The following is a 72,089-nucleotide window of genomic DNA, read 5'->3' on the forward strand; positions in this document are numbered from 1 at the left end:
ACACATTTTAAGTCCACTTAACGAGGCACTTGTTCGTTTCAGATACTGCTACATTATGTCTTCGTTATTTAAATCAAAAATGATCTACGTATGTTTTTACTTATATTCGAAAGGACAACAAGCATTTTGTCGACCCAATCTTCCTTAGTTTTAAAGTGAAACTAATTAATAACTAATATGACACTCCACGCAGTTCAATCAGTGTAAAACGCTGAATACACGGATAGACAATGGCGGTAGTTTCGATTTTAATAACCAATTAACCTTGGCTTATCTGGTGATCGGGTTCCTTTGTTTTATAATGTTGACACATTCTTTACGTCTTACTGGCGCAGTTGTTATCAACAAAGTAGCTGTTCAGCGATTTCGTAAATCCACACTTTATCCCGCTGTTATTGACTTTCGTTACTATTTGTCGTAGTAATAATCGCATACGCGATTTTGGAAAATATTATGGTTTACTTAATACAATGCACATGATTGAAAAATAAAACGACAAAAAGGTTGAACGCGTCTGTTTCTTTTTACATACCGTAAACTTATCTAAATATGATACAACAATAACATGATACGACGTACGTCGCGTAATGCAATTGCACCCGTGACACATGACTTTTCTGACATGCGTTATACCGGGAAAGTATTTTTGAACAAACTGAAATATCTATTACACTGTAAGTACATAAAGGCCCACAAATCAATTTAACAAAACTTATATTGACATATCAAATGAACGTGTGTTTTATTTGAATCCCTGATAACCTGTCTAAGACAGGCAGTCGATAAGCAAGTAAGTTGTTCGGTTTTCATCTATAACTTTGACATTGGAAATACTATTGAACAGTTGCCAGAGACTGACTATAAGATGAATGGACGGGCGGACGGACATCTGAGATAAAAAAGATAGTACGATATAGTATAAAGTACACATTTTCTGATTGCTTCAAGTACCTCAGAATAACAATGACACCAAAAAACAAGCCAATGTAAATAGATAATTTATCGTTTTGTACATTGATAAAATACAAATGCAAAAAAATAATTCAAACAAACGAATAAACAGTAAAACATAATGAAAAATACCATTTGATGAATTAATATCGGTTAAAGTATGCAAATAATGAAGACACCCCTTAATTTAGTTCAGTTTCGATCTAAAGTCTGAGGTGCAGTCGAACGATTCGTCCTCTTTTCCTACACTTTCCACACTGGACAGCGAATAATAGCGGTTATTCTCGACCCGTCTCGTTTTGGGCGTCGAAGGCTTCCCGTCACTTGCGCACCTACGGACCGGAGTGTGTAGCAAGCGAGCACTTTGTGCCTTCGTCTGCTCTGAGTCCGAATCATACGTCATAGCACCAGTGACGTCATCGCGAAACACGTTTGTCGTCATTACAAAACTATCGTACATCGGCTCATTGAAAGCGTCCGAGTTGTAGTCGTCCAGGGACGGCGGCAGACTGCTACGGGCCTCTAGATCCACGTTATCGACACCGCCCGTGTGGAACGCACGGTCCAGTTCTGATTCCATGCTGGCTGCAAGATCGATCATCGAAAGCGGACGGAAGATCTCGCCACTTTTGCCGGATTTCGGACTCTCTGGATACGCCGCGCGACCGGAAGTCTCCTCGTCACTTGCGTCGATGTCGGTGACCACAATATCTACGTCGGTCTCGTCGTCACTGGCCGGCGGATGGATCTCGCCGGAACTATATAGCTGATCCTCGCGCGAGGTATAATATAATCATTAAATGAGAAAACTGTGTATATTGTCGTTTCCGAAACCCGCGCGCTGTACCTCACTGTTAAAATTCCAGTTCACTACCGAATTCACGACGTCTACGTTCGCAGCACCCGCTCCCCGAGGAATGTTCAAACCGCTGGACAACGATGAACGCGAGTTGCTGTCAATTTCATACTGATTTGAGGGTAGTATTTCGTCATCGCGTCTAATTCGGGACAAATCCGTCTTCTACAACCAACATGGACGGTTTGGGTTGCTTTATTTTTCGGACAAGCAGAGTGGCGTCCGGATCTGAATATTTTTCCGACGTGTGTGGAGGATACGGTGCGAGCGCGGATGAATGCCTCTTTGCTTTGAATTTATTAAACCAACCGATATTGTCAACATCAGAACCAATGTCTTGCGTACTGGAATCGTACGACTGGTTCATGGTGTCATTGCAACAGCACATGTTACACGGTAATAAATAAGGATACAGTCTATTGCGGTCTTTACGCGCCGCGTATTTTAATGGCTGACTAGCAACGTACGCTATGCTGGAGCACATGAGTAGTTCAAGAGTGGCGCACAATGAAATGATAGGTCCACCATGGCCACGGTTCGGGCTTCGACACGGCTCGCAAAACTCCGTATACACCGAACATCCCGTAAAGTTCAAACCCTACTATTGCTACTCCGAAAAAACGCTGAAGCGAAAGTTATTTTTACAGCAAGATCGAATGTGTACTTATGTTTCTCGTATTTATCACTATATAGAGCTGGAGTGGAGCTGTTAAGGCGATCCGTCGACGAGCTTTTGATGGCCCGTTGTCTTTTGACTGCCCCTTTGTAAAGTTTACGGAATATTACGAGGTACCCTATAAACATAAGAAGGCCCCATACAATGAACACTGCCTGGCACACAAATAGAAGAATAGGCGCGGTAGAAAATAGTCCCACCACAATGTCCGTGGCAATGGATAAGGTGAAGTGTATTACAGTTATCACGATGAGCACCCAGAGTTTCTGAACTTTCGCTGACATGATGCGAACACGTGTGGCAAAAGAAGCGCATAGAAAAGAATACTGAACGATGAGGTTATACACGGGAAAACTGTACTGTACAGAAAGTAGTCTATTACCGCTGGAAACAAGCTCAACGAGTTGTAAGCGTCCACTAGCAAGTACGTCGCTCGCAGGACGCAAACGCATATGACATGGAGGTGTAACGTTACAAAGAAGTTCCTGCTCAGTAATGTTCCATGTACCATAACCGGATCACGCTTAGAACACAATATAGTCCGAGCACAGCGAAACACAGCCGAAAAAATACACGTGAAATTCCCACGCCTCTCTCCAGACGACTTTGCGACCTCCCAATCGGGACCGGGTTCAGCGAACGCCTCGAGATTGAACTCAGGTTGGATATCAGCATCTTCTTTTTCTTCGGGTGTTGATTCCGGGTCTGCTTCCGGCTTGACACTCGACGTATCTTCTGGCTCAGTTGTACCACCATGACCGTCATTATCTTCCGGAACAGGCTCATCGGTGGGTTCAGCTTCCGGTTCGCTAGTTGGAACCACTGTCGTTGTTTTCGTAGTAACAACATCGCCAGTTGGTGTGTGGTACGTTTGATTTACTGGTTCAGCATTTGGCTCGAGGGTATACCCCGGTGTCGTTTCAAAGCTGCTTGGAATGTTGGTGTGCGCGTGGGGATGATTCTGCAGTTGTTATGAGCATGGTGTGTTCAGGCGATGTGACAGCCGATGTCGATGTTGGCGATTCACCTATAGACGGCATGGTTGACTTACTGCTGCTGCCATCTGGGACAGATGTTTCTAAAATAGAACAAAACATTTATCGTTCAATTTACAATCACATATTCATGAGTATGGGATAAACAGAAAAAGGCATTTTGCATAATGCGAATGTAAACAACGCAAATTTGGCATTATTAAGTTACATTATGTTTTTTTAATGCTAAACTATGTACACTAGCTCGTTTAAAGGCGATTCTTACATGACATGTGATTTCAGACCAAACAAACATCAATCTAACCTCACTTTAATTGATATAAATTAAACATGAGCGTTCTTTAAAGTAAACGTCTCCTTTAAATGGCTGTGTATAATTCAGAAACTACAAATACAGCATATATATATTGCGGAAAGGGAAGCTATTCGTATTGAGAAACAAACTCCTTGATTTTCAGTTACTTCCCCTGTGCGTTTTATACGAAACTTGTACCATCGACAAGGTTGTCGTAACTATTTGGAACAAAAAGATTTGAATTATTTCACTATGTTTAGCGCCTCAGAATATGGCGAGAAACTGAAGGCAAAACCTTTAGAGCTCTTAGTTTCATATGCAAAATATCATCATTCATCTTTCAATCGATCGTTAAATATATGAGACTGTAAAAAAACTATTAACATTATAATGTTAATATAACGTAAAAAATTACAATTTCAGAATATCTCGTAAAATACATGTATATAGTTTCATACTAAATAACGTACAAGTAAGCATGTAATTTCTCAGACAAACTTGACATAACACTTCAAAGTGCTTAGAAATCATCAGAAGCTTGAGACTGTGAAAATGAGCACAGAATTTGTCAGTCCAGACATTAAGGATACACTCTAGGAAATCATAGAGATGAAGATGTAGAGAACAATTTAAGCTACCTACAGAAAAACATTAAACTGCATTTATTAATAGCGGCATTATTACTCCGTATACATTTCTACGCTTAGAAGTTATTTTAACAAGTCTATATTATGTTCTTCGACCTTCAGGTTATGAATGTGTTGACAATCTGGGTTCTGAATCCCAGCCTAGGTCATATTACTGTGGTGACTTTTGACATACACGTACAATACTTTCTATGTCCATTCTACCCCAAACCGTTGTTCTTAGAAGAGCATGTGTCAGTGTTTACATTAAGTATGTGCACATTGTTATGGTTTATCGCCTCGATCGATACAGATCGATACATATCGCCCAGATTGAGAGTATGCTAACCGACCTCAATATAAGACAAATTGTGTTTAAAAGGGCAGAAAAGTCCCAATAATGATATACAAACTAAACATACCATTTATATCGAAATGCGTTAGTGTTGAGACCGATGCGGTATTGTTGGCCGTCGTTGGTAGTGAGTCTGCCATTGGCGTTGTGGTTAATGGTGGATGTGTTTCTTGTGTTGAAGTTGCCTCTGTTGTAATTGATGTTGGTGTTCCAGCTGTCGGTGGTGGCTGTGTTGTTATATGTGAATGTATCGTAGGCGATGACGCGACTGTTGTTGATGGCGATTGTGATGCTGAAGAGGACAATGATGGTGACGACTGTTCGGTTGTAAATGTCGCTGCTGCAGTTGCTGTTGTGGGTGGTTGAAATGACGTTGACGTGAACTTAAGAGAATCGTCTGTTGTGAAGTCTGTCCCTAAAATATATTCAAAAATTATTATTTGATAATATTGGCGTAATCAAAAAACATCTTAATTGCTGCCAAAAATACAGACACATAAACACATAGGTAGATATAAACCTTCCGAAATAAAGCGTAACAGCTTCTAAACCAATATTGTCTACGCCCTATTTATCAATTATTCAATCTAAATTATTTGTTCTTTATGTTGTTTAACAGGATATATCCTACAAAAAGTAACTATAAATCAAATTAAATACGGACGAATACAACATGCATACATTCTGACACAAGCGATTAAGCGTTATGGGATACTTGTTTAATTTATACGTTTTAACAGTGAGGCAATATTTCAAATGTGAGCGTTTCTGCCAAAGTAAATCATCTTCAGTCTCGGGTACAAATCTATACTGCACTTACGAGACAGCACAGAACATGAAAAATCATGATCGTGTTAAATGATCAAAAAAGGTCACACACAATAGCATTGATCAATGTTTTATTTACGAATTTTGATTTACCGGTATATATGGTGTTTTTTTAAACTATGTATTCCAGAATTAAAAATATTCAATATGGTGTAGTCTTGTTCGGGTAAAACTGAGAGCCCAGCAGAAACCCCACCTGTCGGCCGCTATGGTACCAACCAATCAAATTCACATCTTTCGGGAGTAAAAACTGGACCCAGTTCGCCTAGGTGCAAAGCGCGTGTATTAACTTACCAAATGTTGTTTCCGCAAAGTTTAGAGAGGACACGTCTCCGCTTCCATCGAAAGAAGCGTCAAACAATTGGTCCCTGCTATCCGGTGTTGTACCCGGCGCTTCCTTGTTCGCAGTGGCATCTTCAGAATGGGCGGTGGCGTTAGAAGCGCCTGTCACTGGTGAAATCGTTAAAAGACTTCCGTCAGATTCTGTTCGATTTGTCTCGTTAAATTTTGCGTTTTTATCATAGAGTGTGGAAGTTTTATCTGAGTATGTTATAGATTGCGCCGTTGTAGTAAAACTGGGGACAATAGAGGCGCTTATGGTGTGAGTTGCGGGTAGAGGTACCGTAGATGGGACGCTGTGAACGTCTGGCAGAGGCGCTGCGGGTGTTTGCTGAGGTTCTTGGGATTGGTATGAGGAGAATGACATTTGTATTGCACTGAATGATGAAGTGGACACATAGTTCGTTGTGGTTGGATTCGACGTGGAAAGTATCGTTTCGGATGAATTTATCACAGAATCAGAAGAGGATGAACTCGCCTTGGTGAAATCTTGGAACACACTGGACGAGGTTGGTAGTATATTTATCCCGCTCCCAACAATATATGTTGATTGGATTGTAGTATCAGTTATCACCTGTGTATGAACTATATGAGTTAAGATTTCAGATGCCAATATTGCAGTCGTTGATGATGATGATGTTTGCGTAAATGACGAAATCGACCCGCGAGAAGGCAAAGAACTGTCGCTCGTTGGATTTGTTAAGGCACTTGTATCATTAGTTAAAGACAAAACACTGCTGGTGTTGTTGGTCCCGGCCTCTAATGCATCCACCGTGGCCCCATGTTCACTTGCATCAGAATTCGGAATGTTGTTTCTCTCGCTGGATGTGTTACCCGTTTCGTGCTCATTTTCACCGCCAATGGTATTTGGTGCGGCGCGAGGCTCTCTTAGATGCCTTAGATACGTTTTAATTTCAAGCGTTTTCTGTGCCCTTTCGATACCAATTTTACCATTTCCATTAGCACGGATGAGTAAAATCTCGTCATTCAGTATCAAGCACAACACAACTACCACAATGCGTGAATGCATTTCATTACCATGTACACAGACTTTTTATGAACGCACGAATTAGTGACGTCACTATAACAGACATGTGATACGTACGGTGTTTTCATTCTCACTGAACATAAGTCGAGAATAAAGATGACTACCCTGAACTGAAGACAAACACGTCGCTAACGATGCTTATGCCATCAACAGTTTGTTGTGTGTTCCCGCACAATATGTCCCGACAGTGTGACGTTTCAGTTATTAAGGTTATTCCGTTTTGAAGTGCCTGAATGGAGTCGAGCGACGGCCCTGACACTGAAAATAGAAACAAAAAACAATAAGCGTCATGAACAAAATCCAATAAAATTTTAAGGGATCTTTTCACGGTTTGGTTAATTGACAAAATTGAAAAAAGTTGTTTCAGATTCGCAAATTTTCGTTTTAGTTATGATATTTGTGAGGAAACAGTATTACTGAACATTTACCATAGTCCAATATAGCCATTATAGCCATTATATGTATCTTTTGACGATTTGAAAACCTAAAAATTATAAAGCGTTGCAACGCGAAACGATTGAATAATTTGGAGAGTTCTGTTGTTGTCGTTTAAATTTACGAAACTACGAAGATTGCTTATATAAGGTATAAAATACTTAAACTGTGTATACCCGGCGGAATAACCGAGAGGGCTAATGCGTTTTTACTTCAGACTAACTCCAGGACTCCGGGCCACTGGTTCGAGCCCTAGTACCGGCTATTTTTTCCCTTTTTTATTTTATTCTTGATTTTTTAAAGGAGCTTTTAAGATCCAATGTTTACATTTATCAATATAAAGCATTTAATGGCAAACTTCAAAATCTGTGAAAAGGCCACTTTAAATATATTATTGTAGAACTCGCATGTCTGTTACAAAACACACTGTACACGGCTATGTTGTCTAAAGAAGATCAAATGAATTATACATGTAGCCAGCATGTATACAAATGAGATAAAGATGGCGTGGATTAGAATAGCTTTTAAGGGAAAACAAACAGGAGTCAATGACCCCATGTTTGAACTTGTTTGAAGGTCAAGTGAAATGTTTAGTGATAATTATACTGTAGTCCAGATAATTTGATTCTGAATATGTGCTGACTTTTCAACAAATTGTATGACGTTACGTAACAATTACGGCCAAATTATGTCCAAAAAATACATTTTTGTTGGATCAGCGTTGTTTGCACCAACCTATTCGATGTGTTTTTCCCAAAAGTTTTGGAGATCCCAATAACACCCTTAAAAGGGGATTGCTTGGCTGGTTTGTACAGCCTTTATTGGGAAATATTCCTAATGGCAAAAGGGATCTTTTTTCATTGTGTTTGCCTTTCTGATGTTTAGTACTAGAGATGATTAATCTAAAAAATTAAGAATTTTAAAGTTGAAATATTCACTTTACGGATGCATTTATGTTAGAATCTAAAGGTTTATGTAATTTTTTAAGCAACTAGTTCAAAAAGTTTACGTCTAAAAATTTAATTGTTTCCCAATTTAGAGTAAAGTGACGCTATAATTTACAACTTATTCCAAAAATGATGAGAAAATGCCCTGAATATGTTAGTACAAATTGTGTTAAGCAATGATTAAATGGCGGAGTCAATGCGACATTGTGGTGAGTCCATGCTGAGTAAGGGTACAAAGGAGCTACGCCTCATGACCGCTAATGAGATAGTGGTGGAATAGAACTATCATTTTCTAGATTAAGTGATACTAAGAATTACCGTTTATATATATATAGTCCGGGGAAAACCCCGCAAGTCTTATAGAGGAAGAATAATCTAGTATAAACCTTTGAGAGAAAAACATACCAACGACATGATTTCCTCCTATAGTCTAAATATGCACTCCATGCGGTAATGTTGCTGAACAAACAGTAGGCCTATTGAAAAATGACGCGCCACGTTGTCAATAAAACCCCAACATTTTCAGTACATGGCCATTATTATGAAGTTCGGGTATTATTAGCGTTATTACAGTAACCCACCCATCAATGGCGTGAGGCATTCAACAAATAATTAACGATCGAACTAGCCCCTGTAATAAATCGCTGAAAGTGCATATTTACCTTTAATTGCAGCGAACAATAAGCTTAAAATATGCCATGGTCGGATGACCCGTAACTGAAGAAGAACTATTTTATAGGAGAGTAATTCAGCATTGTTGGGGATAAAGTACGCTTAACTGGTATTATCTATTACGTGCAGAGTGCCTAAAGTAAACGCCTCTCTTTGTGGAAAATGATATTTGCTATTGACTATGTGCAACATGCCGGAAAATTTTACAGGCTTTAGCTGTGCATGTACATATATAATCAATACCGCTGTAAAGAAAAAGCATGGTAAAAGAAAGATGGATATAACTGGTTTATCTTGGATCAAATTGACTTATCAAAAAATAGACACGAAGCATACGAATTTTATACTCATACAAATGTATTTCAATGACGACTTTTTAAGGGGATTCTGGGCTCTGAATTCAATGGGAAATAGACACTGAATGCCAACCTCATATATCTAGGAATATGGTAAAGTATTTTTATTTTACGGTTCATTAAGGCTCAATAAGAAATGGTCTATCGTTTACAAGTAGTTCACACCACATTTCAATTAATAATTATTGGCTTGCTTCAAATGCAAATATAAACACGTTTTCAACAAGATTTTGTTGATTAACATTGTGTATTTGCTGTAGGCTGTAAATGAAAGCTTTTCTTCATGAATCATGACGACAACTTGCGGAAACAATGAGCAGAAAAACATACAATTTCAATATTCCCGCATAAAACTGACTCAAAACGTGCTTAAATGACTCGATCAACTTCATAAAGGATGAGAAAAAAAACATTAAAAAACAATTGACAGAAAAATTTAGAACATTAAAGACCGTACTCACAAATAAAACTGACTCAAAACGCCCTTTAACGATTCGCTAAATTTCATAAATCGTGATGAAATCCTGCTAAAAACAATTATCAGAAATATGGAAAATTGTCCCGAATAAACCTTACTGAAAACGCCCGAGGGTACAAGTCGAAAGTTTTCACAACTGTTACCTCTCGCATTATATACATCCTATTATAACTGTCAACGGTGACACGAGGCATCGTATATAAACAATTGTTTCCCAATCAAGATGTCAATGGATGACACACGTTTAGTCGAAAATGGATGACACATTTAGCAAACTTGTTAAAAACTTAATGGTTGCCTTTTAAAATCTAAGCCTTCTGTTTTTTGTATACATTATGTTCACCGGAAGTATACAACATCTTCAGTTTCACGAGTCGACTCTTATACACATAACAATAACAAAGCAGCGTGTAATTAACCACATCTAATTAAATGTTGTGTTCAACTGACGTGTGGGAATACCGCATTTAATTCTTTCTGTGCAACATTCAACTATAAGTTAGACTTCTATCTATTTCTTTAATAGTTTTCCTTTGATCAACATTCAAATAAGCGAATGTAGTCGTATGTAAAAAGAAGCTTAAAAGTTCACCTTTCAAACTATTAAAATTATTAGACTTAACTCACAATTAATTAAATTACATTATTTGGCAAGTTTAATTCAGTTGGACAACATTAACATGGCAATCGGTAGCATAAGTTATATGATTGATTTGTTTGCTGTATTTGCTTTCAGTTTGTTCGTGCATGTTTTGCACGAGTTTACTAAGACAATAACAGTATTGTTAGTGAGGCACGTTTCGATCGATTAAAATCGCGTCCAGTAAAGAAACTTATTTATCCATCGTAGCGGTATTTTAATATTTTCATAGTCGGTACCACGTTAATATTGGCGTGCTATAGCTAACTATAGCTATAATATGTACCGTCATTGGATGTGCTTACCCAGGTTACTATGCTCTATATATGCATACACATCAATATCTCAAAATAATATTACAGTATTGACGTTTGGCAATCGCTAAGAATGAAGCCTAATTTATTTGTTTAATAACATAAGACAACAGACTATCGTACAGCATACAATTTGTCTTATACCATAAACATCTTATTGAAAAATTCAAATGACTAAAATTCTTATAATTATATTGTTGCCATAGAAACATAAATCATGAAAAATACAAGGATTCAACCCTCAACGGGAAACCACTTCGTATATCTCACGGAATATGATGCGATTACTAGTATGTAATATATAAAACTTGCAATGTAAATAGAGGTAAATCTGTTTAAAATGAAACAAACCAAATATTGGATACATCTTATAAGCACGTAATTTATTCATTAATAGGAAAGCACTAATGTCAGTCCTAATTATCAATAACACAATATACAGTACGAAAACATACCACTTGTTAGTCACTTGTACATGCTTTAAAACGTCTATGTTTAGTTTCCTATCCGTCATTGCTTACACGCATTTACATCTAAAATTCCAAATATTAGTACACTTGACACTTAATCCATGTGTCCGGTCAAACAGACTTAAAAGTTGAAAAATAGAGACGTCTTTAAAACAGAACTGTTACCGCGTGACCCAATTCTTTAATGTATTTAAAGTCCACAACACACTAAGAGTATTTTAAGCCGTACAAAGGTAAAGATCGCACATCTTTATCACACACCTGTCCACGCCCGCTATTCAGAATACTTTTGTTCACACTTGTCAGCGTAGATTGAAATACGCGCATCGCGTAAAATCGACCTGATCATTTTCTATCATATAAATAGAATGGCGGTTTTCATTTGAAAACAAAAAAGACTTCCCATGTTAAAAAATTCGTTTGTTTAAACTACTATTTACACTTTATATTGAGTATCTTAACGGATTCTTGAAGTTATTTATTTTCAGATATTTTAATACACTGAGTTTGCGAAATAAATGCCCTGCGATATCAGTTTAGCCCACAACAAAATGTTAACTTCAAAATCTTATCAGAAGGTCATCAGTCAATTTCAATAGTCAATATTTGCACATCACTCGTTGTCTTAAAAATCGCGATGAGATATCTCGAAAGTGAAATCCCTCCTTTGAATAGCCAATTTCATTATCGATTGATTGAAGTGCAGTGTCTTACAAACCACAAATGCCTATTAAACACACTGGAATATTCAAATGACCCGCATAAAACCAGCATTCTGCTATCGAAACTACAACTTTGCCACCGATTCACGTTGCGAAGTGTCTGCGATTTGCATGTGATTATGACAATATATATATATATTTGTGAATTGAATATCCGGCATTGATAATTACAATATTACAGAGTGCATCTGTCTGAAGTATTAAATGTTTTATTAATGTCTCCAGATTCATGCATATATCTCATAACACAATCAACTATCTATCAATTGATATTTTTTCCGTAATGCAATTATATAATGCGTAATGTCTTGTATTATTGTGTGGTAATTGTATAAAGAAAACATTAAGTAACGTCTTTTTAAAAAAAACATTATGCTGCCAAAAAAAAACCCAGCACAAAAACGATTAATTTTAAACGAACCGTAAGTTTCGAAATACTTATAACATTTATTTGTGTATTTGTTTTAAATAACATTCATAAAGAGATCACATACAACCATGAATGCAAGCTTTAACGAGCAAACCTATTTATCTTAACAACAACTCCGCCATTGTAAATACGACGTTCCTGAAAAGAGTTCCACGGTCTAGTGGCAAGACGGAATGGCTGCAGTACAAAAAAGGTGGCATAATGTTTTAACCAGGTGAAACTAAACCTTGCGACTAATTAGTGTTGGCCGAACATTGATAACTTAGAGCCAAATTTGAGTTCAGACATCAGCGAGACCTAATGATCGTTTTTCGATACCTTGATACCCATTACCTAACGCAATATTGGACCAAACCTCGATTGATCTTCGACCCTTGTGGAATTCGGTTCTGCATATTATTTGCAGAGCACTTTAACTGAATAATTATAACGTGTTCTTTCAGACGATGATAAACATGCATATGAATCACATATTCATACAAAACCGTGATTCGAATTCTAAGTGTCTCTCTAGCGCCATGCTTAAACGTTGTTCCCCGGGAAAAGAGCTATTTAAAACTATAGTTAAATGTTAATCATATATTTGTCAAACAAAGCGGCTTAAATATTTTCATTTTTATTTGTTTATTATTAAGCTGTTTATCTTATAAAAGACAAATCTCGTTTCTGATAAGCGTATTCAAGTGGCTGTTCATAACGGGACACACCCGTGAGCTTACTGGTAATAGCATTTTACAAACAACACTGGATATAATATTGTAACGGTTTCGTGCCGTCGGTAAATACTGTTTCCTTTCTATCAACCAGGTAGTTACTAGTTTATTAAAATGTTATTAGTCTGTGAATAGATGTCTTCAAGAATAAAGAAATGAAAACAGTGAGACTTAATTTATTTATACTTCTCAAAATATACCAACATGAAACAACAAATGTATAAGAATATAATATAGTTACATTTTGTCCGACATCCCAGTTCTTTCTTGTTATTATTACTATTAAAGCTTTTAAAAGTTTAAATAATTTTGGATGTTGTGTGGCCTAAAAGTTGAATGTGTCCTAAGTCGTCTGCGGCGCGTCTTTTATATGGATGCCCCTTGATACAATTCCTCAGACTCCGTAAACGGTTATGCGACAGCTCCGACCAATCAGAATGCTTGAATCGCCGATTTGAACCACTGTCATCCAATCAAATATGCGCGCCAAATGAACTTTTCAAAACGCTTCCGCACATCAGGAAATAGTTCCAAATGTTATATCTATGCTTATCAATCAAATGACAATAACTTGATATAAAACAGTAGCAAATCGTTAACATTAATACAATAAGACATAGTTTACTGTAACCATTAACTATATGGCGCAGTCTTTTGTTAAAATCACAAAGATAAAGTTATGACGTCACAAGCATGGTCGACACTGTTTATGAGCGACAAGGAAGTGTTATTCTTTATGGAATTACAATCATAGGAACGAGGATTAATAACTAAAGTTGTGAGTAACATTTAAGGATTATAAGGATTAAGATGTAGATAGAATGATATATGCATGAAACCTCAGTAAACTGTTCAACATGCATATGTCATGTCATTCAACGAACTGTCAGAATCTGTCAACATTCGGTGAGTAGGTCTTTGCCCATATCTTAGATAATGTTACATGTTATGAAACCTTATTATTAGTTATGCTTAGGATTACTTTTAGTCCATTATATTACACTATTATAACAATTAAGACTTTGCCATTTAAAGGAATCATAATTTCAAAATTAAAAACTCGAAGTGGCAAACAAAGCATACTCTAGTTAAAAAAACAACAACAACTGGGCCATGATGATCCGGAATCGCTCACCTGAGTTCAGGGTTCAATTATTCCGAATACTTGGCCTGGTGACTTTGTTTGAGACCGAGCCTGACTCAAATTCCACCATGACATTGATATTGTCGCGATGTTCCGACAATTTTTAATCAAAACTTAAACATGAATGTGGCTTCTAGAGTTGTTATATGGGTTTTCTAAGAGTTGTCTATTGACATTATTAAACAATTATTTTTAACACACGTCACCCACATTCAAATTTCGTCTAGATATCGTGAAGATAATCATTAAAAAAGGTTTAGTCATAAATGTGCCTTTTAAAGAGGTAACAACATGTTCCTTGGATTTAACCTGGTGACCTACTTTCATAGGATGCACGTGACCCAGTTTTGAACTCGAACTAGATAATGTCAAGGCAAGCATTGTGACCAAGTGTCATCAAGATTTAGATTTTACTTGGCGAACTAGTTTTTTTTATGCACGTAAACCAATCATCGATATAGATAAAGTCAATATTCTGACCAAGCTTCATCAAAGTTGGATAAAAAATGTGACCTATTCAGTGATAGCGAGCTAAGAGTAGACGACAAGCGACGCACGGCGGACACCACATGACGCACCACAACGGACAGCGGACATATACTGACCACAACGGACAGCGGACTTAGACTGACCACGACGGACAGCGGACATAAACTGACCACAACGGACAGCGGACATAGACTTACCACAACGGACAGCGGACATAAACTGACCACAACGGACAGCGGACATAGACTGACCAAAACGGACAGCGGACATAGACTGGCCAAAACGGACAGCGGGCATAGACTGACCACAACGGACAGCGGACATAGACTGACCACAACGGACAGCGGACATAGACTGACCACAACGGACAGCGGACATAGACTGACCACAACGGACATAGACTGACCACAACGGACAGCGGACAACAATCTTTCGAGCTAAGTTGAGCTATACAAACATTTCAAAAGGTCGTTCAAAGAATTGTTATACTAGCATTATTAGCGGTGCACGAATCTTGAGCTGTTCAATTCATTAGTTCAATTGTAACAAGTCGCTCCCAGGTGTATTTCTCGACATCGTAAGCGAGCCATTTGTCTCAAACAAAAGCGCATTAACGGATCCGCAATACGATTGTATATCTAGATCAATTAGATAAAACCGACAAAGAGCATTTAAGGGTAACTTTATCATTCCAATGAAAGACGCGCTTCATAGATCAAATGTCGAAATATCTTGCTAACCAAGTTCAATCACGTTTAATCAATCATTGAAGTTCAAATCGACACAAAACAATTCCGTAAAATGCACCTCGTGATTTTTCCGATTCCGTGTTAACACACTTGTTGTACTATTTTATGACGTCACCATATACTTCTATATCAATAGTTACTTATCGGACACCTGTAATTTTTTATATTTCCCGTATCTTCATTTTCGGACACGAACAAAATAATTATTTTTAAGTGTCAGAAAACTTAGAGTAATTACGGTATATAACGATTACTTGTGTTCAACACGAAATAGTTACGAGATCAATTAAATAGCGATTAAAGTGTCATTCCAATGAGTAGTTGTAGGTTTCATACGCTTCGTTATTTACCAACTAACAGCGTCCTTATAAACGTACACCGCTCCACCAATGCGGTGCTTTGTAACATAATTTAAAGAACTCGAGTGATTACTGAGGAGACGTTCATACAATATCGTCTTTCAAATAAGATTATCATATTGTAATCATTTTAACTTTTTGAAAAATTTAACTTGCGAATGTAGCATCTATTTCAGAGGGTAAAATTCAGAAAAATATCACAACCTCCTCTTCTTACTACTACTCCTTGAACTGCTACTGCTGCAGCTACTTCTACAACGATTACTACTATTACAATTTCTGCTGCTGCTTCTGCTATTGCTACTTCTCCTGCTTCTGTTACTGCTACTACTTCTACTACTACTACCATTACTACTACTACTACACTACTACAGCTTTTGCTGCTGCTGCTACTCATACTGCTGCTGCTTCTGCTTCTGCTGCTACTGCTACTGTAACTGCTTCTTTACAAATACTCATAGTACAACTTGAGCCATCTGCAGTGCTATCACTGCAATTAAATTCGCTATTTGTACTGCTACTAGCACCATACTACAGCCAGTCAAAATTGTTATTGTTGCTGCTGAAAATTACGACCAAAACGACCATAGTCGGTTTGAGATAATCGATACCAAAATTAGTATTTCTGAGTCATCCATTAAAATTACCGGCACAGACTGAAGTAGTGATTCAGAAGAACGCTTTCCCTTTCCAGCAATTTGCAAATACAATGATATAATTATATGCACTGCCTAATTGTTGTAACACCAGATGGACTATGCGATGCAACACTATTCCGCGCAATGGTCACGGTATCGCTATTAATTGTAAATGCATGGTATACCGTTACGTGTGCAATATATGGTTTATATGAACAAAATAATCATGTGAACGTCTAAACGACCACGAAATTACATATGACCATCAATTAGCGTAAGCACATAACACAGTCCTTAGCATGTATTTATCCATTAACGTTTTAGCCTATGTGTAAAAACTCACATAAATAAACAAGTTGTTGCCGCAAACCAAATTAGCACAAACAAGTCCAGACGTTAATGTGATAAATAGCGTCCTTATACGTTAATAGCTTAAACGCAATTTTGAAGAACACAAACATATGCACAGCTGTACGTCGCTCGTATTAGATGAGGCCGTCGTTCAATAAGACATACTCGCATGTGAACATATGTTATTTGTAATGTAGAATGTTATGTCAATAGCATGCATTTAAAAATATGACATTGTCATCATATATACCAAAGGTTACTAGGAAAGTAAAAGTTGAAAACGTCTCATTGCTTCACACCTTTGCTGTCCGTCTTGGGAAGTACGCTAAATACACTTATTATGCACGTGCACACATTTCAGCGTAACCTCGGCAGACCTTGCTTATATTTCATAAGCAAATATTGTACATTCGAAGGATACGCTTATTCATACCGAACTTCAATCCGAGAAGGATCGTTTTGTAAACTCTAGAATCACAAGTTATACCTCTCAGTCGGGGATTGAGTGTGACATAGGTGTAATATTTATAATTTTAAAGATAATTGAGCCGTGCTCTGTGAAAAGGTGCTTTAATGCATGTGCGTAAAGTGTCATCCCAGACAAGCCTCTGCTGTCCACACAGGCTAATCACGGACGACACTTTCCGCCTAAACTGATTTTTGCTAAGAAGAGACTTTCTGCATACAGCAATTACCATAAAGGCGGAAATTGTCGGCCCTGATAATCCTGTACGGACTGCACAGGCTATTATGGGACGACACTTTACGCCCACGCATTAACCCCCTTTCCACAGAGCACGACCAATATATAGCTATGCAAAGATGCATCAGTTTCCATCGGAATGTAAAAATATTAAGTCGGTTATATAAAAAGGAAAGAATTTCCAAACAATTACGATATGCACTGGCAGAAGTAAGCTCCCATGTGTATGGATTTCACTGCTTGTATATGGTACCCACTAACTATCAGAGCATAAAAACGATTCAATATTAATTGTATGATGTCTGCTGCGGACATTTACTCGGATATGCATAATTACAATATACCAATATTCATTTATACGCATTATGAGGTCCCAAGGGTGTATTATAATAGAAAGGGTGAGAACGAAGCGAAAAAGTCTAATTTCTGGTAAACATGAGGCTCAAAAAGCCATTAATGCTACGTGAAGTAACCACCTCTACATTTGAGTCGCGTTCTGAGAAAACTATGCATAATGCTTGTGCGTAAAGTGTCGTCCCAGATTAGCCTGTGCAGTCTGCAAAGGCTAATCAGGGACGACACTTACCGCTTTAATGGTATTTTTAGTTTCAAGGAAGTCCCTCCTTACCGAAAATCAAGTTTAGGTTGAAAGTGTCGTCCTTGATTAGCCAGTTCACACTGCACAGGCTAATCTGGGATGACACTTTACGCACATGCATTAAGCCCAGTTTTCTCCGAACAAGGCTCATTTGATACAAGCAACCGTTGATATTTTTCGAGCTAAGTTTTTGTGTCTGTTGTGGTCATACATAAGCAACGTATGTCGATGTCCGAACACAACAGACCGACAATGAAACATTTTTGATTTCAAAGGGCAGCTGGTAGGCAATTTATCACGAATCACAAACAGTCGTTTCTCATACAGATATTCAAGATAAAGTTACTTATGGATATAGCCAACAACGAGACGAGTCATTCCATTCTCTGGTCAATACAAAGTTAATTGTGCTATTACAGCGGCCCAAGAATGAACCTAATTGCCCCTTCAGTTTGGAGTCGACATTGAACCTTTCGTGGCCTCGAGTTTATTCAACGCACAATGTGGACCAATTAAATGGGGACCTATCTCATTCATATGCCAACAACTGCTGATGACGTACCGTCGCTTAAAAAATGTCATGGTTCCAATTATGCACATACAATATGACCAGGAGATTGAGAGTCTTATTTGAAAAATCGCCGTTTTTGTAAAAGCTTTATTCCCAAAAAATCCCGCTTAGCGACTTAGCGATTTACTTGATTTTACTACTTTCCCGCTATTCAAACGAAGTTTCCCTTCTAATCAATATTAAAATGGTCTCAAAATAAATATAAGAATTTATGGACTTCCCGCCATTCCCTATTTCCCTTATGATAAAATGAACAAACGCACTTATATCATACAATTGTATATAGTTATATTCATTTTTGTTAAATAAGATATACTTTATTTCATCGTTCTCATGTCTAAACTGAAATATAAATGATGCTTCAAAAGCGTTAATTCTGTACCATTTTGATTTCTATATAACATGGTATTATCGGTTTATAATCAATATGATAATACAGTGCAAGATGTTGATTAACATATTTAGCGTGAATTTTATCAAAACGCCAGCTCCAAATGTATTCGTCTCAATCTATGCCGTTTCTTACAACAGCAGGTTGCATATCTACTTCAGATTTGTACATCTATCTATATATACATTGAGAATGCTATTACAATTACTCAGCTTGTGCTAGAATATAAAAGGAAGCATCAAAACATCAAGAATTGCATTAAGCCGTTCTGATTCAATGTGTTACATAATTTAATTATTTACATGAAATGTAGTGATATATGTGATATAAAACAAGTGATTTAAAATCCAATTAAGTTAAAAAAAATTCCCACCTGCCACAATTTAAAATTACACGTGAAATAACAGATTTTGTATTTTTTAATCAAGAAATGTTCTTTCCACTACTTTTTCACGAAATTAATGCAACATTTACAACAATATACATTTATACTGAAACAACTCTTACCTTTTACCTCATTTGCTACTCAAATCCATGTTAAGCCTTGCAATAACCAAAACCAAACTGAAAGCGTATCTTTATGAAAGTGCATCTATTAAATAAACCACAACCGTACCAGCAGATACATATCTAGTATCGAGTTTTATTAAATCAACTTGCTCGAATCACTTTTCATCCAACAAACTCCGTTTTATACCGCGGTAATTCAGCCATAATCAGAGCACCTGATTAGAGAGGCCTCAAGGCAATACTGCGACCTACACAGCACAACGTAAACTTTCTCCGCATATAATTAACACTGAACCATATTCGCGATGTGTGCTGGTGTACAAAGAGCTTTAAGTTTGTTAAATACTTCATCCGTAACCAGCACATTCTCACGGCTTTAACCGCATAGTCACGGTATCATTGCATCAAATTTATGACTTATTCACTACGCCCCCCCCCCCCAACCACACACATGACTATGAATTAATTTACCTGTATAATGATAATCGTGTATTAGTTATAGGGCATTTTTTGGGGCAATAGTGTTTTATTGTACATAAATGCTTATTTGTAACAACATTAAAAGTGGAACAATTTATCAGAACATTATAGAACGGAAAAGCATTATTAAAGAAAAACTGTTCATTACATAAACAATTAAACAAAATTGGCAGAGTAGAGTTCAAACGACTATTCATAAAGCGAATTAATGTACACCTTGCATATCCTTTTGGTGTGTTTAATTACTTCGGCGCATGTTATGTTATTGACATGTTTGTCGTTAACATATTTGCTATTATCGCTTAGTTTAGTTATTGGTGTTTTTGTTTGCTATGTCATTACTGACATGTTTTTAATTACGAACAATGTTGTTGTTTTTTTATAACGAACAATCTCAATTATGTGGTCTTTGTCTACCAAGGCAAGTTTATCTCAAGCTGCATCAGATTTTGTAAGTGCTGCTGGCAATTTTGTATTCGATATACGTTTAAGCATCTAAAAGATCATATGGTGAACACAACGATATTGTGTATTGTCTACGTAATCATGTGTGTGAAATTATTCTTAAAAAATATTGGTTACTGTGATCGTCACAAGTATTTGTCTTAAAGTTAGGATTTTGTGTAAAATATAAGCAGAAAAGAGAAAAGTGCAGTATAAAAAAAATTAATACACGTACTTCTAAATCCAGTGATTTTTTACCTGCTAGTCCTGCGTCCTGGCCTCACAAACACCTATGGGGAAGCAAAGATTCGAATTATTTGAGTCCCAAATATGCATTGAAATTTCTAAAAAAATAATATCGTTAAATATTTGGACTCATTCTTTCAATACAGGGACTCAAAGCGATGCAAGGTATCGAGTCCCAGGACTCAGATGAGAAATTTTATAAAAATATCACTGTAAATCAATACTTTTATATTCCTCTATCATAGACAGTTCAATACCGAAGAAAAAACTTTTGAACACACCCAGATACCGACAGAACATTTTTCTGAATGTAATTAATGTCTTTACATTGCATGGTCAATTCAGTGTGACACAAATTGGCTGGATGTCCATAAATCCGTTCAAACCTTTTCAGTGTACATTCGTATTCACAGGGGCTTTATTCCCCGCACGGGTGATTTTAACTTTTCAAGCCTTTCCAATAATTACTGGTGTTATTAAAATATTTAATGTTCTTTTCATGAATTCGACCCACGTGACCATTTTCTAGCCACTCAAATGCGAATTTTAGCCTCCAACTGATTAAGTCAAGACAGGAGAAATTTTAACGGGCAAAGGGTAACTCGCTCGAAATTGTTTTCGAACACCCTCTATGCACAAGTGTCAACTTGGCGAAACATGTTGAGACCACCAATAAATTAAATTAACTTTCACAACGAGGGTAACTCTGGCTGCTGGCGAGTCCCCGGGGACGTTGCATTATTGATTAAAGGAAGACATTGTGCGTGCCATCTTGCGGGTATTTTTGTCATTGGTTATATTGACACGACCTCTTCTTTGAAAGGAGTTCATTTTTAAATTTGACTACCACAATAGCATGTGCCATAAACGTTGTATACTAGAACATAAACCGAAAACTATACGCCTCTAAATGTAGAGACAACTACATATATTGAATAATAATTATCAAACCAGTAACAATCAGTTATTCGAATGCGTTCAGTGTCAATGGCGGATAGGCGGCGTGATATGTGATTACTCAAATAATTATAAAATCAGGTATGTATATGTAAAGAGAAATGTATGGTTTAAAAGGGCATATCACTGCTAAGGGATAACATACTTAACATTTTATATAATATGTGAAAAGTTACATAACATAGCTTAATTTAGTGAATCGATATACTAATTAAAGGTAATGTCGCTTAAACAACTATAATTTCATGTTATTTTTATAGACCGAAGCACATCAACACAAAACTGAAAATTTCAACTTATAATGTGGTATCTTCTTTTTGATAGCTTTCCGAATTACTTAAAACTAGAGCAAAACACCTACCTGGTGTAAAATGGACAATTAATAATCATATACGTAAATGTAGCTGACTGTTTGGAGAAATGCACATAATACATGAATGATAATTTACTTCAAATGCATTTATTGCATTTTCAATTCGCATGGAATATTCGTTTCTACGAACGATTTTTGATTATCTTCATCATCATCTCTAGATTTTATAAGCTTCCACAACTCCCACATCCAACCCCAAACACACATACGGGTAGATCAACTGTGTACTAAAAACTGAACTCACAATAACTACATACCCCACATATCTCATATAAAACAGTCTGTTAAATATGATTACATATAAATATATGCATTAAAAATAATATTTAAAAATCGTTTGTCATTATATGGATATATTGGTACAATACCATGTATTAACATATGAGATACTATAATATACTGTGTACACGAATGAAATGTATAAAGCGCTTACATACCTAAATAAGTAACACGGAAAACAAAACTAAACATCTCTGATCAAAGTGTTGGTAATGCAGCAATTATTGAAAAATATTTTTTATTTCTATACTATTGCAAAAATACTATTGCTTAACTACATAAACACTATTTAATGCATTACTTATGTAAGTAAACTGTACACATGCTTGTATGTAACATTTAACAGGAATTGCCATGGCGAACTATGGACGATTACAAATAACAGTCGGACTATTTGGTCCAGATAATGCCTTCCACTCTTCCAGTGCTGGAACCGAATTTTGAAGGCCTTTGCAAACAGTTTGAATCCAGATGAGACGCCACAGAACGTGGCGTCTCATCAGGATACAAACTGTTTGCTATTCTGATAGTATTCTTTGAAACAAAATGAAGAAAATGCTAATTTTAGAAATTCAGCAGACGACATATTAGCAGACGACAAATTTCCCAGCACGCGAAGGGTTAAAACCCAAACACTAATAGCGCTCTCAACACACATTGCTATGCCACACACACTATTTGATTACTACCCATTTGAACCCAGGGTGATGGCCATAACAACCTCATTTCCTTCGACACGTTCCATTAGCGCGTGTCTAAATAGACATTTGGACCGAGCTACCGATGAGCATTCTCGAGGATAAAGTGTGAACAATCGCACAGGTTCAAAGGAAATCACCATCCCAATGTCCGGCCAATTTGCGTTAAAGGACTGATACGTCGGAAGAAATTGTAAACCCACGAAAACTTCTGACACATGGATATTGGAATTTGAATGTCGTCAACTAATATTGTATAGGATCTCTAATTCCAAAGCTCAACTTAGCTGATTGGACATTGTCACATATCATTTGTTATTGAAACCCAAACATATTCCCCCGACTGCACACGATTGTGGGTATTTTAAGACCTTTCTTGCATCACTTGTTCTTTTACTAACGTGTTCTGTCATCTGTTTCACGATCTCAACTATTTGTGAGCGCCTGTATTGTTGTGGCAACCACAGAACAAGGGAAAACCCACTCGTTGTGTATGATGGCGAGAATCGAGCACAGATATGATTGACGATGTAGAATGACTGATGGTACCGGTCATGTTGGTAAAAGTATTCTGATCATGATGCAGCCATGATGTCGCAATGATGTTGTCATTATGTAGAATAATAAACTAAATTGATGTGCACTGTGATTGATAGCACTTCCCTACTAGCAGCCGGTGATTCACTATTATCCTTATCAAAACATAATACCGATACCGTATCATGCTATTTTCGAGCTCTTCATTTTATCTGCAACTGCATATGTGTTGAGACAAATAAAAAATCAGGAATATAATAAACTGCCAGGCAACTACTCTATCTGTCTGATTGTTACGCGGGTAATAAGTTATCACATTGCGCGAATCCATCGCCATTGTACCTCGCTGACTTGTTTTCGCGTGTTTCGAATAGGTATTTTTGAAATATAAAGATGAAAATTCAAGATTATACAATACCACAGTGATATGGTTCCCCTCTCTTCACCTACATTAAGCTATATATCAATAAACAGAACATTTTCTCGTTAAAACGTATATTTTGAGTATTTTCTGTTCGTGTTTTATTCTTAGGTATTGACAAATCAGTTTCGTATTGTAATACATTTTAATACCAGAACTTTTCTTACACATCATATTACCATACCGACATCTCCCTCTTATTATCATGACCATGATTTATAGTATCCAGTTTCTATACGTGCAACGTTGACCTTATAATAAACGGGTTCCTGAATTAATTGACGTATTTACAGTAAAAAGAAACTGGAAAAAATTATTATGCACGCGCACCGGATAACATAATAACACAGCACGCTGCACTTAATTCAAAACCACTCTATTTACCCAATATTTCCAACAATGGAAACGTTAAGACTGTAAGCTAGTGATTGGAAGATATCGTTGATTTCACAATTTATTGTTAATAGTGACATGGCAATTAAAAAAGGCATGCATTTTTCCTTTCAATTTCATAACACCTGATGACAATGCGCGGGCTATTCTTTGACAATATATTTATATGATAAAAGATACAGTGCCACAACGTGACAAGGCATAAGACCTATTGTGGCATGACGCGGCTCATACTTTTGTGTTTTATATAAATGTTATTATATTATATGGTTTAAGTTCGCTATAACATAATAGCATAAATGTTGAGGCGTTTTTATCTATTCATATATTCTCACCCGTTCCGATTGTATTTCCACACGGACTTCCCAGATCTGAGTGATCTCCTCTAAATTTGAATAATGGTTATGGTTCCCCTTCAGTAATGCAAAGAACGCAGGTTGCATTTCTCATGTGGTTATAAAACATCTATATATAAATAGGTGTTAACATGGTTACAAAACCTTGCTTATGTTGTTACAACATGAACAAATGCTGTTACAACATGAAAGAACAATTTTCCATCTTGAAATCCTTCATCAAAACACAAATTTAAAATCGAATTTAGCATATATATTCACCATCTCACGTGAAAACAACCAAACATGAGACACATTGTAAATGCACATGTTCTACTTAATCACGAAACAAATTGCAAATTTCGAACAGCTTTCATAAATACAATGTAAAACAAAGTATAAAAAATCTTCTTACCTCAAAAGCCTAATTATATCCATGCAGCATCGAAATAACCAAAACTAAAATGAAACGAAAGTGTATCCGTTATGCAAAGGAAGCTATTAACTTCACCACAACAAAGGGCTGATGCGTATCTTGTTTCGAAGTTTATAAAATCAGCTGGTTCGAATCACTATGCATCAGCAGCTCCATTCATACCGCGGTAATTCAGCATTAAATGGAACACTTGATACGATGGGCTCCTAGAAAAACACCAAAGCTGCACTGCAGAACGTCAATCATCATCGCGCGTTATAAACACTGAACTATACTCGCAAGGCCTGATGGGACTCGGAGCTTTTACTTATCCCATTTATGCCTAGTGGACTCTCAATTCCTTCTAAATTGGATCAATTTATTTCCAAAATTCGGGATGTCTAGTATATTTATTTCTAAATTAAGAATATTTCTTAAATAAATTCCTTTAAGCAAACAGCGAAGACCCTGATGAGACGCCGCATCATGCGGCGTCTCATCTGGGTCTATGCTGTTTGCCAAGGCCTTTTTTCTAGACGCTAGGCATACATGAGTTATGTTTGTTGTCGTTGTTGGTTATGTTGTTGTTGGATGTTGGATGTTGGTGGCAATGCTGCTGTTGTTTTGAACGTTTTTGCAATTGCTTTTACTTACACTTTACAAAAGTGTATCAATTATGTGGTTATGTATCTACAAAACCACTCTATATGAAGGCGCAATAGATATTCCAATGTTGCGGGAAACCACTAAGTCGATACATCTCATAGTACTTTTGTTGGTATGTTTGAATGGCAAACCAAACTATACTTTGAATGGTTGTGTGATTTATGACTTTAAGTAAGATTTATTTTCTAAATGGAAATTTGAATATGTATGTGTCTTTTTCCAATTATAATTATTCATTCGGCGCGTTATACTTCCGAGTGGCGATTCATTTTTAAGCCCTTTTAAGCCATCTCGTTGTATAATGAATTTTAACTTTTCTTTTCATTCATTAGATCAACGTGACCATATAAAAACGTTTCTCAAATTCGTACTAAAGCCTTCGCCTGATTAGATAAATATAGTGGAGATTTCAATGTTGATTTCAACCACCCTATATGACAGGGTGTCAAATTGGAGAAACCTGCTGAAAACACCAACATACCTTCACAAAGACGTTAAATCTTTTTTGGCGAATCCCCCAGGATACTTGATTATTTATTAAAGTGTGACATATTTGCATGCCAGACTTGCGGAAACTGTTTGTCACTCGTCATATTGTTGATGACCCGCCCTCAGCTGTGGACGGGGGCGAATGCAAAGGCATGAGCTACTAAAAAACTCTATTTTGTTAACAATTGCCAAAAATATATATATGCAAGCGAAATACTGGCACTTATCGACAAGGAAAACGTCAATAACGTGAAAAAGACAATTGTGTCCTGAGTTTGTCTTGCTACAATCGGGGGTGTTCCAATTCCGCAGGGGATAAGCGACGCTATATGTCATTTCTAAATGCATTATATAACCAATCATTAATCAGACAAGGATGGTGTGGGTTTGAAAGCGACAAAACAATCTACATACTATATACAACCATACACATTAGTATAAGCCTCATGCTTCCTTCTCAATTATGTCCAATTGTATTTTACAGCCTTTATGTTTAGCAATACTGCAATTCTACCTGCCTAGTATGTTGTTCGAAAATAATATGTATGTTTGTACTGTATTGCTAATATGTACTTTCAATGAACTTAATAAATAGTGTTTAAAGCAAGACGAACAAAATAATAAATTCAAAGGAAAGATCACTAAAGCAGCATTCATTCTGATGCACATAAACAAGACATATGAACATCACCACGATATACCAACACGATCAAATCCCTATACAATGTTAATACATATGTTCAGTTTGAATGAAAACTTCCAACCGGAAGGCACACACAATAATCATGATCTCATAAGTGTGCATTGACCGTTCCAAGGCCGACCATCATTTCCATGCGTTTTGTTTAATAGACTCTGATTCAAAACATGAAATCTCAACTGTGTGGGATCCCATACAACGTTATTAAAACGTTTGCATTTACCAATAAAACAAAAATTTCGTCATGTTGTAACATGGACAATTCTAAATCAGCTTACATCTATAAAGTTTCCGTGTAACTCGCATACTTTCTGGGATAAAAACCTGTATAAACCACGAGTTATTTCTGTGAATATAAAACTTGTTTTTAATTTGATTGAATTGCGTGTTAGATAGTTCCTTTACAACAACGCAGCGACTTGACCTTTGAAATTACGCATAAACATGTTGAGAACACAACAAAGTTGTAATGTCACACGATGCTGTCCTCGATTTGCGTTGTCAGATGCAAAAAATGTCGCAGTCTAAGAGGAAAGCTTGCTGATTCATTTTCAGGAAGTATAATTTTCTAATACCGTAAGGACTTTATGCGAGTGCAAAGACAGAACGAACAGCCTTCCGCTGAAAGTGGGAGTTCTTTGCATCGCTTTACGTCTTTAAAGAAACTTGTTCATATATTGTCGGTGTGATATTTTTCAAACAGATTTAAAAACAGAATATCACTGAAGCGTAATAACAATTTTGACGTAGACTCATTCTGAACATATTACTTCGTGCTTGAATAATCATCATTTAAAGTTTATAAAATTATAAACGGAACAAAATCGAAGCGATTCAATAATTGTTAATGTTCTTTTGTTTTCGTTGTTTTGTTACATCCCGAGGATTTTTTATTTAACATATTCGATTCGTTCCCAAATATAACATTCCGTGTGGGTTATTAGTTAAGGCGATAGCCGTAAATCAAATGGGAAATGGTTTGAGTCCCAAAAGGTACACACTTTTTTATCATCCTTATATTCTACTTATTATAATAAGCTTTACAGTTCCGATGCTTAAAGCTAACAATTTACTAACACTCTTCAAAAAATGCCGCAACCTGTGAACAAGTATTTTATGGTAAATCAATTAACTTGAAACAGATAAGTGAAAAATCATTAAACAAGAGGGCCACGGTCCTCAGGCGCTCACCTGAGACCCAACGGAACTAGACTACTTTGAAAAAGTGCGAGCTGATTAATGAAGATTGGACCCAAAAATTGACTTCTAGAGTATTAACATTTGTTGGTTTTTAATTTGAACTAGTGGCATTGTTGTTGAGCTCAAATGATCCGGTTTCAATCTCATCCGAAATTCCATTGGGACAAATGTTCAGACAAAGTTTCATGAAGATTGGCAGATATAGTGTCAACAAGTGAAAGCTATAGCCATTATAAGGAAAAAAGCCCCGTCCTAAAGCGGGCATGTTTTTCAAGTGACCAGGGAAAACTGTTCGAACTCGACCGAGAAGTCATTAGAATAAGTGTTCTGACCAAGTTTCATGAAGATTGGCCAATAAATAGAGCTAATATAGCGTCAACAAGTTTTCGATAAAGCCATATAAAACAACCCCCGCCTCCACCCCCACCCCCCCCCCCCTCCCAGCGGCCATATTTTTTAAGGAAAAACTTTCTAACTCGTAACATTTTTTTCAACAAATCCGAATAAGTTTCTTAGTCGGACGAGAAGTCCTAAGAACAAGCCTTCTGACCAAGCTTCATTAAGATTGCACTATAATGTGACTTCTTGCGTGTTATCAAGGTTCCACTATATCCATATAAGGGAAAATGCATGCCCCCTGACGGCCATGTTTTTCAACGAACCTTAACCATCTTCGAACTCAGCCGAGCTATCATTAAAACAAATGTTCTAACCAAGTTTCACAAAGATTGGACTATACATCGGACCTCTAGAGCGTTAACAAGGTTCTTCTATAGCAATATAAGGAAAAATGCGCCGCCCCAAAGGAGGCCATATTTTTCGACGGGCCGGAATCATGTTCAAATAAAGCCCATATATTATTAGAACAAATGTTCTGACCACTTCCCCTGTCATCCATATTTTTCAACCAACCGGAACAATTTTCCAAGTCGTCCAAGATATCACAAGGATACGTGTTCTGACCAAGTGTAATGAAGACTTGAAATAAATGTGGCGCATAGAGTGTTAACAAGGTAAATGTTGACGACGCACGACGAACGAAAGGCGATAACAAATCTCCCCATGAGCACGTTTTGCTCAGGTAAGCCAAAGATCCAAAACTACGAGAGCATCTAACACAATCAGCCCTGTCACAAACACACTCGTTGTTCACTAACCATCGGGGTCATGATGGTCATGAAAACCTAATTTCCTTCGACAAGTGTTATTAACCGTTGCTTTAATAAACATTCGGACCGTGTTCCTTCTGAAATTCCAAAGGACAAAGAGTGAACAATGGGACAGGATTGCATTAAATCGCAATTTCCGTTTATTCGACAACGACTTCGGGTGCAATCGTTGAATCACAGAACTTTCCGACTTTAGTATATTAGTGTTCATCGACAGCCAGTAAGATAGCAGGTCATCTAATTCCAACGCTTAAGTGTCACTTATCATTCGTTACGGTAATCCAACTGACAGCGTTTAAGATACTAGACACGTTAATGAGTATTTAAACCAAGCACGTACTTAAATGCCTAGTGGACTCTCTCATCCTTCTAAATTGGATCAATTTATTTCCAAAATTAGGGATGTCTAGTATATTTTTTTCTATAATAAGAAGATTTCTTACAGAAATTCCTTTAAGCAAACAGCGCAGACCCTGATGAGACGCCGCATCATGCGGCGTCTCATCTGGGTCTACGCTGTTTTTCAAGGCCTTTTTTCTAGACGCTAGGAATAAATGGGTTAATTAACATTCTTTACTAACTATTTATACAATTTCTAAGAACTATGTTTCTCAAAAATTTAATACGGCTGAAAATAGTTTTTCTTGCTAGTATGCACAAGGACACTTTTTTTAGATAATTTTAAAAGTATTGAGTACAAAACGTTTATTTTATTGATTCTTAAAGAAGTTATTGTATTCGCTTGAAAATCAGCTTTCTTCCCTTGTGAGCAGTATTGTATCAGGGGTCGTAGATGGTCTAAAACTTAAGATAACAGCGCTTGAATCCGAAAATGCTGGACTTAAATCATCAGTTACCGGTCTTAAATCTAAGGTAGTCGATCTCGAAAAGAAAATAAGCGAAATTGAAGAGAAGAACGATTCATACGAACAATACTCCAGGCGCAACTGTTTGAGAATATCGGGTCTAACAGAAACTTCCGAGGAGTCAACGGATTCATTGGTGCTTGAAATCGCGAAAGCAGCTGGGGCCAACCTTACAATAGACGAAATAGACCGTTCCCATCGACTCGGCAAGCCTAAATCCAACCAAACCAAAGTGGGATCAGTGGAAGGCAACATCAGACCCCGCGACATCATTGTGAAATTTATTTCCTTTCGTGCGCGCCAGAAGCTATACAGTCTCCGAACAAAGCTTAAGCAGAGCGGCCACAAAAATGTTTTTGTAAACGAAGAACTTACTAAACAACGCAGTGAGCTGCTCTACCAGGCACGCATACTCGTAAAGGAGAAACGGATTGATAGCTCTTGGTCGTTTGATGGAATTATATTCATCAAAGATAAAACACAGAAGGTCCACAGAATAACAACCAGAGCAGATTTCTCTTCGTTCACTGAGAGTATTTAGCGAGCTCTACCTTTTATGTACACTATACCTATTCACGCATGGACTACGACATTCCACTACTAGTATCTTGGTTTATCGGATTACAACCCACCGTAACACATAAACCTCGTGTAAAACGCTAATAACCGAATTAATTTTCTAAACTAAGCCGACTTATTTTTATGCAATCGTTAGAGCATATCAAGATTTAAAACTTTGCCGTGTTTTAGTATAAGTATTGGCCTTTTCTTTATGTAGATGACTACTTTAACTACATTAAAGGCATGCTGTTTTTACAAAAAATTCAACTTCGTATACATGCATTGACATTTACTCAACGAACGATCCACAAAATATAGTTTAGTGATCACCAAAAACTATCGATTATTCTTGTTGCTGTATTGTGTCAGATGACTGCCTTTTGTAGTTTACAGTTAAATGTACCACCTATTCATGCCTACCAAACAGTTCATACCTGTATAGCACTCATACTTGTATACATTCAAGTACTGTGTTAATAATCTGATATGTCCTTATCCGCCGTGTATCTTGATGTTGCTTCTTTTTTTGTAATATCATAGTATTTTGCCATGTTATATTTATGCTTACATATACACGATATTTAACAACTATGTACTAACAATTCACATCTCTTCTTTAAGATAATAGAGTAATGTCTTTGCTATTGTGGGACACGTTAACTAACCATTTAACCGGAAACAAGGCTACTGAGACGCATTCAAACAATCAATCCTTTTACTTGTTAAAAACTTAATACGAAAGGATTTAAAACATTAGCCTGACGACCTCCATTAGAAGCTTCTTCCACGATACCCATATTTTGAAGATACTGTTCTTCCGCCAGCACTTACCAATACCACAATGCCCGTTAAGCATCATGTCCTTAATCATAATATGTTACATTTTTCCACTCATCTGTTTATTTTATTTTATAAGTAACCCCTTTGGTACACGGTTCACGTTGGCGAGTATGAGATCCGACCACCACACATTGTCTACAACTGAAAAGGCGGCATGGCTTCTACTCAGCCGTCCCAGATATCATCCTCCCTAGTCAAATGACTGTCTACACTGATAGGACATGCCGCCCATCCTACTACAAACCTAGTTTTCTGTTGCTAAACCTCATTCATCGACCCTTAACGTTCAGAAACCATACACAGCTGTACCTGTGCTCCTTACTTATTCTGTGTTCTGGAGACGTCCACCCTAACCCCGGCCCCGACTCATCGATTAGTTCTTCCCTCTCAGAATACAGCCATATATTAAACAACAACGGACTCAGCATCATGCACCTGAATATTCAGAGTCTTAGACCAAAGCTTGACATCCTAGAAGTTGAGGCACATCCATACGACGTACTCGTTCTTACGGAAACTTGGCTTAACCCATCGATTCCTGACGATGATATCGCTTTATTGCATTTTCAGCAACCATTTCGCTGTGATCGTATAAATCGTCTTGGCGGCGGTGTAGTTATATATGTCCGAGAAGGTATTAATGCAACCAAGCGATCAGATCTCTGTATAAATGGCTTAGAATCTCTTTGGGTCGAATTATCAACAGGTAGGCACAGATTATTGTTGGGAGGCATCTACCGTCCTCCGGACGCAAACAATGACTACTGGACCTTACTAGAACATAACATCGATCAAGCTTTTTCCATGTCCTATGATAATATCATCATCACTGGAGACTTTAATATGAACGTCCTCAGTCAATGCCCAAATAAAATCATAAATCTTATGACATCATACAACGCTGAACAACTTATCTCCTCACCAACTCACATCACAGAACACTCTAGCTCACTTATCGATCTAATCTTTGTAAAAAACAAAAATCACATACTATCCAGCTTTGTTGCAGACCCTTTCATTCCAAACTTAACTCGTTTTCACTGTCCAGTAGTGGTAGTTCTTCATTTGCATAAGCCCAGAACAGCTCCATTCAAACGACGTATATGGGTCTACGACAGAGGAAACTATGATGATTACAGAGCCGGCTTACGGTCGACGGACTGGAACAGCCTTTTCGACAACGACGACCTAGATGATATTACCGAGAAAATAACAGACACAATCCTATCAATAGCATCCCAAAATATCCCAAACAAAATAATCACAGTAAGACCTCATGACATCCCATGGATGTCACACCTGATTAGAACTCTTATAAAAAAGAGGCAAAAACTTCATAAAAAAGCAAAAAAGTTGAATACGCCAGAAGCATGGTCAAAGTTTAAACACGCAAGAAATTTAGTCACTAAACATATACGTCAGGCAAAACAAAACTATAAAAATAAATTAATTGAGAAATTAAATCAACCTAACACATCTCCTAAAACATGGTTTAAAACAGCTAAACAACTTGCAAACAAAACACAATCGCAAACAATACCAACATTATACGACCACAATCACGAGGCAACTACTGACGATGGCAAAGCTGATCTTCTTAACAACTACTTTTCTTCTCAGTCAACTATCGACGATCGAGATCACTATCCTCCACCAATAAATCGTGTTACGGAATCCTCTTTGAGAAGCATCACCATTACGCCCCAAGACGTTCAAGACGCTCTTTCACTTCTTGACCCAAGCAAAGCAAGTGGCCCAGACATGGTCAGTCCTAGGCTTCTAAAAGAAGGCATACACGAACTTTCTATACCTCTTTCAACATTTTTCAATAAGCTCATGCAGAATTCGTATTTCCCTGATTCTTGGAAGCTTGCAAACGTTGCGCCCATCTTCAAAAAATCAGATCCTTCTAAACCCGCCAACTACCGCCCTATTTCCCTACTTAGTTGCCTCGGCAAACTAATGGAGCGATGCATTCACAAATACATATATAATTACCTAACGACAAATAATCTTATTACCCCTTTCCAATCTGGCTTTATAAAAGGGGACTCGACCGTAAATCAACTTACATGTCTTTACAACGACATATGTCAGGCCATGGACGAGGGCAAGGAAGTGCGTGCTGTATTCTGCGATATTTCAAAAGCTTTCGACCGAGTCTGGCATCGTGGTCTCATCACAAAACTTTCGTCTTTTGGAATATGTGACTCCCTACTTAACTGGATTATGTCTTACCTGTCAAATCGCAAACAACGCGTCGTGTATGCAAATTCTACATCATCATGGCGCCATATACAAGCAGGCGTCCCTCAAGGCTCCATCCTTGGCCCCTTATTCTTTCTCGCCTATATTAACGATATTGTTTCTGCTGTCAACTCAAACATCCGACTCTTTGCCGACGACACCAGTCTCTACATTATTGTAGAAGATCCTGTAACTGCATCAACCACGCTAAACAACGACCTTGCATCCATACATTCGTGGTCCCAGTCTTGGCTTGTATCGTTTAACCCTGAGAAAACTGAATCTATTATTTTCAGCAGGAAAAGGCTTAAATCACAACACCCACCTTTAATTATGAATTCTCTAAATATCGAAGAAGTTGACACCCACAAGCACTTGGGTCTAACCCTTTCCTCTGACGCAAAATGGAACGCACATATCTCAATTACTCTGTCAAAAGCTTGGCGACTTATCGGTATTCTTAGGTCGCTTAAATTCTTCCTCAACCGCTCCTGTCTCGAAAAAATGTACTTGTCACTCATCCGCCCTACACTTGAATACTCTGATGTGGTCTGGGACAACTGTAGCGAATACCTAAAGCAAGAACTTGAATCTGTTCAAGTGGAAGCTGCCCGTATATGTACTGGAGCAACAAAATATTGCAACATTCAAAAGCTACTCAACGACATCAAATGGGATACACTATCGGAAAGAAGGAAACAACATCGCCTACTTCTATTTTACAAAATGGCACATGGACTTTCACCACCCTACATGTCAGATCTAATTACACATATTAATCAAACCCAATCAGGCGGATACAACTTAAGACACATCCGACATGCCAGAGCACGCACGCAAGCATATAGTTTATCTTTCTTACCCAAAACAAAACGGGAATGGAATCAACTGCACATAACAATACAAAATTCACCAGACGTACAATCATTCAAAAACGCCCTACAAAAAGAAAAAAATAAATCCTCACCTCTTTTTTACTGCGGTTCACGAACTGGGCAAATCCTACACACACGTCTTCGACTCGACTGTAGCGGTTTGAACCATGATCTGTACAGAAGATCTTTAGTAAGTTCCCCCTTATGTTCCTGTGGATCTTCAGAAACAATTGAACATTTCCTCTTAAGATGTCCACATTATACAAACCTCAGAACCCACTGCTTTGCCGATATACGGTGCCCTATTACTACAAATAATCTGTTAAATGGCTTTGATCGATTCTCTCTTGCAGAAAACGAACTTCTGTTTCGCGCTGTACAGCGATATATCATAGCAACGAAACGCTTTGCAACATATGTGTAACGGCTCTCTCCTGCTCGAAAACAGACCGTGTACCAGGTTTACAAATAAAATAACATTTTTTTTTTCTTGTTAGGTTTTTGCATTCCTTTTTAAATAATTCTTTTAGATAATGTCTTCTCCAACCATTTTCACATGTAATCTAAACACTTACAGTTCGACTTCTGACCACAATGACTGCAGTCGCAACTCAACACAAACGGAGAGGAATTCATATAAGTGTCACATCGACCTTGTTTTCCAATCCAAAGCACATTTAATTTTGGTATATGCTTATTTCGAATTATGTTTACATGTGTACATGTTTACATGCAATATTTGCTTAAAATAAAGTTTAAACTAAGTTATTGTATACAACATTATTTTGCGAAATATCGTGGCAAATATTAAAATAGTATTGTTAAAGGCATGCATTATTCTAAGTGTAATTAATTTTGTTTATATTTATAAAATACGAGTTAACGTTGAATTTCATATTTATTTCTATTAATGTATAACTTCATAAGCTTCATGTGTGCATGTAGTATAAAACACGGAAAAATAATGTAGTGATGATGTTGATGTTGAGAACCAGTTTGCTGTTCAATGTAGTTGATAACACTTCTCTACAAACGCCCGGCCATTCTCTATCATCCTTACAAAAATAAAACTACGCCGTATCATGTACATAACACGCTCTAATGGCATCTGTTTACGTTTTGAGACAAAGAAACTAAGCGGAAACAAAACAAGTGTAAGGAAGCTACTTGAACTCTTACGAGGATATCATTGTGATATTTGCACGAATCAAGCGTAATGTTACACACAATCACCTGTTTTCAAGTTTTATGATGGGGAGTTTTTGACATCCAGAATTTGAAAAATCATCGTTATACTACGGAATACCGTTGGTGCCAATGGCTCGTGGTTACACATTAAAATCCAGAGGGCGAGAATGCGAGAACGCGATGATGCGATGGCGACAATGCGACAATACGATGGCGACAATGCGATAGTATGATGCCGAGAATGTGAGAACGCGATAGTACTTTGACGACAATGCGACAATTGTCGACATCGTACTATCGCACTGTCGAATTGTCTTCATCGTACAATCACGTTCTCGCATTCTCGCCCTCGTACTGTCGCATTGTCGCCATCGTATTGTCGCACTGTCGTCATCGTATTGTCACATTATCGCCATCGTACTATCGCGTTCTCGCACTCTGGATTTTATTGTGTAACCACGATGGCCGTAACGGTATTCCGTATTATACAATGTTTGTAATCCTATAGTTTTATTCTCTTGCTATCGAGTTCTTTCTGCGTTTGTGCTCGACTGCAACTTAGTTCACCCTTTTATAGTACATGTATCTATATTTAAACACGCAGTACATGAGCTCAGTACAGTATACATGTATATCCGTTGAACAAATGTATCATCATCATTATCGTCATCAGTATCGACATCATCATCGTCATCATCATCATCATCATCAATCATCATCATCATCATAATCATCATCATCATCATCATCATCATCATCATCATCATCATCATCATCATCAACAAAAACAACAACAACATCATCATCATCCTAACATAATTACCATTACAATCAGCATAACTATTATACCACCTGCAACAATCTTTGTCACACTCACACGACATTCAACCTTGTTTTTCAAGTCAAATCATTATTATCATTAGCATCGTAACTAACAACAAGAAAGGCAATAAGACCATTATAATCAATATATAAGCAATATATTTATAATGAACTATTTAATACAGGACTGCCATTAAATGTATAAGGCAAACAGCACTATACGCAAAGTTACTGTAAAATAATACGATTACCAGGATTGCTTGCAGTCACGATCTTTCCGAAATAGAATCTTTGCTAACATCACTATAATACCAACAATTTCGCAAGTAGACACTCCACATGCACGGCGAATGCTGCAAACTTATTGCAATGATTAACTCTAATATCTCTTAGTAAGGCAATGGGCCTCGCTCTGGGAAAAGCTGACTTAATGCATGTGAGTCATGTGTCGTCCCAGGCAAACCTATGCAGTTCTTTCAGGATACTCAGGGACGAAATGTTCCGCTTTTATTAATTGTATTTTGTTTTAATGACTTCTCGATTTGGCAAAATCGAGTTGTAAAGACAGAAAATTTAAATTGCGCACGCACACGTAACAAACTAAACAAAGTAATATCACGCGAAGCTCCCCGTGATTTGCATTGACAAGTGCAAGAAATGTCGCAGTTATCGAAGAATAGTTGCTGCTTCCGTTTTACTCAGAATGATTTGTTTATAATACAAATACTATCATCGAGAGCAGAGACAGAACAAAGACCCTGCTCGTGAAAGTGGGATAGGATATGTCACAACGCCACAGCTTGGAGATAAGCACCATGTTTTCTTAATTTACGTGCAATGCAATTCGTGTGTTGCAATGTCCGTACAATATACTTGTCTATTTTTTGGATTTTCTTCTTTTTTATTCTGAACATTTTTTCCAATATCATTATTAACCCTTGAAATACTTTATAGTAAACTAAGTACATGAGGAAAATGCATACACAAAGGAATAAAGCAACTCGACTAATAACTCTCTGTTTTTAATATTCATAAACCTTAAAATACTAAAGTACAATGTTTTTACAGAAGATTTCGAAACGACATTTATACTAATAAATTATTGATGTGATCTGTGTGCAACTGCTGATATGAGAATATTGAAGGCACCCGGAAATTGTAATGGACGCTTGTTCAGAACTGAATACCACGTACACATAGGCACAGGCTAATCAGGGTCGACACTTTCCGCTTTTATGGCATTTTTCGTTTAAATGAAGTCTATTCTTAGCAAAAATCCAATTTAGGCGGAACGTGTCGTCCCTGATAAGCCTGTGCGGACTGCACAGGCTAATCTGGGACGACACTTTACGCACATGCATTATGCCAAGTTTTCTCAGAACACGACTCATACTATCAACCGGTACCCCGACACACACCAACACTCATTGATCACTACCCACCGGGGTCGTGGACATAAAAACCTCATTTCTTTCAACGCGGGACACAAACCGGTGCCTTAAGAAATATACAGACTGTGTTTCCTGTGTGAGTTCCCGAGGATGAGCTGTCAACAATAAGATGGTTGAGAGGCATCGTCGTCGAAATATCCGTCTATTGGCAACAGGGCAATGACTTCCGGAGCCATCGTAAAGCCGCGGAATTTCCCGTATTAGAAATAATAGTTGTCAGCCAATCAGAAAGCATGTTCTCTCATTCCAAGGTTCAACATTACTGATTCGACCTCGTCACTTAATCGGGTATTCACTTACTTTATTACTTTATTTCATGCAAACATCCATATGTTGGACTTCTATGTGCTATGGCGGCTTAAAAGTTACTGTAATGATCGTTCGGCTTAAAGTGTGCATTCCTCACTAAATGCTTTTCAGTAACATAAGTTAAAAAAATATAGCACTAAAATATGTAGCACAACTTATACTATTATTATACCGGATTTATATAGCGCCCTTTTCATGCAAGCGTGCACGTTCAAAGGCGCTTTACATAAGAACATTTGACGTATCGCAGATACGAATACATTTTGCAACACTGTTTCAAAAGAAATCGATCAAAACTACTCAATTATACTATAAAACTACTCTATTATACTATGAGTACTACGTAAAAACATGCACAGTAACCATAGATTAGAAAGATCAACAAGACACTATACAACTACCTTATGTGTATAGCTATAAGACAATTAATGAAACAATAAAATCTAAAACTTAAACAATAAGTACTACGTAAAACAAAAAAAACATGCACAGAAACCATAGATTTGAAAGATCGGCAAGATAACCCAGAGACAAAACAGAGACAGAGACAAGGGCAACGTCAGGATACCATTACCACGAGTCCACAAACCCCCGAAGGAATAATTATGCTTCCTTTAAAAGGGTAAATTCAAGTTCATGCTGATTGAGACAAGGGTAACGTCAGGATACCATTACCACGAGTCAACAAACACTCAAAGGAATAATTATGCTTCCTTTAAAAGGGTTAATTCAAGTTCATGATGATTGAGATTTTATATAATGAATTGAATAAACCACTGCTTATATTGTATAAGATTGGAGGAAGAGGTGAGTTTTCAGTGCCTTTTTGAATGAATTCAGTGTAAAAGAACCTCAAATGTTTGATGGAAGTGAGTTCCAGAGTTTGGGAGCATCGTACATGAAACTTCGCACCCCGTATGATACGGATTTAATCTTCGTTGGAATCACTAATGAAGTCGATTCGTTCTTTGATCTTAAATTTCGCCTTGGTTCGTAGACTTCAAGTAGGTTTTTCAGATATACAGGCGATTGTCCATTTAAGGCTTTGAACGCATTGGTAAGTATTTTGAAGTGGATTCTTTTTTCTACTGGGAGTCAGTGTAATTCTTTTAGGATCGGTGTTATGTGACTATAGCGGGATGTTCTTGTGATAACACGCGCCGCAGTGTTTTGAACATTTTGTAGTTTCTTGATAACTGATGTTTGTGTTCCATACAGCAGTGCATTGCAATAGTCTAGCCGAGACGTGACAAGTGAATTGACCAATGATTTTGTGGCATTTGGTGTAAGATATTGCCTGATGTGACCTATTTGCCTAATCTGACCGAAACATGATCTACCGGTACTTATAGCATTACTATGGTGTTCCATGTTCATTTTTGAATCAAACCAAGCCCCGAGATTTCGAACGTATTGCGATGGTTTAATTGTCGAGTCCCCTACTTTAATAGTTAAGCCATCTACGTACTTGAAGTTGTTTTGACTTGAAAATACTATGACCTCGGTTTTGTCGGTGTTAAGTTTGAGCATATTTGTATTCATCCACGAGATGATATCGTGGAGGCACTTTTCAACTCGATTTAGTGTTTCGTCTTGGGCTGCTCCATCGGTGGGTTCAAAGGAAAGGTAAAGCTGCGAGTCATCGTCGTAGAAGTGACTACGTCTCCATGCAAAGATGAAAGTAACTACCGACGCAACTGGTGTTGTTGTTTTTTGCAGATTAAACAAACGACAGACGAACACAAATTATTACTACCAAATTCAGTTTGACACTACCTTTCCCCAAAAAAGTATTGTTTTGGGCCATTTGTGAGACATTTAAAGTTCCCACATGAGGTTCTACAATAGTAACTAGAGCTTTGTCACAGACGTGACGTATACCCCCACGTGCCGCATTGACACAGACTATTTTGCATGCTGTCTTCACAAAACAAGAGAATCAAATTTATGGCGATGTTTAAGAATTATAATGCCATTATCATTTATGGCCATTTCGACCTTTGAACTCTTGAAATCTTTCGCATGACATGCCGTCCAAATTTATGGCCATTTTTTTTTACTTTTGAACTCCAAGTGTGACCTAGACCTTGGAGTTATCGACATAATTCTTTCGCATGACACATCGTCCAATGATTGTGAACAAATGTTCCAGGTATTTTTAAAATCTCACAATAAATGACATAGTTATGGCCCGGACAAGATCATTTATGGCCATTTTTGACCTTTGAACTCACAGTGTGACCTTGACATTGCAGATATTGACGTAATTCTTTCGCGCGACACACCGTCAAATAATGGTGAACAAATGTGCCAAATGATTTTAAAATCTCACAATGAAGAACATAGTTATGGCCCGGACAAGCTTATTTATGGCCATTTTTGATTTTTGAACTCAAAGTGTGACCTTGACCTTGGAGTTATCGATTTAATTCTTTCGCGCGACACACCGTCCCATGATGGTTAACAAATTTGCCAAATGATTTTAAAATCTCACAATAAATGATAAAGTTATGGCCCGGACAAGCATTTGACCCTTGAACTCTAAGTGTGACCTTGACCTTCAGTTGGAGATTTCGACGTACTTTTTTCAAGCGACACACCGTCCCATGATGGTGAACAAATACACCAAGTTATTTTAAAATCTAACGATAAATGACATAGTTATGGTCCGGACAAACTTTCGGTTTGAAACACACTACCCCGTGACCTAGTTTTTGACCCTGCATGACCCATATTCAAACTTGACCTATACATTATCAAGATACAACTTGTGACCAAGTTTGGTGAAGATCGGATGAAATTTCGGGACAGACAGACCGTCAGACCGACCGACAAAGTGACTCCTATATAGCCCCCATTTCAATGGTAATAGGGGTATAAAAAGAGGCAGATCCTTCTTATGGCATCACCAACTACAAAGCATGGTCCTGAGATCATATGAGTCGCGTTCTGATAAAACTGGGCTTAATGCATGTGCGTAAAGTGTCGTCCCAGATTAGCCTGTGCAGTCCACACATGCTAATCAAGGACGACACTTTCCGCCTTTTATGGTATTTTTACTTTTTTAGTTTCAAGGAAGTCCCTCCTTGCCGAAAATCAAGTTTAGGCGAAAATAGTCGTCCCTGATTAGCATGTGCGGACTGCACAGCCTAATCTGGGACGACACTTCACGCAAATGCATTACGCCCAGTTTTCTCAGAACACGACTCATATTCATAATTCGTTTCACTAGTATGCGTTTGCATGTTTGAACAGATCGCCAACATATTTCATATTGTCCTCAGATAAACTACCTCATACTTGGTCACCTCAGATTGTCTTTGTGAATATACAAATATATACATGTACAAAGTGAACATTCCACTGCAGTCGTTACATAATCGTTACATACTATATAGTAATGCATACATTGTTTATTTTGTATAACGTAACATTTCTGCCATAGGATTGCATATACAAATTGCACAACACCGCGCAAAGAAAGCTAATCACGATGTCGGTATTAATTGTACATGCATGCCCTTTCATTTCAACTGTAACAAATGGTTTTCATATACTAATAATGTTAACGTCTAAACGACGACGAATTAGTGTATATAGTCCCCGATCAACGTAACCATATAGAACCCGTCAATATGCAAAGAACATGAGATATTTATCAATAAGTGTCTAACACAGCGGAAATAAATACGGTCAAACCATGTTTATACCATCTTTAATACACGATGGTTCATGTTTGTAATATGTCCATGTTTGAGTGTAACATGTCCAGGGAACATGTTCCGGTTCCGTTCGACTATAATATAAACATGTTTTGTACAATAATCGATGGCATTTGTAAAATTGACACCGTAACCAAACATGTTATATCCTGGATAACAAAGGCTGATTTTATCACACTAGCCCATTTATGCCTAGCGTCTAGAAAAAAAGGCATTGGCAAACAGCGAAGGCCCAGATGAGACGCCGCATGATGCGGCGTCTCATCAGGGTCTACGCTGTTTGCTTTAAGGAATTTCTGTAAGAAATATTATAAATATAGCAATAAATATACAAGACATCCCTAATTTTGGAAATAAATTGATCCAATTTAGAAGGATGGGAGAGTCCACTAGGCTTAAATGGGTTAATATTCTACAAATATTGCACTGAATATACATTCTGTTTTATATATCGTATGTGCAATTGCATTAATTTATTCGGCATTATATCAAAACTGAAATACAGTGCTTGTTCTCTTCAAAACGCACGTTCATCAAGTGCCATTTCAATCGAAATACAGCATGGTGTTATCGATATAACTCTCAAAATGTAAACACCGTGTGAGATGGAGATATCAATATTTAACTTGAACTTTGACAAATTCCCAGTTCAAAGTTATTCTGCATGCAATGATGATTCTGAATTATAAACACATCATGCATGCGTATCTCTTATTGGGATATATCTAAAAATAAATTGATTGATAGTATAATAATAACAGAATGCGTACGTGGAGCACACGTTGTTTATGCTGTTTGAACATAAATAGAAGCATCAAAACATTCAAAGTCTTTCTTTACAAATAATGTATTAACAGGTCAATAACATGAACTTTTTCTACGCATTAAACGAATTTCGCTGTGCCAATAAACTATCATTAATAATAAATTCATAGTTATCTTGCAAACTATTCATACCTAACATACAATATTGTATAAAGTAATGACTCAAAATAACCGAAAGTGTATCAGTTATGAATATATGTATATTTAATCTTCGCTCATCAATAACTATGTGTTTAAACATAGACAACTGTATAACCTCCGTTGATCAATGTGTGAGTTATCAAACCTCGCATAATCACAGCTTCATCAGCTGTGGACGGGAGAGAAATTTAAGGTATGAGGTACAAAAAACGCTATCGTGTAACATATCCTGGAACATAAATCATTATTTAAGCACATTACTGCGCCTATCGGAAATGAAAACGTAATAAACAGAGAGCAGTACTTATTGTACAAAAATGTCACACTGCAATTATCGAATGTGATCATATTTCCAAATTGATCAAATGCGAGATATTTGAATACTAATTTTTCACACAGATTTGTTTTTTAGCATATGAGAAAGTTGATTTTTCTGCGATTTTCGATGAGAAGTGCAGGATATGTGGAAGTCCTAACGTCAACGAGGAAGAGTATGTTCTTCAATTTCGCCCAGTGGATAATATTTACAATGTAATTACTTTCGATGACAGAACGCAGACCAATCCTTTTTAAGTGCGATGGCATCTCACGTTATACGTTATTACTTTTCCTCTTAAATGTAAATTTATAGTCAAGCTTATAGTTTGCAGTAATGCACTTTACACATTATTCATAAGTAATATGAAAATGCATTTCCTCTGTTTACTATTCAAGTCAATTAGACTTGTCTATGTACCACTGCTAATGCTCTCCTGAATCATCTACCATATGTTAACGGCTTTCCGCGAACTCAAAACAACGCTCGCCCGTACTTACGCCCTGGTATTATAACGTACTACTTTTGTACCGTTATTTACAAACACTACTGCAGCATTTACATCGATTACAGTGTACATTTTATTGTATATATGATTTTTATATCCAAAATAACGGGTTCGGAAAAAATGACAATGCATACTAAAAACGAAACGGTTTCTAATTATTGAATGTATATACCGGATACTATTCATTTAAACATCCGAGACCAAAAACCCAGTCAAAACGAATCCCTCGAGCATACACAAACACTCGTTGCTCATTACTTACCAGGGTCATGGTCATAAAAAACTAATTTCCTTTAACACGTGCCATTTGCCCTATCCTAATTTAACAGTCGGTCCATGTTTCCTTTGTGAATTAAAGAGGATAAAATACGAATAATAGAGAAAGAGTAGAGGAAATCAACATCGAAATGACGCTCGTAGAGACTTACTTCAAAATGGGCTTGAATCTAAAAACCCAACTAATATGTGGGTACAACCAAAGTCGACACATAACAATCCTTTCAAAAGGACATACCGTATGGCCTGTAATTAATTGAACGCAAATATCATTGGTGTATAAAATTGGTAAGCTTTGTTTGTACCTATATAAGATGGGGTTTTTCCAAAGTTGTGGAAATCCGGATAACATCTTTTACGTTCAGCAGCTATCGCTGTACCGATGTACAATTATTACTTTTGTCTAATTTGCAAACCACTGTATTCTCCACATTTTTTCTTTCAGAAGAGATGCGGTCAAGGTGTTTCATTATCTTTTATTTAAGCCTAAGTGTTTCCTTGATACTTAATAATAAAACATAAGAAACACCATTGCCATTTTAAGGGAACGCAAAGAAACAACTATATGATCTTAAGGAATGTTACAACAAAAAATAAACTTAACATTATTTTTGAAATTTAAGGTAACTTCGTTTTTGTTTGTGAATAATATATGAAGGGGCTCGCAATCACGCGGTACCAAGTAAAAGTACATGTAAACAGATCCAATGTCCAGCCATCCAGGCATGATTTTGACGATAAATTGGATGATATATTTAAGGCATCCGAACACACGAAAGCAAGCTTCGTCGAAACCCTCGATTCTTGTATCGCTACATTATGTATAGCGAAAAGCAGGTCGTATGTGATTAAACGTGTGTTCCGATGACGAAAAGTAACAGGTATGCCTAGTTGAAGACTATGCGGAACTACTGCGCTACGGTTTGAAGGGCTTATCGCAGACCTCGTTATCGTAAGTGGATGTACACTGATAACTAATGATAACAGCGATCATTAGTCGATAATGGTGTCTAAAGCACTGACAAACAATCTAGTTGTGATTGTTCATAATGGCATGTTCATTGAAAATGTTAATCAAATCGTATTTTCATTAATGATGATATGCGAAGTATCATGGAAACTTGAAAGAAACACAAGACTTTTTCTGTAGTTATTGAACTCGTTGCTGAAGTCTTGTTCAACGATGATTCTGTTGGTAACATTCTTGACAATACTGCCACTGTGATGGCGAAATGATAAACCTGATGTTACGTACAAGTTTTTTCTGGATTTTGTGAACCTTTGACGAAAATACAACCTTGAATGCTAACCTTTAGCCATTCGCATCCTTATAAACTTCTACGCCTCATCATGTAATATTCACGCTCTAATTTACATTTAAAGTAAGACAAAGAAAATACCCGAAAAAAAACACAATAAAAAACAAAACAACACACCTCTCTGGTTTGTATTCGGGCATCATTGTAATATTTGGGCGAACCTATTAGCATGTAACGCACTCACCTGTTTTCATGTTTTATGCTTGGGTGTGTTTGAAATACAGAAGATTGACATTCAAGATTGTACAATTTATCTAGTCGTTTATAGTTTCCTTTTCTTGATTTTGAGCTCATGTTGCATTTGAGGTCTGGAATAGCTTATTTCGCCTTACTTTAAAGTACATGTATATATAAATACACTATTTTTAGCAACGTCTGTTCGGTTCGTATTGTGTTGCTCTTCATAGATGAAACGTTTCTTTATTGAGTCGATGTAAAAATAACATGAAGTCATTTCTACCACACCAAAACATTATCTTTATGATTATCCCCATTAAAGTCATAATCATTATCATCATCGATGTTGTCGACATCATCAACATGATAATCAGTATCAACAGCGCCACCAACAACAGCGTTGTTCATTAGCATCGCAAGCATAACACCCAACACTTATCGTCAAACCGCAATCATTATTAAACATGCCATCAAAAATGTAAACTACTGTGTAAATTCAAATTAAGGTCTTTTCTGTCAAATATGCAAAACAAAATAAACTTCAAAGTTATACGAATACCAATATGATATAGTTTTTTTGTCTGAAATTAAAATTTCATTAAGTATTTTTTTAAATCGGAAAATAACACCTACCATAAAATGTCCACTCCGGAGCGACAGATGCAGACTGTTAAATCCGAGACATGCACATGTACACACTTTGCTATACCACTGTGGTTCTTACAATACTGCACGTTTCTCTGCATGGACTGCAACGACGACCTCCTAAGGGCAAACTTTTGGAACCAAGAAAAGACCAATAATCGTTTCCAGAGACGTAGCTGTAGATATATCAGTATGTGTAATGAATCGAGTATTTAGGTGACCAACATCCGTACGGTATCCACTTCCTTAGAGACACAAATAGGATATTGAAAATCCACAAACAAACGTTTCGGTGAACAAAATGGTATTTTGTTTATGTTCAGAACAAATATATCTGTTAATACATAATTATAGGATAATAAAGTGTTTTGAAAAATCTTATACTTAGTATTGTTGTCAATTACAACTGCTTGCTGTATGTTATCGCTCAGCACACACATTTATAAACATACATAAATGTGGACGAATTAATGATGATTGTTTTTATTTTTTCTTTACTTATTTTATTTTTATATCATTCTATGAGAAAAATATGAGAACCCCGTGGAGCGTATCTCGCGCTGTAACCACTACATACACAAATGGCAGGAACCTGGAATTGTTACCGAAGCATACCATATTAACCCATTTTTGCCTAGCGTTTAGAAAAAAAAGCCTTTGAAAACAGCGTAGACCCAGATGAGACGTCGCATGACGCGGCGTCTCATCTGGGTCTGCGCTGTTTTCTTAAAGGAATTTCTGTAAGAAATATCCTACATATAGAAATAGATATACTAGACATACCTAATTTTGGAAATAAATTGATCCATTTTAGAAGGACGGGAGAGTCCACTAGGAATAAATGGGTTAAAGTTAGTATGATTATAAAAATCAATAGTGTAAATGAATATCTATATTGTCGACCGTAACACGAAACACGAGTTTGCTTACCCATGAGCCAACTATTTGTAGCTACGCATTGACTGGTATTGACCAGTTCTTAGGGGATCGTTAATAGTTATAAATGATAGCCCGCCCCACCATGCAGACCACATGTCTGACATGATAAATACACAAAACCCCGGTTGTATGCTCCTAATTCTGTTGGAAGCAATGATAATGGTCTGAAGGACTGGGAATTTAACGAAACATTTTATTTCTGACAATAAACACGCTGGTTGTTATCACGCATAATTGACATTTAAATATGTTTTATTGCCTTTATGTTGAAAAGGTTCAGATAGTTTTGGATATTTTGTTGCTTATGTTTCCATTAATTGCATTAATAATTTAACTGTTTTAACCCAGAAAAACGGTTATACGTGTACTGGAATAAAGGAATGTTACCAATTTTCATAGATCGTCAGTGTTGTCATCTTATCATCAAAATCATCAACAAACTCATATTCATCCCAATTTATTAATAAATACGTTATGCACCTTATCAATCGTTTCGTTCCAAGATACAAATCTACACACCACAATCATTTTAGTTGTGTGTATTTTGTTACAAGCATGCAGTGCGCTTACCTGGCATAGCTTCATTTTGTTTAAAATAATGATTGCACAATTTCTTGATAGATAAAGCGCTATTAAAAACAACAACACACGCATAAACGATACAAAGAAACATCATGCGATAAACGTATTTATGATTATTACTCTACTGTTGTGTTAACTGGCACCAATAACGCGCAACATTCCGATGCAAAGATAACAATTAAAGAACGCTCACGTGAATTATTTAGGCAGTGCACACAAGTGCACATGTACGCCGTTTAATTTTGGATTAAAGCAGTTCGTTGTTGCTGATACAGTTGTGGACGATTTCATGAGTTGAATTTGGCATAAGAGTCTTTAGCTGACATGCTAGATTTACCGGTAGTTGCTAATTTTTTTAACAGGTTTTTTTCTGGATACATTCATGTTTCGAAAATTCTACGCGCGATACATTCTGCTGGCTGTTTCAGTCCTCGTCCTAACACGTCATTCACAAGTTAACATAAATATATATCATGCACAACTTTATTTACACAGTTTAAAGGGATCTTTTCACGTTTTGGTATATTGAAATAATTGAAAAAAGTTGTATCAAATTCGCAAATTTTCGTTTTAGTTATGATACTGTCAGGAAACAGTAACACTGAACATTTACCATGGTCATATATAGTCATTATATGCATCTTTTGACGATTTAAAACCTGAAAAATTATAAAGCGTTGCAACGCGAAACGATTGAATGGTTTGGAGAGTTCTGTTGTTGTCGTTTAATTTTGTGAAACTACGAAGATTGCTTATATAAAGTATAAAATACGCCTCACATAATACTTGGCAGGATGGCCGAGCGGGCTAATTAGTTTTTTCTCCGGGACTACGGAGGTCACTGGTTCGAGCCCTGCTGCGGGCTACTTTTTTTTCCTTTTTTAAATTTTATTCTTATTTTTTTTACTGGAGCTTTTTAGATCCAATGTTTACATTCATCAATATAAAGCATTAAATGACAAACTTCAGAACATGCCAAAATCTGTGAAAAGGCCCCTTTAATATGTACTTCAACGAAATCTATGAAAAGTATTTTATAAACAGGATATATCGGCCACGTCTTACAACGTTGAATAAGCAAAACATTTAAAACAGTGAGCGTTCACAAACTTTTAAGATGAAGCTTAAAATCCCATTTTATAAAGAAATGTTTGCGATTTCAAACTTGGTTCTTCTGCGTAGTTTCTTTAAATATCCGGAGAAAGTTAATGGAGCATAAATCAGATTCCCTTTGTGGTCATCTCATTTTGTCTGGTTCTGTAACATTGACAAACATTATCAATTTTCACATTAAAGCCAGGGTTAATTGATAACATGTGCATATGTTTGCTATCCTCCATTAGTTAAATTATTTGTTTAAGCTAAATTAAGTGCAATGTAGAAACTTCTCTGCAATGTCTGTGTCCGTGAAAAAATGTCGGAATTATACAGTGCAAAAAAAGGCAACTATGCAAACGAACTTAACAAGTCAAAACGCAGCGGTATTTGAGACCAGTATGAATTCATTTTTTTTCCAAATCCGAATACAAAATACCAGAACATGTACCGATACTAGACGTAAAAGTTAAATTATGTGTAGTCATGCTACAGGTGTGTGTACAAAGTCAATATTTTACTAAAATTCATTCAAAATTACAACACAAGGTACTTTAATCTACACACTTTATACTTCAGAAATTACATTCAGTACCATTGCTTCACGTAAACACAGAACACAAATGTTAACATAATAAAGGCAACTAACCTAGCCAATCTTTGCCCTAGGACTTATTTTTGTCAAATATAAAATGCATCATTATAATTTTACTTTGCTCTTGCTCAAAGCAAGCTGTTAAGATATGAAATAAGAAAAGAATCGTAAACATGAACATTTTCAAACAATTGTTTAGCAGTTTGAGTGTATTCGTCGCAGCTTATTGGTGTTATAAGTTTCTACCAAACATACGCATTTCTTAATGAAAATGAAGCGAGTTCTGAATGGAAAGACAAATAGATACCAGTCCCTCTGAGAGATGTAATTGAGGATAACTCACACGTGTCTAATTCAACAGACCGCATGAAGAATAATGGGCTATGGATGAAAGCGCGAAAGCTTATCAGTCGGAAATGGGGAGAGCAATTAACTTGCCAATTAACCTTTGTGAGTGGCAGCCCTGATAATCTCATGGAGATACCTTTCTTTATAAATAATCTTTATCATGTCGTGAAGATTTTAATTCGATAAGGGCTTCGTATCGGCTTTGGGTAGCTGGCTCAAACTATTGCAATCTGCATCAAAGCACAATTTGAAAGAGCTCTGTACACGCGCATGCATTGCTTCTATTTATTGATTTACAAGCATTTGAGTAGATATGTGAAAGACTGGATATATGTTTGTGCCCTGATGTAATAAGTATTATTAAACGGTATGAACAAACATTAAAGCATTAAACGTCCGTTTCCAGGTCGCTGTAATGTCCCTTTAATTTCTCCAGTTTTTATGATACAATTTGTCTTTCAAGAATCACCATGGTATAATGAACAGAAATAGACTGTGGTTTCTATGCAATGAAAACTGCAAATTTATTTTATTATATGGACCAGGGACCTTTTTGTATAAGTCACTGTGTAGACATTTGGAACGACCACTTAAGCTGCAAAATGCATGTATAAAATGAATTACTGCAACAATTTTTTTTCAAAATTTTCTTTACAAGAGTACTAATTTCTGATCGCAACAATAACATTAATTAGTTTGATCAATTAATATAATTATGTTATTTTTTAAATTTGAGTCATTTTTATAAAATGTAATTATAAAGAATTTAAATAAATGCTTTTTAAGGAATAACAATTCATTTATGTAACCAAGTGTTCTTGGTATATTATCTCTTTATATTTTAAAAACAATATGATTAGAATTAAACTTTAACAAGAGCACGAAGTGCCAGAAGATTGTTTTAGGGCTACACACCACAAACAATATAACCACGCCGACACCACATATGTTTTGTTGTATAAGTTTACATAATGTTTATATAATACATGTATTACATATATGAGTCATATACGCATTTTAGACGGACCGCTCTTTACCCGGGATACTCGTGATACCTCCCCGAATGGGAGACAACTTCTTAGTTACGAAAATCTGCTCCGGTTCATTTTAACAGCAGTTAAGTTCATAGAGTACATGACGTAGCGTGTGACGAATAAGAAAGTTTAACGAGTTCATAAATTCATTTGAAAATAGTGATAGGATGGCATAAGGGTCTTTATTTAAAAATGCTAAAATAATTATTAAAGACCCTAGAAGCAAAATCGCCAATTATTGAGTTAAATGGATTATAAGATGGATTTTAAAGGATAATTGAAGGTAAGGTACTAGTTCGAACGTGTTTTGGTTTTTGTTTGTACTTTTGTCGTTCCCTGTTCTCGGGGAAATGATTTTAACATGGGGGACATTGATACATTGGATCACACACGGCATACCCATAACATTATATAAAAAACACGTTCTACGCGTCCTTAAATTCGTCGTCCGAAGTCGGAAAACGTATTGCCCTGCATATTAAGTCAAATTAAGTGTCAGTCGCTGCAATTGTCTGTTTACTCGTCGATAGTGTACTTGTAGAATCTATGTTGACATCGACATCATTTTGTCAGGAGCAATCGCCGCCATATTGGATTTTGATTATTTTCTTTCGAAAATAAAATGAATTATATTCAAGTAAAATCTTCTTTTCGCGGTCGTAATGTGTTACAGTTCGCATGCTGCGTAAAATTGAATCGAGCCATATGGTGATAGTTTAACTAGTTTTACAGTTTGTGTGTGAATTTTTTAAAGACTATTTTGCGTACCAGAACAAATACATTTATATCACTACGCATGGTTACATTCGTTAGATTTTAAGCGATTTTTAAGAATTAATTAAAATAATTGTTAGGTTAAGGTTATTAGATCTAGTTATGTTAAATGTCACGTTGAAAAACAAATCAAATGGGATAAATAGAATACTAGGATTAGCGTTGAATACAGAGACGTTTATGTTGCTCGGCTCGAACACCGGCGTTCCAAGCCTCGCAACATAAACTTCTATGTATTCAACGCTAACCTAGTATTCTCTATGTAAGTTTATACTAGGTTAGAAGTATATATTATCACCACTTATCAGCTTACCATGGTATGTCATGATGGTGGAATGTTCTCTTTTGTTGGTTAATTATTTGTGCGATAATGTCACAATTTACAGTATTGGATAATATTCGACAACAAATCAGATTGGTGGTGGCAATATAGATTTTAACATGCATATTAATTGTCATGTATAAGTCTCATAAGTCTCTTATAACTCATTCTATGAGCGGCCAATGATTTATCTTATTGTTTTCTATATGCAAATCTGTGATAAATGTAAATATTGGATGAGACTATAATAAATAATAAATTTAAATCTATAAAAGGACTTGTAAAGATAACAGTTAATAAACGATTGGCCGATTCTACTAGTTTGTTTTTGTCAATGAACGTGAGCACTTCGTATGAACGAAATTAAAGACACTATTGTTGACCTTTAGAAAGTCCACAGATGAGGACTCGCTCTTATGACTAATGACGTAATTAATTTGTTATAACCTTTTAACCAGACAACACTTATTATCAGTACTAACGCATGTACATGTTTATAGGTTATGCTCAAAGGTTATAACGTAGAATGTATAAGGCAATTTTGCAAGAACACGCTGGCTTTTTGCTCGATTGTGCGTTTAAAAACAAAGTACCGTAACAGGCCTTTTTCAGAAAACAAAAATATATGATTTGACGTTTACCGCTTTCGATGCCGCTAACTTAAGGTCCATGAAGTGACGCACGAGCTGACGCATGGGACATCATCGAGCTAGCTGAGATTAGGTGGCTAGGATTCGGGGAAACATCAACAGACGAATGGCATAAGATATGCTTCAGTGGTGGCTAGGATTCGGGGAAACATCAACAGACGAATAGCATAAGATATGCTTCAGTGGTGAGGATTCTATACATCACCACGGGGTTGCTTTCATCGTTAGGAAAGAGTGACAAAAAGCGTCATCAGTTGCACCCCAGTCTCCAACAGACTACTTTCTATTCGTATATTAGTGAAACCTCACAACATCACACTCATTCAGGTCTACGCAACAGCAGCTGATTAAAAAGACGAGGAGATTGAACAGTTCTACGAAAAATTAGATCGCATCATAGTCAATGTCCCTAAGAAAGACATCCCCATTGTCCAATGCGACTAGAACGCCAATGTTGGACCAGACGCATACAAAGACTGGTCAGGGACAGTAGGTAAATTTAGCTTAGAAGAGACCAACGACAAAGGTTTGACTTCTTGAGTTCAGAAGCAACAAACTCCCCTGGTCAACACGCTACACCAACACAAACCGTCCAAAACAACCAGATCGTTTTCATTCTGGCGCCGCAACGGTACATGTCCAGCATCAACAAGGCGAACACAAGAACATTTCCTGACGCAGACATCGGCAGTGACCGTGACTAAGTGCTCAACACCATCAAGCTGAAATTAAAGAGCAAGTGCATCACGAAGAACCCTTGCGTTAGATTTGATCTGAAGATATTGTAAGGTCCATTGATAGCAGAGGTACTATAAGCATAGATAGGTGGCAAGTTTGCAGCCCTGAACGTCTTAGACAATCACATCGACACCATAACCAACAACATCAAGCATGTCCTACTGTCATCGGCCGAAGAAGTGCTTGGGAGAGAGAGATGGAGACCAAGCTTTGAGTGACGACCGAAATCATGGACCTATGTGACAAAAGAAGAGAGCTGATGTATGAAAAGTACGCCAGCGTGGACTGTAGGGCAAATTACCAGAAAGCGAACGGGTAGCTGAGGAAGAAGATGAAAGATGCCAAGAAGGAATGGATTGAAGAATTATTATCATCATCGACAAAGAGATGACCTCAGGTAGCAGTAAGAAGGCCTTAAGCAGCCTCAAGACCATCACGAAGAACAGTCGTCAACTAATCTGATATCAGACGCCGACGAAAATCCGAGAGTACCACAGTCCTAAACAGATGGACGGAATGACCTCTACAACTACATGTACATGCTTCAACCAGACTCCAGTCTCCTTCAAAACGACCCCAGACCAGAAGCGGACGACGAAAGTCCGTCCATACTTAAGGCAGATGTGGAGGAGGAAGTGAGTAGCTTAAGGCAGGAATGGACAACGTCCCTTCCGAGCTGATTAAGCACGAAGAAGAGACAACGACTGCAGAAATGACAGCACTATGCCAAAACATCTGGGAGGAAAGGAAGTGGCCCAAGAAGTCGAAACAGTAACTGGGCAAACCCCTACCGAAAAAGGGCAACCTCAAGTTGTGCGAGAATTACCGCACCATCAGCCTCAACAGTCACCCCAGCAAAGTCACGCTAAGCATCATCATTAATCGATTGAAAATTAAGGCCAATGAACTGCTGGCCGCAGATCAGGCTGGAATCAGAGCTGGGCGGAGCACAGTGGAATAGATCGTCAACTTCAGAATCATCATTGAGAAAAACCTTCAACATCAACGTGAGCTTTACCACTTTTTTTATTGACTTTTAGACAGCTTATACCGCGTGTGGCATGATGGCCTATGGAACGTTATGAGAGGCTTCAGCATTGACGAAGAACTGGTGCAAGTCATTCAAGATCTCTATGGAAACGCCAGAATCGCAGTACTTCTCAACGGACAGAAAGGTGACTTCTTTTGGACATCAGCGGGCATCTGTCACGGTTGTTTGCTCTCTCCCGTCCTGTTCAACCTTTTCGTTGAGAGGATAATGCAGGAGACTCTCCATGGCCACTACACATCTATCTCCATCGGTGGAAGACCCATCTCCAACTTGAGATTCGCTGATGACATTGAACTCATGGTTGGCACCAGCAGTGAACTTCAAGATCTTACCAACATACTATATGAAACAGCAGGCGCATACGGGACGGACGTCAGCACGGATAAGTCAAAGATCATGGTGAACAACACGACGAACATCAGTGCAGACATCACCATAGACGGCGAGAAGCTAGAAGAAGTGACAAGCTTCAAGTACTTGGGCGCAACCCTGTCCAAGAACGGTACCAGTAACGCTTAGGTCCGAATAAGAATTGTCATGTCGTTCGCAGCGATGACCAGACTGAGGAAGTTCTTCACAGGCAGTTCGATCAGCTTCGCCACCGTGTACAGGTTCTACAATTAGGTCCTTGTAGTCTCTATCCTACTCTACGGCTGCGATTCCTGGACCCTTCACGCTAGCATAGAACGCAGGATACAGGCATTTAAACATAAATGTCTCCAAAGACTGCTACGCATCTCCTTCACAAAAAACAAAATCAACGAGTACGTCCGGAACATAAATGCAACACTTGTTGGTCCACAAGAGCCCCTACAAGCGACTATCGAACGACGAAAGCTGGCTTGGTTTGGACACGCCACTAGGCACCATTCTCTGTGTAGATGATAATGATATGATGATGATGATGATATGATGATGATGATGATGATATGATGATAATGATATGATGATGATGATATGATGATGATATGGTGATGATGATGATATGATGATGATGATGATGATAATGATATGATGATGATATGATGATGATGATGATGATGATATGATGATGATGCTATGATGATGATGCTATGATGATGATGATATGATGATATGATGATGATGATGATCAACTGCATTTGCTTATGTAACCCTTTTTAGAACCCAATAATCGTGTCCTTTGGCGTTCGTGGATTAATGTCTTAATTTTTACATAATATATGCAAACAGCGACAACTCTTGCATAAACAGATGAGAAGTATACGTTATGCATAGTCAATGTGCTTATCCACAGATAGCTTTGCTCAATGCCTCTGATGATCACGGAATACTTTACCGATACATTTATATCATGAGTTTATAATGAGCTTTTTGACAAAATTCGTTGTTAATTGTTTTTGCTATATTATTTGACATTAAATGATGTGCAATTGATTATTGCTATACTCAATTAATCACAAGTGCTTTGTAGCTAATGGCAAGGATGGAATTATGAATGTTATTATACCTCCCTTCTAAGAAGTGGTGGTATATTGCTTCGCACCTGTCCATCGGTCGGTTGGTTGGTCGGTCGGATGGTCGTTGTGAACGATTGGTATGGTGTTCACTTGGGTTGAAAAAAGAGTTATATCGATTTACAGATCAACACATTGAATGCGATGGCCATAGGGCTTCCTCATATCATCTGTGCTTCCCGGGTCCCAGTTAATTTCGATCACATCTCGTGGAAAGCTTCAGATTACCGAAAGCTGTGAATGTCATATTTCTTGGTATTGAAGCGGTGTACTTAGGATTCGTGGAAGCAACGGGCGAGAATCGCTGCGCTCAGCAGTTTAGCTTCAAAGGGTCCTCGTTGAGGTCAGGTCAAGCTGCATCACATAAGCCGTACGCCTGTTTTAAACAAATGTTAACGTCATTAAAACTATAAGTCAATCAAACTAGTGGCCTCTTTGTGGAATCGGTTGCCATCGTTAGATCAGGGAGCGTAAGGATTGCATATGTCCCGTATTTGTACGTCGCAGTATATGGTGTGTTTTTTATTTACTTTAAAGCGAGATTATACGATTTTTTATATGTGTTAAATTGTAATATATTGATACAATATGTTACAATAACACAAAAAAGGCAAGAAAAATTATACATTTAATAACCAGCCAACTCCGCAACTAACAAAGCGGGTAAATGACGACATCCCTCCACTACACATAAGTGAGGATGGTGTACTCAAGCTGCTGAAAAACATCAATGTCCGGAAAGCAGCTGGACCAGATGAACTTCCAAACAGAGTACTGCAAGCCTGTGCTATAGAGGCAACACCAGCCATTGCTGCCATCTTTCAGAGGTCAGTAGACACAGGCGAACTTCCAAAGGATTGGCGAGACGCAAATATTGCCCCAGTCTTTAAGAATGGAGATCGCCACTCGCCAGAAAACTACAGACCGGTATCACTCACCTGCGTGCTCTCCAAGCTATTGGAGCATATCATCTGTCGTCACATATTAAACCACTTGAACAAACACAAAGTATTAACGAACCTAAATCATGGCTTCCGCTCAGATTACTCTTGTGAAACCCAACTTGTTGTCACAGCCCATGACCTACTCGGATACCATGACCAGAACAAACAGGTTAACACCATCATCCTAGATTTCAGTAAGGCCTTTGACACCGTGCCCCACCAACGCCTTCTGCTGAAGCTTGAACACTACGGCATCCGCGGTCCAATACACAACTGGATATCCCACTTCCTCACACAACGGGAAATGTGCGTCGTGGTTGAAGGAGAGAAATCCCGTAATGTTGCTGTAGGATCTGGCGTACCTCAAGGCACAGTGTTAGGGCCCCTGCTGTTTCTTTGCCATATCAACGACCTACCAGAAAGGGTGAAATCCCACATCCGGCTGTTCGCAGACGACTGCCTAATGTATAGAGCCATCAATTCAATCAAAGACCACCGAATCCTACAAGAAGACCTTGAGAATTTACAAATATGGGCCCAGGACTGGGGAATGCGGTTCAACTCTAAAAAATGTTATCTCCTCAGCTCAAAAACGAAATCCTCATTTTTCTACACCATTGGCAACACAATTCTCAAAAATGTACAAGAAAACCCATACTTAGGAATAACTTTCTCCAACGACATGAAATGGAAAACCCACATCTCAAACATTACTAAACGGGCCAACTCTACACTAGGCTTCCTGAGACGCAACCTCAGATACTGCCCCCAAAACTGCCGGAAGACCGCGTACCAAGCGCTCATTCGCTCTAAACTGGAGTATGGGAGTGTAGTGTGGGACCCATACCAGCAAGGTGACATAGACAAGCTAGAGAGAGTCCAACGATCTGCGGCTCGCTTTATCACCAGAGATTACAAATCCAGACAAGAAGGATGTGTAACAGCCATGCTTGACGATCTAAACCTCCCCACACTACAAGAAAGGCGACGCCACCAAAGATTGACGTTCTTGTACAAGGTAGTGGAAGGGCTCGTACTGGCTATAAACGTTGATCACTATTTGCATCGACTTAGACCGAAACGCACTATTAGGGCTAAGAAGTTTGAAGATTACGTCCACGACAATATAGTGTTAAAATCGGTGAACAATAACTCTAAGTGCTACCAGCCATTACAAACAAACAGTGATAAATTCAAACACTCTTTCTTTCCGCGTACTATCCTTGACTGGAACTTACTCAGTGAAAGCACAGTGAACTCAACATCTATTGAGTGCTTTAAGGCCGCAATATCGGCAAAAGTGGGACATTTGCCAGGCTCATATTAATTTCATGCGCACTCCCCGTTGAATAAAAGCCAAACTTCGTCACTTCAACGTATCCATTCAGATTCAGATTCAGATTTAATACGAATTTTATAAAATGCAGCAAAGACAAATTAGCGCCCCGAGCCGATTGTGACGAACATATTTTCCTTCAATAACCGAAGCATTCATCTTTTTATAAGAACCAGAGTAAGTGTTCCGTGTGTCGTATGAATATTTATCCTTGCAGGAATTTAAAATGAACCGTTAAACTAAGTTTAGATTCACATCGTACATGCATGATATACATGCTGGCGAATTTGACTGTACAGCCTTTTTCGATTTCAGATTTAAATATCTGGCTTATTTCGCATTTTTCGACACATGTTCTTCTGAACATTTATTTTATTTTATATTGAAATATATATATAATAAGTTTTTACACATTTTATATGAATTCATTAATATTTGACAAAATCGTAAAATCTCGCTTTAATTTACATAATTCAGAGGAGATGTAGCGTGTAAAAAGAATTACCATAATTGTTCTCCAGCACGCTTTAGAATGCACGCTTTTTCAGTATGTTCTGATGCCATGCACATAAAGGTCACACTATATCAAACATGTATTTTCAATACTTATAAAATTTAATGTAAAACCGTCAACTTTAGTAAAAAAAGAAAGTCAACATTTTGGAGAAGGGACCACCATTGCGATTAATGTTCTTTAATTTTCTTAATGTCTTAACTTCTTAAAGGACATTCTTAGCTCAATTCATTTAAGAAATAATAAATACATATACGATTTTAAATGTAAGAAAGAACGTTAGAGCAGGGACCTTTTAGTCTATGAATTTGTAACATGCCTTCGCGCAAGTTTTCCCGTTGTCCAATTTTAAAACAAAACAGTTAGAATCAATGCTTTCCCTACACACAGGTCGAAACAAAAATTATATAACGACTGCCCTAAACTGAAAACGTCAAGAAGATTTTTTTTAGATAGTTTACGATTTCACATCTCAATTATTTAGTATAATTTAACATCAGTTAACAAATGTTTATGAGTAACCCATAGTACACGGTGTTAGCATAAAAATATACCAACTGCTACCAACAAACAAAGCATTACCAGTCGTTATTGTGTATTGCAATTCACAGACTGATTTACAAAAACTTTTCCAGACAAAAATCAGCATATCAAACAAAGAAATACAAATACACGCCTACAGAACAAAGAAGAATATACCTACTAGGTGTTTCAATTGCCAGCAATACGGACATATATCAAGAAATTGCACAAATAATACAATATGTGAACAGTGCGCAGAATCTCACGAGGGGAGGTGCAACATCAAAAAGAAAAAGTGTGCTAACTGCTCAGAAAACCACCCAGCCAGTCACAAAGAGTGCCCAGTATACCTTAGCTGGAGACAAAAACTTATAAACAGACATTAGATCAGTAAAATCATTTATTAGTATTTTATTTTTATTTATTTTATTTTTATTTTATTTATTTATTTTTATTATTATTATTATTTATTTTATTTATTTATTTTTTTTTTCTTGTGTGTGTGTAAATCTTTTATTTTCTATTATAATTTTTATTATTGGTTACATTTACAAAAAGATATCTGATTTACAACATGAAAATAGCTCAAGCAAATGTTCGGTCAATAAACACCTCATTTAGTTTTATTGAAGGAATTATGAAATCAGAATCAATTAAAATTTGTGCATTATCAGAAATTTGGCAAACAGATAAAGAAATAAAAGAAAATATAAAAAGAAAATGGCACTGGTTTACTAATGAAAGAAGAATAAATCAAGGAGGTGGTGTGGGACTCATGATTGACAAAAGTTTCAAAGTTTTTGAAAGAAAAGATTTAAGGTCATGTGACATTGAGGCAGTTTGGTGCGCAATCTACGCAGAAAATCACAGTTTTATAATAGGATCAATATACATTCCACCAGATAATGGTGAAATGATGAAAAAACTGTTCAGTACAATAGAACATATTGAAAGGAATGGTAAACCTTTGATGCTACTAGGGGACTTTAATGCACATCACAAATATTGGCAAGACAAGAACAATAATAAACTAGGATGCCTGTTACATGAATACTTACAAGGAAAAGAACTAACAGTGACAAATAATGCAACATGCACCAGAAAGGACCACATTATAGATTTAACTATTATTTCTAACACATTAGTTGACAAGATCAAAAATTGGAAAGTTCAAGAAGAGGCCTACCTTAACTCAGACCATAAACTTATAGTGTTTGAATTGGGGGAGAAGGAAAGCTGGAAAGCAGAGACAAGATGGGACCTTAAGAACACTGATTGGTTAAAATGGAAACATTGGTGCAATGAAAATATTCAACAGTGGATTGAAAAACACACAACAGAAAAAGACGTGAACATCATTTACAACTCTTTAGTGGAAACCATAACAAATGGTGCAGAAGAAATATTGGAAAAAAAATGATTTGTAAACATAGCAAAGGGTACTGGACAAAGGAACTGACAGAGTTAAGAAAGAAATTCAAAAAGTGCAAAAGGAACTTTGAGAAAAGATCAGATCCCAGTAATCAAATGAAACTTAATCAATGTAGAGAACAGTTTGTACAGTCTGTTGAAAAATCGAGACAGATGTACTTAGAAAATTTATCAAAAGAATTAGATCCAAAAAAGCCTAACAAATTTTGGTCTCTTATAAACAAAACAAGAAATAATTACAAATAAACCAGTGATTCAACCAATACTAAGAAATGATAATTCTTTGGCAGTAGATGATGAAGATATCTACAAAGAGATGAAAATTCTCTATGGTCAAGAAAAGTTGGCAGTTAAAGATCATTTACCAGAATGGTATGAAAAAGTGAAACAAGATGTCATACAAATAGAAGAAACAGAAAGGCAAAAATTAACACAAACACCAACAGAAGTTGAGGAAAGTGATATAACAATAAAAGAAGTAGAAGAGGTAATCAAGGGTATGAATAAACTAAGTGCTCCAAGTCCAGAAGAACAAATTTTGGGTACAATGATAACTAAGGGAGGAGAACAGATGTGCTTGGGACTTCAGTTTCTATTTCAGAGATGTTGGGAACAAGGTAAACTGCCAGACGGTTTTAAATTAGACCCCAAAGTTATGCTGCCCAAACCAAACAAGGACAACTACAATGAAGCCAAATCATATAGACCTATTACCTTAGGTAGTGTGGTTGGAAAGCTCATGGAAAAAATCATCAAACTAAGGCTTACATGGAAGCTAGAATCTGAAAATGTGTTTTCTAATACTCAATATGCATACAGAAAAAATAGGTCATGTACACAGGCAGTTCTTAAATTGGTGAACAACATACAAGAAAACTTGGGAAAATCTGAAAATACCGTATTAGTGACAATGGATTTTGAGTCATGCTTTGAAAGAGTTTGGAGGGAGGGTCTGTTGAAAAAAGCTGAAGAAAACAACATAAGAGGAAGACTGTGGATTTATTTAAAAGAGTTCATGTCAGATAGAAAATATTACTTAAAGATCAATGATTTTAAATCACCAGTAATGACATCAAAAATAGGCATCCCACAAGGGTCAGTTCTTAGTCCCACTCTCTGCAACCTGTATACAAGCGACTGTATGACAAATGTGCTGTGCCAGCACATAGAATTTGCAGACGATGCTTGTCTCTACAACAGCGATACAGACATCAACAAGGCCATACAATCTACAAATACAGAGTTGGAAAAAATTAACCAATGGTGCACAAAATGGAATATGAGCATAGCCCCAGAAAAAACAACAGTTGTATTGGTAGGAAAGGAGCTTCAATCCATGGACAAACCTAAGTTCAACTCGAATGAACTAAAAATAGTAAAAAACAAAAGAATTCTAGGAATTACATTGGATAGTTTACTAAACTTTGAAACCCATACTGAAGAAAAAACTACTAAAGGATTTAATGCCTTACACAGTCTGGATAAATTTGTAGACTTCAACCATGGATGTTGTCAATCAACCTACATGAAGCTGTATAAATCCTTAGTTCTTCCAATTATGGATTATGGTGCTTCAGTTTTAGCCACAGCTACAGACAAAGCAACACAACAATTTGGTACAGTACAAAGAAGTGCAATGCTTAAAGCCAGTGGATGTATAAGTAGTACCAGCACAGAAACAATGGAGATACTTACTAATACCATTCCAATAAATATACATTTAAAGTTAAGACAGGCAGAAGAGATGGTCAGAATTGCAGCAAAAAGAGAAGAAAATGACACTCTGAAACAAGATTTTAATAGATAGCTTGCAAATCCAGAACAACACTGTAACAAACCTACCCTTTATTCCATACTAATGAGTAGATTCATAGAACACAAAGTAAATGTGCAATACGGATGTATTGAAAAAGAGTTTGAATACAAAAAAGAATACATGGGACTTTCAAGAACAAATCAAAAAGTGTACACTGAGACCTTCAAACTAAACAAAGATCATCAAATGGAAAATGTAAATGAAATCTTGAATAGGTGCTCAAATAATGAAATCATAATATTCACGGATGGATCTACAATTGGAAATCCAGGACCGACAGGAGCCGGGGCAGTTATATATTTAAATGGGTATATGTGTAGCCCAATACTTTTAAAGCAAGGTGTTGCAAAAATATCAAACAACTACACGGGGGAATTAGTGGGAATTGAAATAGGATTAAACTTTGTGGATGATTTACAGGACATTACAAACTGGAAAATAATTATCTTCACAGATTGCCAGGCAGCAATAACAACGGCTTTTGCATGTGAAATTCCAACAAGAAACATTGAAATTATACTAAATATCAAACTAAAACTAAAAAACATTGAAGCACGAGGTAATACTGTTGAAGTACACTGGATACCAGGCCATAAAAATATTCAAGGCAATGAATTAGCAGATCAACAAGCTAAACTAGCAGCAACAGAAATTATGACTTCAAAAACAGACAATCAGTGTTATGAAAAGAAAGATGCAAAAGAAGTAATAAATTTAATGAAAATAAAATCAATACAAAAATGGGAAGTTCAATATCTGAATTCAGAAAAAACAACAAAAATCCAAGAGTGCATCCCAAAGCCGGGTTCCAGAGCTTGCGTTGGAGAAAAAAATAGAAAAATATTCAATGTAGTGAACCAATTACTAAGTGGACATACTCGCTTAAAGGCTCACTGGTCCAAGATTACAAACAGCGAAGCTGTGGAGTGTGAAGCATGTAGAACACCAGAAACTATAAAACACTTCATATTTGACTGTTCAAAATACTCACAAGAAAGATCAAGTCTTCAATACAGAACTGAAGAAATATTACATAGAAATAATATATCATGTTCTGATATTACACTGGCAACTTTAGTTGGAGAGATACCGGACATTACTTTACATGCAAAAGAAGAACTGTTCAATTCATTTGGCAAATTCATCATAGAAACAAACAGACTTTAGATGTAAATGACATAAAATGTAAAAAAGTATCAAGTGAAAATGCAACAAGAGAAATTTTTGTACATAGATGAAAACGACTTCAACAGTCGTCAAAGCACAACGAGACCATAGGCGACAACGACGCCATAATTAGATTCAACAACAACAACAAATCTAATATTAATAATGAAGATAGTTTCATGGAATATAAATGGGATTCGAGCTTCAAAAACAAATCTGAAAACACTTATTGAAGATATCGGAAGCGATGTTATGTGTTTTCAAGAGACCAAAGTGACTAGTAAGTGCAAATTACCGAAGGAGTATATTAGCCGGATTGCACACATTTCGGATAATGATGATAACGACTCTTACCAAGAATGTTGAATGCAGTATAGACCAGTTGAATGTTATTGTTTACATTCGAGATTTTCTGCGCAAGCGCCCTCACTGGTTGAAAAAACACTGGTTACAGTAACGTAAAACATGTATAAAGGGTAGATCGACCTCATATTTATAGGAGTAGTATAAAGGGCTCTTGTTTAGTCAATAAATTGGTAATAAGACCAAAATAAAAATTAAATATCTTAAAATATAGTGCAAATATATCATATTTAGTACCAAAATGATGTATATACACAAATCAAATTTCCTGGTCATAAAAATACGAAGTAGTTACATGTATAAGCATTATAGTAAATGTGATCGGAAGACTAAATACTGACAATTCCACAAAACAAAACAATAAATTAGCCGTATTCTTTCTGATAGTAAGAATTAAATAAATTATATTTCAACAATAATAAAAATGTATTAATTTCATTATAATTGTAAGTGGTGTGGATAGTGTTATTTTTCATCAGCGATAGTGTCAGAGGTACATTTAATATAAAACAAAGCCCTAAAAAGCGTAATACATTACAATTTTTAAATATTGTGGTGATTTTCTTTTACATTAAATGACAATATTTATACAATTTTGCATACAAACTGAAAAACCCTGCATATTATGCAAATTGAACTGTCTTTGCATGTATATTGAAATCTCTTAACTAGTAATAGGGAGTGATAAAAAATATAGCATTTTATGATAAATCATAAATGCATATATTTAATTTATTTAACGCCATTATGTTTTACCCTATTGTGATTGCTTTTGTTCATGATGGTGTTTCTAACACTGCAGTAATGTAGAAGCTTTACACGTTATAGCTGAGTTTAATTACCTGCTGGTATCCGTTAAATACCTTACTTGCGTAGCAGTAAAATTGCACAATATTTTAAATGTATAGTTATTAAACAATGTATTATTATGATTAAAATGCCAAATATATGTATATAGTTCCTGTTAATCCATTTCCGACAAATGTCTTCATTTTTTTAAATGTTAAAATATTTTATTGAAACAACTGTTCAGTATTTAAGCTTTAAAATTTGGCTTAAATGACTGCTCAATATGCCAAGAGATGACATGGAGGTATCGTAACTTGTGTTTAATGACCAGTCACTCGTCTGCCACATGTGGTTTATTCAGGGACCCAAGTTTAGGTCCCTGGGTTTTACTTTATGACACCATGTTTTCTTTGTAATTGTCTGGACAGTATCCGATCATAACGAGATAATCGGTTTGTGATGAACAGAGTTGCAATTAAACACTGGGATATAAAAGCTGCAACTAAGAGTGTCAAAATTAGTGTGAACAATTAAATAAAATTACATTAGTCAAAGGAATTTATTTAATGTGTAACAAGGTAAGTTTTTTCAGACATAAAGGTTCAAATCAGTTACCATATGTTGCGAACAGAAAATAGACCTATTGGTTGTTTGTTTTCATCCTTATTCATTAGTTTTCGTTCATTAAATTTAATTTATTCTGAAAGAATTTTAATTTCTGAGATATTTAAAACTAAAAATGGTGGCAACGAAGTGCCAAGTAGAGAGATTTTTGTGGTAACCATATATTGAGCTCTTAGATTGTGTTAAAATTCCACTCCTGAGTTCGTTGTGATTAAAAATGAATAATAACAACAATATAACTGTTCCAATGATGCATTCACTTGCATGCTAATGTTTTATATAGACATAATTAGTAAAATTATATTTGATATGTGCATGATTATCATTAAAAACGATGATTTTGTCAACCTTCTCTGTATGCGCTTATATGAATTCCAGGGAATAATCTAGAATTTACTATCTATGGGTCCCTGAACTCGCAGATTTTAGACCAATGAGTCCCAGGCAAAAATAAATGAGTCCACCTTGAAAAAGAAAGGGTCCCAAATTTTGAAAGATACCAAGTAGTGAAGAACATTTAAGTGAAACTAGCTCAATAACTATATTTTGCATTAAACTTTTAATAATCTCTAAAACAGTGAATTTTGAAACCAAAAAACAAATTCAGGGTTATCACTATCTTGTTTGCCTTCACATAGGCTATAATTGTCTGTTTCATGAATGTAACCTGTTACAAAATTTCAACTTGATTCAAGTCAATGATAATATTATTGTTAACATCCGAATTGCAAGCCTGATAATATTATTGTTTACCTCCGAATTGCGAGCCGTTGACCTACCGTTATTTAAGCTTAGAGTTGTTTGTTTTGGATCTAGCTTCAAAACCTTATTTCGGAGGCATTAGTTCTGTATTATTTATGACTAAGTTACAAAAAGTTAAAGTAGTCCTTCATCCGGGGACTCTAGAAAATATCATAACACACTCTATTTAAAAGGTCGATTCTAATTGGTTCATATTATACAGCAGCGGCTCGACAAGAGCCAATCAAAAGACTTGTTGCAGTCTTCAAGCCTCATTCGGTTAAACTCAGCGTTCATCGCTACACTTTTGACTCATACCCAAGATGGTTCGTACTTATTGTGATTCGTGTATGTTTTAACGGATTCGTTTCAGCAATGCGTCACTCGTCAACTGGTCTATTCTACGTGTAACAAAGGCGATATTATCGCGCAAACTTCATTAATAAATGAGTAAAATGGTTTTTTATCATTATGTTTTATGTTACATAACTTACAGCAATGTAGTCCAACTTGTTGACGCTCTCAAATATTAAGCTACTTTTTATATTGGTAATATTTGGAGCGTACAACCGGTGAAGGACCAAAACAAAGGTGGAAAGATTTCCTTCTTTGTCTATATTGTTGCGCAAGGACTTTGTGCGCAACATTCAAGCCCTGATATCAGACATTTAATATCAACGGATTGCAATAATATTTACATACCTGTGTAGATAATTCATTTCTCGATAATGTTCCGTAAAAATTATGTAATGACACTTTCAATTTTGAACGCCCGAGCAATTTAAATCCAACCACTATTCAAATTTTCAATATCTCTCAATTCGCTCACTGTGTAGATATAAATCGATAACACCACCTCAATCATAAATGATACTCAATGTAAAGGATGTGGTTATTGTGAAGAATAAACGTCGGAAAATACAGTTTGGGTTCGTGTGTTGTGAGCGCAGAGCGTTATATATTAAATGGATGTTATTATACTTTTCTGGATTGAGCATTGTTGTTTTTATGCCTCTGGATCGAAAGATCGGGGGTATATTGTTTTTGGCCTGTCTGTCTGTCTGTCTGTCATTGTGTCAGTCATTGTATGTGCTTGTCACAAAACTTGAACCTTGGTTAAACTTTTATAACTTTTGCAATATTGAAGATAGCAACTTCATATTTGGCATGCATGTGTATCTCATTGAGCTGCACATTTTGAGTGGTGAAAAGTCAAGGTCAAGGTCATCCTTCAAGGTCAAAGGTCAAATATTGTATTTTTCGTTCCTAAAACTTTAACCTTCGTTAAAGTTTGGTCATAACCTTTTTAATATTGAAGATAGCAACTTGATATTTGGCATGCATGTGTATCTCATGGAGCTGCATATTTTGAGTGGCTAAAGGTCAAGGTCATCGTTCAAGGTCAAAGGTCAAATTTATGGCTTCAAAGCGGCGCATTAGGGGGCATTGTGTTGCTGACAAACGCATCTCTTGTTTCTTAAGTGACAATGAAAAATTTGCAAGTTCTGAAATAAATAGCATCTTTTATTTGTATACGGTACATAAATAATAGTGATACAGATCGTACAGTATACCGTCCTATGTAACTTAGAATGTAAGTACATACAACAACACAGACAGAGTTGTGAAAAAGACATGCATACAAAGTTGCTGAAACTAAGAATAGTGAATAGAAACTGCACCATATCTGTTTTGAACATATGCTTATTAAATTGACAAAGATGAGCATACTAGATTTACTTAGGTAAAAGTCAGTGTTAAAAGCTCATGTTAAATAAAATTTACGCGTACATGTTACACTGTAATGCCTTCTTCTGATTGGTTCATATTTAAATCTGTTTGATTGCATGGCGAGAGGAAAGTGATTTTATTGCGATTTGAGCAGAAGTTTAACTGAAGAATTTATGCCTTTCTAACTTCAATTCGACAATATTTGAGGTAAAAATATACTTCTGAACTAAAACTTTAAGAGTTGGTATATTATTTTGCAATTTTACGCAAATTGATGAAAATTTAAACTTTCTGGTTTCCACCACATAATTGGTCCTTCGCCGATAAGACGTTCCAAAGAATTTAGCCCATATAAAAGGTATCTAAAAATTCTTTGCGCATCTTATAAATAAGACGAACAGCAATGAAACTTTTGTCACTTACTTTCTTAGACATTATGGCAAGGTTTGTAAAAGGTTTGTCCTTATAATTGTGTGTCTTGCAAGGACTCCCATTACTACAAAGTTTTGCCTAGCTCTAGTATAGCCATAATAAATTATGATTAAATTAGTAAATCCTGATCTACTAAAGAAATTCATTAAAACATACAACTCCCTTCATTAGAAAATTCTACAAATATAACAGAAATAAGGCAACACTAACAGGGTTTCGCTGCCAATTGCCACTGTCGCAAATTGCAACAATTTAAAAAAAATCAAAAATTGTCTTATGGTACATTACTGGAGAATATTTATTCACCACACTGCATGCTTACAACTGAAGCCCTAAGACTTGTTTGTTATCGGAATAGATTGAAATTTTGTGAAAGATTATCTCAGACATCACAGCATCTGTTCCACTCCATTGAAATAAAAACAAGCAATATTTTTAAATCTTCTTAATGTGTAAATTGATCGCAATATATTGATTTTCAATTCAAAATGTTATGTTTAGCATAATTTTTTATTTTCGAAATGTGTTTTCCTTTTTTTTTTACGAGGCTAAATTACATCATCAACATGTATTTGTTTTGGATTAGATTTCTGAACTTTAAAAAACAATGTCCTTTATCATGATTTATTTTAACATGAAAATGGAAAACACAGTTATTATTTCAACAAATAAAAATCTTGTTTGGAAGGAATATTAAGCACTCTGCGAGAGTTATTATGATATTCTTATATATTTTCGTGACGTGACAAAACGTCCAATAAAGTTGACATAATTTAATGAGTTGAAATAAAGTGTTGCAATTAAATGCCTCCTATTAGTAACAATTATAAAGTTGAATTTCAATCACGATATAGAATTTATGCTACCTCATGGTGACAATAATGTTTATTAACTCTTGAAATGTGTTTATATTAATTATTGTTATTATAAATTTTTATTACTACGGACAAACACTGGCAAAAACATGACAATTTAGTAGCTAAAAGAACTTTCAATGACCACAGGAAGTATGATGATCCGTGTGCAAAAATATTATTATTTGTATAAAAATTAATGTTATTAAGACTTATACAGTTAATCTTGAAATTTATTTGTTGATATACTTGTAAAAGTAATAATAGAGTCAAAACCATTAATGGAGTACAAGAAAATAACAATAATTCAATGAACTGTTTACAATAATTACAATAATGTCATTGACTATATTACAAAATGTACAAGGGTCTGATAAACAGACAGATACAAGTTTTTAACTAACAAAAAAGTGGCAACAACTTTTTTTTACCCAGTAAAACCCCTGCTTAAGTTGAATTAAAAGGAAAACTTAGACACTATTTTATTTTATTTTAATCAGGAGAACTTAACTAAGACAGTATTGTAAGACTTCTTCCATAATCCCTTATTTGCAAAAACAATGTACCAGGTATGACCACACTTGATATTTTTAGACATTCCTTTCATTCAAAGAACACTCTTCTGAAGTAAGGCACAATTAGTTTACAACATGCTTTACAATTTATCAGCATACATATTCTCCACAGATACAGGACTGTTGGAAATAACAACAATTGACTGTACGTAATATCTCACTATGAAAAGTATCAAAATATAGCAAAACCACTTGAACATCATGATAAAAAAAAGTATTATTTTATTTGTATTATATGGAAGTGACTTAATACATGTGACAAAGTTCCAAACCTATATTTGTTTCACTCATACGTGTTCAATCAATTCACACATTTATTAGTAGTTCTTTACAATATCAAAACAAGGTTAAAAGTTACACATGTAGCTACAAACATACTAGACATTGAGAAGGGACCACAGTCATATGATGCCAATCTGATACCAAGAAAAGCATCCCCTTGACCTCAAATTTTGGGAATACATTTCAATTTACAACAGTTAATATTAAGTTACAAAGAGACTGCTATTTAAAATTGACATGGCTGACCTATCAATTGACAATTTTAAAAACACTGTTCTAATTATTTAGAATCACAAAGATAATCAAATGGTTTGTCTCTTGACATTCAAGGGATTGTTGTTGTTGTTTTTCCCCCTTTTTATGCCCCAGGATCGATAAATCGGGGGTATATTGTTATGCTCCCCTAAAATGTTTGTGCATATACATGTAGATGCCGCATCGTCTGTCCGTGAGTGTGTCCATCCGTGCACAATTTTTGTCAGGGCTATTTCTCAGCAATTAATGACCGGAATTCAATTAAACTTTATGGGAAGCTTCACTACCAAGAGGAGATGTGCATACTATCAGCCGGTTCTGGTCGGATGATTTTTCACAGAGTTATTGCCCTTTGAAATTTTCCATTAACTGTACATATAGTGCAATTCTTGTCCGGGCTATTTCTCAGCAACTAATGACCGGAATTCAATGAAACTTTATGAGAAGCTTCACTACCAACAGGAGATGTGCATATTATCAGCCGGTTATAGTCGGATGATTTTTCACAGAGTTATAGCCCTTTGAAATTTTCTATAAACTGTACATATAGTGCAATTCTTGTCCGGGCTATTTCTCCCCAACTACTGACTGGTATTCAATGAAGCTTTATGGGAAGCTTAACTACCTTGAGGAGATGCGCATGTTATTTGTGGGTTCTGGTTAGATGATTTATTTAGAGAGTTATGGCCCTTTGAAATTTTTAAGTTGCTAAACCATCCATCGTATTATTTTGTCCAAAGTTATGCCCCTCTAGACGTTTCCTTTTATCTGAATATATAGTGCAATATTGTGACAAAAAAAACTTTGGGGAGCATCACCCGTCTCCAACTGTTTCTTGTTTTTGTCCTGTCTGTCTGTCATTATGTCCAAAACTTTAACCTAGGTTAAAGTTTGATAACTTTTGCAATGTTGAACATACCAACTTGATATTTACCATGCATGTGTATTTCATGGAGCTGCTCATTTTGAGTAGTGAAAAGTCAAGGTCAAGGTCATCCTTCAAGATCAAAAGTCAAATACCATTGTATTTTTCTTTCCTAAAACTTTAACCTTCGTTAAAGTTTTATCATAACTTTTTTAATATTAAACACAGCAACTTCATATTTGGCATGCATGTGTATCTTGTGGAGCTGCACATTTTGAGTGGTGAAAGGTCAAGGTCATCCTTCAAGGTCAAAGGTCGAAAATTATTTTAAAAATATCATTTCTTTATTCACTCTCTAACTTACTTCTCGTGGAGCTGCACAATTTGAGTAGTGAAAGGTCAAGGTCAACCTTCAAGGTCAAAGGTCAAAATATAAAAAAACTAAATTTTCATAACTTTTTTAGTATTGAACACAGCAACTTCATATTGTGCATGCATGTGTATCTAGTGGAGCTGCACATTTTGAGTGGTGAATGGTCAAGGTCATACTTCAAGGTCAAAGGTCAAAAATAAAAATAAATATTTTTCATTTCTCCATTAAATCTCTTACTTCTTGTGGAGCTGCACATTTTGAGTGGTGAAAGGTCAAGGTCAACCTTCAAGGTCAAAGGTCAAAAAATAAAAA

General features: G+C 36.4%; 2 protein-coding genes across 10 annotated transcripts in view; one reads left to right on the forward strand and one right to left on the reverse strand.

The window, feature by feature from the left end:
- Nucleotides 1-987: 987 nt before the first annotated feature.
- LOC127881481 (mucin-3A-like) lies at nt 988-46,657 on the reverse strand. Of its 7 annotated transcripts, none has more exons than XM_052429405.1 (4): nt 46,528-46,657; nt 5,877-7,227; nt 4,822-5,169; nt 988-3,561 (listed from the first exon to the last, which is right to left on the reverse strand). In XM_052429405.1, the coding sequence occupies exons 2-4, from the start codon at nt 6,949-6,951 to the stop codon at nt 3,404-3,406; spliced, it is 1,581 nt and encodes a 526-aa protein (XP_052285365.1). In that variant the 5' UTR covers nt 6,952-7,227; nt 46,528-46,657; the 3' UTR covers nt 988-3,403. The 7 variants fall into 7 exon arrangements, with proteins under 7 accessions (XP_052285365.1, XP_052285371.1, XP_052285375.1 ...); XM_052429411.1 differs by lacking the exon at nt 46,528-46,657 and adding an exon at nt 37,102-37,184; XM_052429415.1 differs by lacking the exon at nt 46,528-46,657 and adding an exon at nt 34,933-35,582.
- A 17,317-nt stretch (nt 46,658-63,974) lies between these two features.
- LOC127881508 (DNA-(apurinic or apyrimidinic site) endonuclease 2-like) overlaps nt 63,975-72,089 on the forward strand; it is a 13,637-nt gene continuing 5,522 nt past the window's right edge. The window contains exon 1 of one of the 3 annotated variants that reach the window (XM_052429426.1): nt 63,975-64,173. In XM_052429426.1, the coding sequence (XP_052285386.1) occupies nt 64,059-64,173 (115 nt within the window). In that variant the 5' untranslated portion in view covers nt 63,975-64,058. Of the gene's footprint in view, nt 64,174-64,298; nt 64,361-64,410; nt 64,430-72,089 lie in introns of those variants that run through there. The other 2 variants (XM_052429431.1, XM_052429438.1) reach the window with 2 other exon arrangements.

Source organism: Dreissena polymorpha, chromosome 1 (assembly GCF_020536995.1).
Source record: "Dreissena polymorpha isolate Duluth1 chromosome 1, UMN_Dpol_1.0, whole genome shotgun sequence".
In the NCBI taxonomy this organism is placed as follows: domain Eukaryota; kingdom Metazoa; phylum Mollusca; class Bivalvia; order Myida; family Dreissenidae; genus Dreissena; species Dreissena polymorpha.

Excerpts from the sequence above, each read along its gene's own strand:
- LOC127881481 (XM_052429405.1), bottom strand. The coding sequence starts at position 6,951 with ATGCATTCACGCATTGTGGTAGTTGTGTTGTGCTTGATACTGAATGAC. Across the intron at positions 5,170-5,876 it reads CTTTGCGGAAACAACATTTG|GGACAGACTTCACAACAGAC; the intron begins GTAAGTTAATAC and ends AATATATTTTAG. Across the intron at positions 3,562-4,821 it reads AACGCATTTCGATATAAATG|AAACATCTGTCCCAGATGGC; the intron begins GTATGTTTAGTT and ends GTTCTATTTTAG.